At 43.9% G+C, this 71608-nt stretch overlaps 1 protein-coding gene and 1 long non-coding RNA gene across 6 annotated transcripts; one reads left to right on the top strand and one right to left on the bottom strand.

Annotated features, from left to right (window-relative positions):
* Window positions 1-14672: 14672 nt before the first annotated feature.
* LOC307107288 lies at window positions 14673-21700 on the bottom strand. The gene is made up of 2 exons (XR_013814210.1): window positions 21566-21700; window positions 14673-17444 (listed from the first exon to the last, which is right to left on the bottom strand). It is a non-coding gene; the product is annotated as an uncharacterized lncRNA (long non-coding RNA).
* Window positions 21701-52046, top strand: GATA6 (GATA binding protein 6). 5 transcript variants are annotated; one of them, XM_079784437.1, is made up of 7 exons: window positions 21701-21839; window positions 23191-24347; window positions 28878-29044; window positions 32631-32756; window positions 33580-33667; window positions 33763-33866; window positions 50691-52046. In XM_079784437.1, the coding sequence occupies exons 2-7, from the start codon at window positions 23228-23230 to the stop codon at window positions 50859-50861; spliced, it is 1776 nt and encodes a 591-aa protein (XP_079640563.1). In that variant the 5' UTR covers window positions 21701-21839; window positions 23191-23227; the 3' UTR covers window positions 50862-52046. The 5 variants fall into 5 exon arrangements, with proteins under 5 accessions (XP_079640563.1, XP_079640564.1, XP_079640566.1 ...); XM_079784438.1 differs by lacking the exon at window positions 21701-21839 and adding an exon at window positions 22233-22384; XM_079784440.1 differs by lacking the exon at window positions 21701-21839 and adding an exon at window positions 22666-22741.
* The last annotated feature ends 19562 nt before the right edge of the window (window positions 52047-71608 follow it).

Here is a 71608-nt window from a genome sequence, read left to right as displayed (position 1 = left end):
TAGATTTGAGGAAATGCAAATCAGTGATGAAGTAAGAGATTCTGAGAAGAGAGAAGCCCAATGTATGCCGGCTCTAGAAGATACTGAAGCTGGCCAACCCCCAATTTTTAAGCTAAAAATGTTTTTCAAAACTGGTAAGGGAATTGCCTGTGTTTCTTTATGAAAGGAAAATAAAATGGTTGCCAGGGCTGGTGACTGTCAGGGATCCTGCTTGAAGAATGTATTGGTGACTCAAGAGTGGCTGAATTTCAGAATTGTTCTGCTGATGTGTCAGACCTGGTATTGGGAATGCAGGATACAGGAATCACTTCTCCTTCTAAGGAGATTAGCGTCTCCTAGTTTTTCTATATGGCTCTGAAGTGACTGATGGCACAAGGCAGCCCTCTCTGCAATTCCTCATCTCTGGGGAAGATTTAACTGCTTGTCTCATATGGCATCCAAGAGGACCAACTTCTCCCATGCATATCTATATTTGCTTTAACCTTTTCATTTAACAAAACAAGTTGTTTAAGAAAACAACTCATAGGACTAAAAGCTGTGATTTCTATCACCTTGCTTCAGATATCTAAATTGTATACTCTTATTGTAGAAAGGGCTGGTTTAGCTTGCTTACTTTGTTTAAATGTACTACACTGTTTTCTTGGTGTCCTTCAGATAGGATGGCATGGTGGCCTCATTTTAGGAGGAGTTGTGGCAGAAGATGGGGGAGAGATTGTTGAAAGAACCTCCACTCTTCTTGCTTCTTGCTTCAATTCAGAGATCAACCAAAGGACTTGTATGCATCCATAAAAGCCTAACCAAAGGACACAGACAACAGAGGGTGAGGGCATGAGTGTGTGTGCGTGGGGGGGGGGAGGGGGGGCAATGGGGCGATAAGGACACATATGTAATACCTTAATCAATAAAGAAAAAAATGTTAAAAAAAGGAAACTCAGTTGCATTGGACTTGTTAATACAGCCTCTTCTCTGTATCTGAAATTTAGGTCTACAACCCAAGGTTGGCCCTCAGGCTGTAGCACAATGTTTTGACAGTAGATTTACTTGTCAGATGGCAGCTCCACATCCACAGGAAAGGCAGTTGAGCATTAACATCTCTGCTTCCTGAGAACATGCAGGTTCTCTCATATGTGGTGTGCCTCTGGGCTGGCAGAGTGAAGTAGAAGAGATGAAGGCCTTACCTACCTAAAGACATGCTAACAGATAAAAACAGACCCTTGTTCCTTTGTCTTTTATTCCCTGACCAGGGCAATGCAGTATCCTGAGAAAATTGAAGGTGTCATTTATACAAAAAAATAAAATAACAATAACAACAACAACAACAAAAACAACAAAGAAAAACCTCCAGTCTTGCCTATTATTATTTGCACTAGACGCCCGATGCACAAAATTCTTGCAAGAGTAGGCCTTCCTTCCCCCGGCTGCCAGCACCGGTTTCCCTCTGGCACCTGGGACCTGGACTTCCCTCGCAGCCCCAGCTTCATCCGGAAGGACGTCCGGTCTAATTAACATATTACGATTTTATTATTACAGATACCTTCATATCTAATGGTATATTCAGACAGCACCTGTTCCTAACAGGTTTTGGAGAAAAGAATAAAACAATTGACATTTTCAGGGCATGCTTTTTTTATTTTATTTTTTCCAGATTTATTGATATGTGATTGACATAAAACAGTGTGTAAGTTTAAGGTTACAACATGTTTATTTGATACATGTATATATTGTGAAATGATTGCCACAAGAAAGTTTGTTAACACCATCACCTCACATAACTACCTTTGTGTGTGTGCGTGTGTGCGTGTGTGTGTGCGTGTGTGTGTGTATGTGTGTGTGTGTGTGTGTGTGTGTGTGTGTGGTGAGAACATTTAAGATCTACTCTCTTAGCAACTTTCAAGTACATAATACAATGAACTACAATCACCATGATGTACATAAGGTCCCCAGAACTTATTATCTCAGTGAGGGTCCGTTCTGCAGAAAATACAGACATTTAAGGTATGAATGATATCTTTCTCTAAGCAACTTAAAATCTAGTTAATACACACACATGAAGTTAGAAATGGTAGAGTTGGTGCTGAGGGAGGTGACAGGAAAGTCACAGTAGTGACAGTAGGGGCAGTCTGAGAGGTTTTCAGAGGTGAGAGGCAGTGAATTATCAGGCTTAAACTCAGCAAATATTATAATACCTAAGACACGTGAGAAGGGGTGTGGAAGATACACACCAAACTGTTTAGTTCTGGGGAGGAACCGAGGACTGGGTATGGAGGGCATTAAAAGGACAGTTGATGTTGACCGGATTCATGTATCACTTGTATAATCTTCGGCGGGCTGATAAATGTTTAAGAAGCAGCTATTTCTTCTTTAGAGAATGTTTCTGTTGCAGTGCTGTTCATTTCCATGCTGCAAATACTTCCACCCTTGCTAATTTCAAGCAACCAATGTAAGATCAGCTAGCTCATAAATTCTTGGCAATTTAACAATTCAAGCACCTATGTGCCAGGTTCTGAGTCAGGTGCTGAGGAAGATGGAGAAAAGATTATGATGCAATCCTTGTCTGCCAGGAGACAAAATATAGTGGGTGAGCTCAAAGAGAAACTAAAGGAAGGAGAGATTAACTTCGGCGAGGTGTGGGGATGGAGGAGAATCAGAGAAGGTTCTCTGAATGAGCTTGGAGAGATGAGATCATAGCTATGTAACTGGAGAATGGGAAAAGGCCCCAAAGCATGCAAGTACAGGATACATTCAGGGAATTGCAAATTGCTCACTTTGCACAGGATTGGCGCAAAATATGGGATGAGGCCAGAAGAAAGGGTCAAAGTAGTGACTTTGACTGTGAAGTAATGAGGGCTACTGACAGTTTTTGAGAAGCATCAGGCAACAATTCTGATGACAATGTAAAGACTAAACTGTAAAAGAGACCATTGTGTTATAATGAAGGCTTCAATCAAGGCAATGCAGAAGAGATCACACTGAGGCAGATCCCAGGAAGGGAGAAATGACAGGACAACGGGTTGGCTGAGGTGAGTGGAAGAGATTGGCTGCTTGGAGATAATACCTAGGACTTTTAAAAAATGATCATTCTGTCTCTTGTGGAAATGAATGACTTCATCAGAAAAAAAAGGAGGCATTTTTAAGAGACTATAAAGTTCAGGACTTGGGAGCCCAATTGGTTATTTCCTTTGTATTTCACTACTGACATCTGTAAGTGAGAAGGTCTGAAACATGAGTGGCAGGCCATGAAGGTGGTTTTGTTTTATTGAATTTGGATTTATGGATCTTGACTCTGGGTAGTTATGCTATGAAAAGGATGGGTTTTTAGCTTGGGATGGAGGGCATCTCACAAAATTGGGAAATAATAATTAACTCAGGAGTTTACCAGATAACAATAATTTATCCATGGAACTTGTCAATCTGGGTTATCTTGTTTTCCTCACGGACTTTTTGTTCCACCATAGTGATGTTGGGTCCTTCTCAGGGCACATGACACATATGTGTCACTTTACAAGTAATGCTATCTTTAATCACCTAATTAAAGTGGTATCCCCCCGCCCCTTAACTGTGGGGGAACTATATTCCAAGATCCCCCGTGGATGCCTGAAACCACGGATAGTACTGAATCCTATATATGCTATTTTTTTCCTATACACACATATCTATCATAAAGTTCAATTACAAATTAGTTAATTTTATGGATAGAAGATTCATTCTTACCATAGATCTTAGCAACCTCAGCATGATTGTTTTTCTTTCTTTCTTGAACTTTTACCTTTCACTTAACGAAATTACTTATAGCTTCTCTTTAGCATATCCGAATTGCCAGCATCTCTACTCTTGCACTTTGAGGCCATTATTAAGTGAAATAAAGGTTACTCCAACACAGTACTGTGATACCGAAACAGTTGATCTGGTCACCAAGATAGCTACTAAGCAACTAATGAGCACTTAGTGTATACAGTGTGGAGACACTGGACAAAAGAATGAGTCATGTCCTGGGTGAAACAGAATGGATGGGTCAAGATTTCATCATGCTACTGAGAATGGTGGTGCAATTGAAAAGTTATGAATTGTTCATTTCTGGAATTTTCCACATAAAATTTTTGGACAGTGTTTGGCTGTCTGTAATTGAAACCGAGGAAAGTGAAACTGTGGATAGGGTGGAACTACTCTACTACTGTTTCCTTAGTAAGTATTATAGGGACCTACTTGGGGACTACATAAAAATCTTGTTTCTTATCATACTTTCACTGAATAATTATAGTTTTTCTTTGTGCTTCTTCCCTGAACCAATTATTACTGTAGTGTTTTCCAGAGGGTAGTTTTCTATCTCCATTATTCATTCTATGGTTATTAGTTGTAATTGATCTTGGACATGCTTTACAAATTTCCTTGACCTCTACAGACCTAGATCATCCTTAGTTAAAGCAAAAAAAAAAAAAATGTTTATCTACCACTTATTTTGTGTTGTTTCTGTTAACAAAACACATGGAGACCACCAAAGGTGGAGGTGCCCAGTCAAAGGCATGGAGAAGAGGGAGCATGTTTCATGTGTTTGCATTCACTCTTGGCTTTCTGAGTCTTCCTCAGCTAAAATAGCTTATGCTGCCAAGGAAATAGAGGCATTTTTATCTGTTATTTATCCTGAAATCATCACTGTAAAGTAATAATGAATAGTAATTGTCACTCCCATTCTATAGATGAGAAAAATGAAACCCAGGAATGTAGATACACTGCCCCCCAACTAGATAGTGGCCCAACTGGGACTAGTTTCTAGTGCCTGCAGCCTTTTAGTCCCTATCTGGGGCTGCTCTAAAAGTTATATGGAAAACATGATATCTCTTCAAGAAAAGATGTTGCTTTTGAACAAAATCATTATGAGTAGGACTGTCCTTCTTTTGGCAAATTATTATGTACATTTTATCCATACAATCCAATCTATTATCTGCAAACAACAGTAAGAGTTATTTAAATAGAAGCTTCTTACAGACATCAATTGAAAATTACTTTTTTAACTTGAAGCTGAATTCTTTTTTTTTTTTGAAGCTGAATTCGTGATGATGATCTTATATTCTAAATATGGAATCTTCCATTTATGCAGAATGGCTAGGAGGGGCAGGTTAACGGAACATTACTGTATGGAGCAGGATCCCCACACTTCAAAGAATCCAAACACAAAGATGAAGGAAAAGCAATTACTTCTTTAAAATCACAGTGTCTTGCATTAGTATGAACAGCAATGTAGTCCCATTGAAAAAGGAGGTAAGAGGTTAGTCAGTTAAAAAAAATAATCATTTTCTATGTTACTTTGTTTTCTTGTCACTTAATTTTTCTCTCCTAAAAATAGCATGTAGGAAAAAGAAATTTTAGATTAAGGTGGGCTTTTTGGTGAGTGGTATCTTGAATTTTAAAACATTACCCATATATCTGTTGTTTAACATCTTTTCTTCAGGGTACCAGTGATTAGATTCCACTACTGGGATAGCAAACATCTACACTTGTACCCAGAATCTCTGAGTGTCTGAGCATAGGCACTCCTCCTGGTTTTGGTTATTTTGTTTTATTTTTAAGTCATTGGTGTCCCCTGTGTTTGTCCTGATACCTGGCACAAAGTAGGCACTGGATAAATATTTGCTAACTGAGGCACTGACCCACCGACAGCCAGACTTAACATCCAGGGTGAGGGCCCAGCCTAGGCCTTCCTGAATTCCTGGAATTTTTTTCTTATTTCAAAAACAATACATGCTCATTATATAAATTTGTCAAATAGAGAAACTCACACACACAAAAGAGAAAATGAAGCTCTCTTTATCTTACTAGCCATAGAGATGATTATGCCATATGATGAGCGTTTTCCTATTTACGAAGTATTCTTCAAAAACATGTTTTTAATGGCAATAAAATGATCCATTGTGTGGATGAGCCACATCTAACCATTTCCTTGTTGGGGTCATGTAAATTCTTTACAATTTGCCACTATTGGAGATGATGTTGTAATGCTATACATTAAACTCTGACTATTAAAGCTGATTATCAAGTTACTTTCCAAAAAGATTATATCCATTTAAGACCACATGCTAGTGCCTCAGATATTTTAAATGCTGACAGTTGAGAAATGAGGGTGTTGAGTCAAACCCTTTCCTTTTAAACAGCCTCCAGTATGATGAGAGTGAACTAATGTTTTCCTCCAAACTTAACTCTGGGCCCCTGTGAAGGGTAGGGTAAACCACAGGGGAATGGATAATTTGGAAAACATGCTTGAAAACCTCAACCTAAATTGAGGAGAGACCATTAGCCCTTCAAATAAGAGCTTGTGAGATAAGATGAAGGAGAAATGATGCCCCAAATTGAGTGATTAATAACACAAAAAAGCTAATATCATTATGCTAATTGTTATCACTGTATTCATGGCCTCAAATTAAGAACTGTTTTCTCTTTACACAAGATAAAATCATGCTAAATAAAAGGGGAAAATATTGGGGCGAGGAATCAGTTAAAGGAAAGAGCACTAGTAAAAAAAAATAATAACAGTCACTTCTACTCTGAGGAATATATTTGTCTCATTCTAAAACAAAAACATCATTTTCAAAAATAATATATAATGAAAACCAAAACTTTCAAAAATCACTTGCCATTATCATAAAGAAATTCCATTCTGGTGCTTGTTTTTTTTGCCGATGTGTATTCCACCTCAGAGACTGGTAGACCAGGTGTCTGACTGAAAGCTTTGCTCAGTACCTACTGCAGGTATCCCAAATGCAGCATGTACACATTTCTTTATTACATCAGATTGAAAATAACTCTGAGCTATTATGAATATCTAAAGTACTATTGCAACAGAATAGCTCAGCTACTTTTATTTTTATTTTTATTTTTTGTTAATCCTTGCCTGAGGATATTTTCCCATTGATTTTTAGGGAGAGTGGAAGAGAGAGGGAAAGCCAGAGAGAAATATTGATGTGAGAGAAACACATTGATTAGTTGCCTCCTGCACATGCCCCAACCAGGGCTCTGGCTGGAGAGGAGCCTGCAAGCAAGGTATGTGCCCCGGTACCCTTTGGTCTGCAGGCTGAAGCTCTATCCACTGAGCAAAACTGGCTAGGGCCAGCTTAGATCTTTTAAATTTAACCCTTAATAGAACAGTTTGTTTCCAGGTTTCCAGTTGAGCAAAGGCTACACTACTTGGAATTATGTGGAAAGTTCTAGAGATAGAGTCCTGGGCTCTGAGCCAGTCATTTAGTGGGAAACCACCATTTTAGAAAGTGGGATTTTTTGGATACAGTGGGAGTAAGATTGAAATCAATCTTCATGTGGGACAATTTTGCTGAAAAGCTAGAGTAATTGACCTTTTATTTTACTTTTGTATTTTCATGGATTGTCATGAATCCAATTCCGGCTTATTTTCCCATCATAAGCCTATTTATTATATTTTACAGCTTGATGGCTCATGAATGAACTTTGGAACCACCATTAGTAAAAACAAGGATATTCTGTAGAGTTGGGTGAATGTATTTTTAAGAAGTAGTATTGATCTCACTTTCTTTGTAAATTTCTTTAGTCTCATGGTTAACCTTGCAATTCTTAGTGCATAATTAAAGACAGACCATCAAAAGTGGATTCAAAGCCACCATAGTTTTGTTACAAAATATACTGAGAAGCCAATGGTATTAAAGCCACGCTGTCCGGGGATAAAGAATGAGTCCTATTTCTAGGGCCCTTATGCTTCCCTTTGACAAGGAAGTGAGATGGAGAGGAAGATGTAAGATGTGTAGCCACTTCTAAAAGATGCAAGATATATTTTTTCTATTGATAATTTTCTTTCTAATGGTGGTGGTAGATCTGAAAGTTCTAAGCTGCAGTAAAGGTCTAAGTAGCTGGGATTTGAGGCAAAGAGTGGAGATCTATGGTCTGGGCTCTGGGGCATCTAGAGGAAGTAGAACATTTCCGTTTTCTTCCTCTGATCCCCATGCTTGTGTGCCTCCTGATGCCATTCTAGCTTCCTTAGTTCCACTCAGTCAGTGGCTGGGCCTGGAGTTAATGAGAAAAGATGATTTAGAGGATACTATTGGTTATATATCCATTTCTCACCATCCCCCTCTCAGTGGACTCACATTTTCATTTTAGTTTACATGATCACCCATGTATTTTAAGGGAAGATGACCTCAACTTTAAGTCTTAGTTGGCTTAACTCAATCAGCTCATTCCATTCCAAAGCTAAGGTCATTGGTTCAGGGGTGAACATATAACTTACAGGGTCCAATCAAGCTCAGTCTCAGGACTCCTGCTTGAAATCCTGTGACTGGGATTTTCTCTTTCTTCGTCTAGATGCCAGAATATTCAGGAACCACCACGGTCCTTTTGCTACCTGAGAAAAACGACCTAAAGATGATGTTAACAAATGGGAGAAACACACACAAAGGAATGGCAGAGAAATGGAGCAGGAGCTCCTGGGTTAAACTGACTCTGAACTTCCAGTTACATGAACACATGAATGTTTTCATTGTTCAATCCAGTTAGGAAAAAGTTTCTGTGTCTTGCAATCTTTACAGAAGGTTGGAAGTCTTAAATTGAGGCATCATAGGCCCACCTGTGGGGGCTGTGTCTTCCTGATGACATGTAATGAGTAGTCAATTACTCATATTAACCTAGAATGTAGATGAAATGTTATACACTCCCAGTGAACAATACTAGAAAAACAAAACTGTTCAAGGATACAGTACTTGGTACATCTACACAATGGAATACTATGCTGCCATAAAAAAGAAGGAGTTCTTACCATTTGCAGCAACCTGGATGGAACTGGAGAACATTATGCTAAATGAAATAAGAAGGTCAATGAAAGAAAAATACCACATGATCTCACTCATTTATGGATAATAAAGAACATTATAAACTGATGAACAAAAAGATAGATACAGAGACAGTAAAGCATCAAACAGACTGTCAAATTACAGCGGGAAGGTTAGGGAGAGGTGAGGGAGATAAGAGATCAACTGAAGGACTTGTATGCATGCATATAAGCATAACCAATGGACGCAAAACACTGGGGGGTGAGGGCATGTATGGGAGTGGGGTGGGGGGGCAATGGTAAGATATGTACACATATAATACCTTAATAAAAAAAAAGAAAAAAAAAAGGATACAGTACTGTATAAAAGGAGGGGAAGGGCTGTATTCTATCATCTACCCATCATTTATCACATATTTCTATGAGAAAATCTGCTCCAACTTCCAAACAAACAATTTATAAATGAATTTCGGGGGCCCTCTAGGTCTCTGATGTCTCATGAGGGTGTAATATTAAATGAAGTTTAAGGCATCTTCTACCTTTAACATTCTATGATTCTTTGTTACCCGTTTATTTTAAGTAAATACCAGCAAATCCCTGTAATAGGGCAGCATTCTTGAATAATGTGGCATTTGAAGTTTGTTCGTTTCCTGTTCAGCAAGCTATATCTTGTTTGTTTTCACAGAAGTTGAAGATTTGCCATCCTTATTTTAACCATTTTTGAAATTGTAGCATAGTGCTCAGATCTTGCCTCTAAATATTTATACACAGAATACCTTATTTCCTACAGCAAACTAAGTTTTTGAGTTGTCAGTTTTACGGAAACCTGAAAGATCCATATAGGTTCATGTTTCTAAGCAAACACAAATAGTAATTTCCTTCTTCTCCACCCGTGGGTTAGTCAAAGGAGGGACTTTTTTCTAAGAGTAGAGATATTTGCCATCTTTAGATAGTTTCAACACAAAAATGTAATGGTTCATAATACTTTTGCTTCAACACTTAAGTTATAGATTGAAAAACAAATGACCAAGTAAGCATAAAGAATGCATTGAAATAAGAGCCATGCTTAGAATCACGATTAGGCAAAACCTACCTTACCTATAGGTATGGCAGGTGATTCACCTGTTAGGAATTAAGTATTCCTTCGATATTCTCCCTATCCCCCCTTGCCAAATCTCTCCCTCTAGACTGCTAAGAAATCTGAAATTCCACCAATCACTCCTTTAAGAAATCGTACTACACAACGTCCCCAGTGAAACAATATGTTACCCTGAAGGGTTGGCTTTTAGCCCATTAACTCTCAGGAACACACTAGCTTAGATCAGACCCTGTGGTCACCTGTTTGGGGTGGGTTTCTGGGAGAGGCAGGACGGGAAGGATTTAATGTGGGGTAGCATGATGAGAGTACCTGTGGGTTACATAGCACTGGGTATGTGTTTTCCCTATATATCTTGATTTCATTTTTCCTTATTGAGTCTCAGAGGGTGCCAATTGGAATAGATCTACCTTACATATCACTCCCATTCTCTGCCCTTTTCTTCCTTATTATATGGTCATCTACAAAGAAGTCTCCCTGGGACCCTTGTGATGTGGCCAGGCGTTGCTTTATAAGTAACAGAACAGTTGCTTCTCTTTCCTGAAGGACTTACTTAGGGTTATGCCTTTTCAGTGAGCCCCTGAGTTGGTGCATGGAGGGAGAAAGTGAGGGACAATTATTTCACCTCTCCCTCATCTCTAGCCTGCAGTCCCTGTATCAGTGTGACAGATGAAGCAATCAAGAGAAAATATAATACAGGCATCTGCTCTTGGTGTTGTAGAACAGAAGAAGGACAGTTGAACTGATGTGGGTCTGGGACTTTGCTATGAATGTATTTGGGATGCATCTAACCAGGTAGGATATTTTATGATGGCTATCCTTTAAAAAAGTATTCTGTAGGGCAGTATTCTTGTGTAGTGTTGTGTGAGAGTTTAAATTAGTTTCCTTAGCAGTTCTTGCCCTATTTCTCATATATTAGGGGGCTTCCAGGGAGGGAGGACCCATGGCATGAAGGATGGCTGGTTTTCTTCAGGTAGGGCACCAGTTCTGAAACTAGGCATGTCGTCACCCATGAAAAGAAATTTGAACTTCCTCAGACAACATGGAATTGGAAGTATTCTTAAATTGAGTTCAGTGAAAATCAAAGGAATTTGACATTTTATTTGAATGATCCCTTCAAAGGTGACCCTCTTTTCTCTTTTGTGGTGTGATCTTATCCTATTTTATTTTTGGTAGGTGCCAGCCATAAATCTGTTATTTTGTTATACCTAATGGCAAAGGGCAGTTGCTCTCAAGACTGAAATCTGTTCCTCAGTATTGGAATGATGGAAACAAAAGAGGAACATGCACCCAGCACTGAAAATGGAAGTTACCCCTCTGCTTTATGTTCACGGTCCTGGAGATGCTGCTAACTTTTTTTTTTTTTTTTGCTGCTAACATTTAATACATTCTTGCTGATTTGTACTGTTCACCATTAATTCTTCTTTTATTCTTTCTAATAGGTTTAATAAAGTATTGGCTAATACAGAATTATGAATACAGATAATATAATATTCTTAAGTAGGAGAAAAAATGTGGAAAGCATTTTGAAGTTGGAGGTAGTGGAACATAGTGAAATATAAGGTCCATCAAAACTGAGAAAAAATCTGGGAAGTAAAGGAACAATGCCGGCTGTAACAATAGCCTCATGATATCGTTTTTAAGGACCAAGCATATAAGGGCCACAGGCTACAGTCAAGATTCTTTTGTATTAGGACTATTGATCACAAAATCCCTATAAAGTATCCTTGCTGGAATTCATGCTTTGGGCTTGGAGCATTGTATCTGAAAACTTCCAATATTTTCACATTCAACAAGCACCCATTCCGTGAGTGCTATGTGCTAGAGATGGTGTGTGTTTCAGCTGGGACACAAAGATGAAGGAGACGTGGTCGCAGTCAAGTACAGGGACACAGTAAAGATGAGCCACCTGTCATCCACCACATGTCATAATGACCACAGTGCTGCCTGAGCGTGAGGAGGGCAGCCGTGATTGTGGGAGTGTGGTGGGGTGGGTGGAGACAGAAGGGGGCCGTTGTGTGATGGAGACACATATGACAGCCTTCACTAATTTTGTGATGGGTTTTGCGGTCATTAGAGTCATACCAGTTGTGACTGTGGGTGCAAGTTGGGGTGCTCATGAGGACAGGATGGGTGGTGCAACCCCCGACCAAGTTCTAACCATCATGCCGTGCTTCCGCAAGGGAGAAAGTGTGCCGACTCCATCAGGAAGAACCTTTTACATTTATTAGACGTTAAAATATTGGTGCCGCGAAAGAGTTTTGCTGCCTCTGCAGTCTTCACTTTTACCTCTATAAACACGACATGCTGGGCGAAAGCCTACGACTCCATTCACAGGTCAAATTATTGGCACATTTTTCATTGTGAAAACAGCACATTGGAAGGTACTACATATAGAAAGGGTGAGTTTATGTTGTTAAATAATCCCCAGTAGGAAATGTCTGACATTCTCAAAGGCTCCCCTCTCTCCCATTTATGCCTTTGATCACTTCCTACCTTTTTTGAGGCCTTGGTATGCTCTCTCTTCCCTCTCCTCTCTCTTCCCCTTAGAGGTGGCCTGAAATAGACGTTTATGTTTTTACTTATTTATTAAACAGTTCAAATAGCCTGTTTGTTGAGCCAGGCATTCTTCTAAGCGCTTTGTAAATATTAACTCACTTAACCTTCATAACTATTCTTTGAGGTATCTTCTGTTATCATCACTCCCTTTTCACAGACTAGGAAGTGATAAATAGGGGTATTAAGGAACGTGCATAAGGACACACAGCCAGAGAGAGAGCAAGCTGCATGGCTGGGATTTGAACCCAGACCTCCATAGGGTACTTAATCTAGCTGCAGTGTTGAGGGGTTGTAGAGATTCTGCTGTGGGCCCACCAGCTCAAACCTTGGTAGGCTCTTGCCCATTCACCTAGCCTTTTCTGCTCCTGTCCAAAGCATGCAGAGCTCTCTATAGAAAGATGCCTTTGAAATGCAGAGGTTGACAGCTTTAATTGTGGATCCACACTGTGGTTTTGGCTAGTCTGCTGGTAACTGACTTCATAGTAGTCAGTCTTTAAAAATGGTTTAATATCCATACTGTTTTTGTTGGATAATTGCATGTCTTTAATTTGTGGTATTATAAACAGAGCAATAAGCTGGCTCAGGAGTAGCCAGAGAAAGTTATTTGATATCCATTAAGTCAAGTTTTTATTTTTTTTCCACCTCCATAGAGGTGAGTATTATTACAGTCAGGAAAAAGCAACATCATGAAATATATTCTAGTAGGTGTCACCTGACTGGATAGATTTAAAAAAATAATTCCTTTTGAAGAAGGTAGTCTTCCTTCCGCTTCCTTCCTTCGCTAACAGAACAAGTAAATATAATTTTCCCCTTAGATATTATGACAGTTTAGCTTTCTTTAGAATATAAATTTTAAAGGGGAAAAGTAAATCACACCTTTTTAGTTCATGGACTTGGAACAGTGACCTAAAATGTTTACCTTACTCAGAAAGTTCTTTTTTTTTCTTTTCTCAGAAAGTTCTTGATAAATAAAAACATTAAATATGTAAAACAATTACTTATTTTAAATATAAAGTCCCCAGATAGTAATTATATTTGAAACAAGGGCATCCATAGTCAGTGTTTGCTTTTCATCAGTGTTCTGTGATTTAGTTGACTTATTATGTATTTACATGTAAAGAATTGATTATTTAGGTAGCATCTTCCATCAGAAGACATTTCAGTGGTCTGAAAACTTGAACCTAAGCTAACTGTTCAGTCTTTGGAGATAAATCACTCCTTTTGGCTAGCCCAATTGGTATAGTATTTAGATTATCTTATAGGTTTCTCTTTTACCTGACAGTCCAAAGAGCCAGATAAGACATATGTGAGTGGGCTTCCTGGGGTCCTGACAGAGCTACACAGGAAGAATGTTCGTAGTGAGTAATATTTCTACCATTTCACAGATGGAATAACTGAGGCACTGAGAGATTAAGTGGCTTGCCCTCAATCACAAAGCTGTTTAGTAAATCTAGAAGAATCAGGTACTCATTCCAGGTAATCCTGGTTTCGCATCCAATTCTCACCAATTCTAAATTTTGCAAGTTACAGTTCCTGTACCTGCCTACAGGTAGGTTACAAGCTGGAAGTTGAATCTAAAATGAGAGGATGTTGCTGACATTCACTTTCTAGCTTTAGCTAAAAGAGCTGACATGGAGCTAACGGTCCCCCTGGACCCAACCCTCTTGGACCCGCTGGCTCTCTGCTGATCCCCCACGGCTTTAGTGCATGAGGATTCAATCAGCCCCAGACCGCTGGCCGGGGTGGGGGGCAGGAGGACTGTAAATCTGGGAAAGCTGCAAGCATTCAGGGTCTTGAACTTTATCAGGTTTAAATGTGTGATTGTGAAAGTAAAGAGCAGAGAAATGACAGCACTCAGTAAATCAAACATAGAGAAGATCAGGACTGTCAGAGACAAGAGAAAAACAGGCTCTGGGCACAAACCCGGCTGAAAACCGGCAGGGCGGGGAAGACTTTTATGTTCTCTCCAGACTTTGCCTTTTGAAAAACAAATCTCTTTCTCTGTCATTTTATCTAGAGAACAGTATTCTTTGTTATGTACCACAGATTTCTTTTTTTAAGTTTTCCTGATTGAGGTTTAGGTCTTGTTTTAGAAGACAGGGTACTATAAGGGGAAAAAAAATAAAACTGAAAGAAAATCAGTTGGAAAATGTCTGGAATGGCCTAGATTTTCCTCTGTCAATAGTGTGTTCCATTTTCAGAAAAAAACTGGAAAAAAATAATGTGTTCCATAGCTCATCAGACATAATTTTTTTTTATTCCATAACAACAATGTAATTAAAGCAGAATAAGTCTCCTGTACAAATATATATAGCAATACCAAATTGAAAGGTATAGAGCACGAGAGAAGTGTAGCTAGCTGACCAGGTCTATTTACTCAGCTCTTTTTTTTCTCCCTGATATCTAATGCCAGTCCTCACAGCTCCCTCCTTCATGGCCCCATCTGTTAAGTCGCTCCTATCTACTGGCCCAAAGGAGTTCCAGGGAGAGGGTGCTGCTTTCCTGGAGCAGAGGATGAGCCTCGAGATTACTATCTCTGTCCTGCAGAAGATGTTGGTCGGTGGCTGGCATTTGCAAGGGGAACAACAAGGAATGTTTCCTCTTCAAAGGAATCAAAAGCAAGTAAAGGACCTTTTTGCCTCACCCCCCTCTTCCCCCCTTTCCGACCATAATGCAATAAATAAAGTCCTTACTGCTGGTGCATAGGAAAAGCCTGAGACCTCTGGTGAACGGCAGTCTCCAAGACGCTCTTTCCTGGGAATTAATTTAGCTTCAGGGGACAATTAGGGCAAGAATTAAAATTTGGTGCAGTATATACGAATCTATTATGCTATGGATATTGGTAATAACTGTTCACTTTTATATAGCGTTTACTATGTGCCAAGTACTATTAGCACTTTACACAAAAGAAACATTTTAATCTTCTCAACAATCCTGTGTTGGAGGTACTTTTATCATCCTCATTTTACAGACGAGGAAACGGAGACACAGAGAGGTTAGGCGACTTGTCCTGGTCACACAGCTAGTAAGTGGTAGGGATGGGATTCAAACCCAGGCAGGCTGGCCCAGAGTCTGGGCTTCTAGAAAGTCTCTCAGTGTGTGAGCTAGAGCGACTCCCTTCTTTTCAAATCAACCACTAAGCCGAGAGGAAAATCTGAGCCTGAGTATTTCACTAGAGAAGGAAAAAGGCTCAGACATCTCCCTCCATCTTGGAAATTCCCTGTGGTACTTGGCCTCACCAGCTCTACAGAAGTGCCAATCTTCTAGACTGTAAACACTTCAAAACTAGAGGCCAACTCTGATTTTTCTTTTTGCAGTGCATATGGTTGGGCAAGTGCCGGACCCTGGGTAGACAACCCTTTGGTCATAATTCTCTGCATATTTGCAGCATAGCTAAATGGAGAGGTCATATTTCTGGGTGGCAAATGCAGTAATTGTTTTTATTTCTTGGGCACTTTTTTTTCTTTAATTGATTCAAGGAGAAACGTTAGTTTACTTATCAAATCTTCAAAAGCCTATTACCTCCCTTTTCTGCTACCCCTTTACACCCTCCCCCCGGGGAAAAAACACAACACGGAGTCAGAAAGGTCTCTGACCGGAGACAGCTCTGGGGCAGTGGCACCCGGACCCTGACCTAGAACTGGCATTGCCCTCACACTTAATACCAGCCAAATCCAGGGAAAACCCATGATTTTGGGCTTTGGAACTTGCTGCATCTCTTTCACCTTCGTGGGTGTAGAAATGATCCCTTTCTCTCTGATGATCTGATTTTTCCGTTTCCCCGGAAGCTGGGTGAGGAGAAAGGATTAGATTTCGGAGTTCACCTTATTTGGATGGGGAGAGGGAAAAAGAGAGGCATCTAATTCTGGGGCCCAGCATGAGGTGACAGACAGAAGCTCAAGATGCTGGACTGACTTTGGGAATTCAGAGCCCTGTCTCCAACTTGGACAGAGCACAGAGAGGGGAAGGCAGAGACATGGGAAGAAGCCCCACTGCAGGGAAGTGGGGGGGGGGGGGGGAGGGGCGGGGGGGTGTCTCATGTGCCAGCCCCAGCCTTTTAAAAGCGGTAGAAAAGGCTAATTCAGGCCTTAGGGGAGACTCGACAACATGGCATCATACTCCCCAAGCCCACTTTTCAGGATCAGGAAACTGAATATCCCTCGCTTCACCTTTGGCAAAAGGGAAGGGATCACCCCAAGGGCAGGGCCGGGGCCCAGCTGGCAGCCCTAGGCTTTGTGTAGTGATGCCAGTAGTCGTTAATAATGATAATAAATACCACACTTCATAACCAAACCCAACCTGAGGATGACTGAATCATTGGACCTCTGCCTCCCACCTGCATGCTGTCAGTCTGCTAGTCCACACCCTCCCATCAGCTTGGGTCTAACCCAGCTGCCAGGTTCCAGCCACCGTGTTCTGACGGGGGGTTCAAAAGGTCTGCTCCCCAGGACCCGAGACATGGAGTCACACCGCCCCTCAGCAAAGCCGCAGGGAGTGCGGGTGGGAAGGTGGAGGTGGTTTGGCTTTGCCGTCTCCAGCATCAGACCAGAATAAAAATGGGATGGGAATCTAGGCCTCGCTGAGCTCGGTTTGGTTTTTCTGCGGTGTGCAGGGGGGCTGCTCTGGGAGCCCAGCTCCCGCCTGGTGTTCCCCCGGATCCGGGACCCCCAGGGCCTGGCGCTCCCAGGTCCGGCACCTTCCCGGGGAGGCCGCAGGTCCCCACCGGCGCATCCGAGGTCCGGGCGGCGGAAGGCGAGGTCTCAGGATGTCACGGTGCAACCCAGGCCGCGGGGAGGGAGGCCGGCGCCGGCGTGGAATGTCTTTATCGGGATCCGGGAGCCACCCGCTCCTCCTCCTCTCCTCCCAGCGGTCGCGGAAAGACACCTTTCCATCTTTTGTCAGACGTCGTGGCCCTTAATAGCTGAATTTATTTGGTTTAAAGCGGCCTCGGGAGAAGCGGGGAGGGAAAAAATCTTTCGTCGGTCATTGGGTGGCCCAGATAACAGGCTTTAAAAGAGAGAGGGGAGAAGAAAGTAAAAAGGTTAATGGACGCGGGGAGGGCTCGGAGGCGCCCCGCGAGGGGCTTTTACCGCGACCCGCCCCCTTATCGCGGCCCTCGCCCCCCCGCGGCGCACGGAGCGCATTAAGTCGCGTAAACAGCGCGCGGAGCGGAATGCCGCCGCGGTGACCTTTCGCGCGCCGCCGCCGCGGGCCGACCTCCGCGCCGTGCTGGCGGCCGCCGGCGGCGCGCGGGGGGCGCCCGGGGCTGCGGGGCTGCGGGGCGGCCGGCCGGGCCCGCGGTCACCGCGCTCCGGGACTCGGGTCCGGCCGCTCGGGCCCAGGCGGGGCGCTGCACCCAAAGTGACCGGCGAGGGGGGTGAGGGCGACCTCTAGGCTGCGCCGCGTTCCCGCTTCCGCCGCCACCACTTGACATTTCTAAAGAGTATTTGGGGGGAAGGGGGGGTAGGTCGAGAATTAAAAAAAAAAAACCAAAAAGAAAAAAATAGAACAAAACAACAACAATCTTCTCCCCTGGAGAAACTCCGGGCGATGGCCTGCGTGGGACCGACAGCCACTGGGTGGGGGAGACACGCCGCCCGGACGCTGGCGGGAGCGGGGGGCGCCGGGGTGACCTTGTGTCCTTGGGCAAAAGCGTCCCTGGGACAGGAAGAAATACAGTATAAGCGAGAAGGCCCCATAAATCTGGTTTTAAAAACACTTGTTAATTTAAAAATATGTTTTTAAGTCAGACGTCGTGTTCCTTTCCTTCCAGAAACGTCGCTGCAGCAGCCAGGAGCGCTGGGAAAGGACAGGGCAATGAGCTTAAGTTTGCGGGGCGTCAAGGCGTTTGGCGACCGGGGTCCTGGGGTCTCGCGGCTCCTCCGGAAGCAGCGCGCGACTCGGTCCCCAAACACCCTCTCCGGTTCGGCAGGAAAGCCCCCGCCCCCTGCCCCATTGGCTGCTCATTTCTGGCTGAATTCGAATCGGAGTGGCGCGGTGCGGCCCAAATAAATCAGCCCCGGGGGGGACAGGCCGCGCCCTGGAGCCAGCCCCTCTCCCAGGGTGGGGAGGGCGGCTGGGGAGGGAGGGCTCCCTTAGGAGGGGTCACCCTTGGGGTCTACATAGTCCGAAGAAAACACGATTTCGTTGCAGATTAGCAAACTCCAAAAGAGGAGACAAGCAGGAGGAAAAGAAAAGGAAAAAAGGAAAGGGGGGAGGGAGGGTTAAGAAAAAAAAATAAAAAAAAACCGCGATGGAAACACAACTACTACCAAGAGCCCGCCCGGCTACCTGGAACGCTGTGGGGGCTCCTGCAGCTCTGGCGTTTCTCTCTAGTTCGGGGTGAGCTTCTTTTTGCGCACCCGCTATTCTCTCTTCCCCCCGAGCCCCGCCGGGAGCTCAGAGCCCCGCGCACAGCGGCCTGGGCCGGCGGGGGAGCCGCTGGGAAGGTGCCGCTCCCCGGGGTGTAGTCCCCAGGGCCCCAGTGGTCGCCTTGGGAAAACTGCAAACTGGAGGGGTCAGGCAGCCTGGCTTTCTGTCTGAATAAACGCTACGGGTTCAAGAGGTTTGTTTTATTTTAAAATTAACTGACGAGAAATACATTTCACTAACGATTCCTTCCCTTGGTTGGAAAACCAACCTAAAAACAACAACAACAACAAAAACAATTTGTGACCCAGCAAAGGAGCGATGCCCTTCCTCCCTCCCCCTCTTTGTTTTAGGCAACGTTAAAAGGAGATTGGGAATCTGGAGGGTAAAACGCCGGTCCCTTCTCCAGCGCTTAGAACCCCCAGGCTGGGGTCGGGGTCTGTCCCGCCGCTCACCTAAGTTCCAGCGGCGCCAGCGCCAACGCGCCCTCTCGCCGCTGCGGTGGAGCTGCGGGAACGGGGCCCCTGGGGGCGAGCTATTCTACAGGGGAATTCACACAGACACCCGGGTACTGGCAACTATAAAGAAACGCACAGCAGGAATCGTGGTCGTGCAGAGCGGGGTCTCCTGGGGCTCAGGCTCGGAGGCCTGGACTCTAAGTAGCCAAAATATTTATTTGCTAACCCGTCTTCAGTAAAAATCAGCTCACCAAAACGTGAATTAAAAAACAGAACACTTTGGTTTTAAGAGCAAACCCGAGAAACACTTAAAACCAGTGGAACTCAAACGTCCACAACGTTTCTGTAACTGCTTACAAAAGGAACTTCTGCAAAATTCAGTCTATTTAAGAATTTGGTCGGGACTCACGTAAAACCCAAAAGAAGACACTGGAAGCCCAGGCCTGAGTTAAGTGCAAGGCGGCCGCCCGGCTGTCGCTTCTGGTAGTCGCATTCGATCGAACTCCGGTTAAACTTTAAAGCCCCCCGGAGCCTGCTCCTGTCACCATTCCAGAGTTTTCTACCTTCAGTTGAAATGCGGTCACAAAGGAACTGGGAGCCGCGACTGGGGGAGGCGGAGAGGAATGTCATAAGAGTGACCAAGTTAGATGAGAACGGTTTATGCGCCTTCTCAGTAGCAATTTAAAATTCAGAAGTGTTTAGCAGCAATTTACAACGAAGAATGAAAGGGGGAGAAAAATGATCACCAACTTCCTGAATGCTGATCCCTCCGCCCCGGCGCTGCCAGGCCCTGTCCCCTGCTCCCCCAGGACACACAGGTTCACAGCTCACAGTTACGTGGAGAGGAATCGTACACTTAGCGGCCAAGTCCCACAACCTTTCGAAACCATATTTTACAATGTCCCTGCCTACCCTAGTTTAACTAGTTTAGGTTCCTCTCCCTCCCCCAACTGAAACACATAAAAACAAACAAACAAAAACAGAGCCCAAACGCCTTCAGAGGAGACTGACCTTTAGAAAATCATTTACTTCGATTTACCTGAAAAAAAAAAAAGGGGTAAAAATCCATTCCCACACCACTCCTCCTGCCCTGGTTAAAATTCTCAGGAGCCTTCTGGGGTCACGCCTGTCGGAAGAAATTCTTCTTGTGAGCGAAAGGGAGCGAGACTCAGTATCAGAGAGCTCCTGCCGCGGCCGAACCCGCGGCCGCGCGACTCGCTGATGACAGATCGGCGCTGATAACCCCGCGACGTCTATTTCCAGCCCCTTGGCCGGCTACGGAGCGTATCAGTTTGTACACAGTGGTGATAACCATTCGGAGGGAGCGCAGAAGGGGTGTGTATGTGGGGGTGGCTGGGAAGCGATATGTCGCGCTGGGTGCAGAGAAGGTGACCCCCCCTCTTTCCATCGACGTACCTGAAACTTACCTGAAGTTCTCCAGGGAAATCTCAGAGCAAACGGGACACCCAAACTCGGAAAGCATTTGCGTGCGCTACTGGCGCTGCTGGCGCGGAAGCCTTTTCCCACCCTGTGCGCCTCACTTACTAACTAACGTGAGTACACCACGACCCCGAACTAAAGGTCCCAAGGGCTAGCTGAGCAGTGCCGACGTGAACGTCCCGAAACTTCCTAAGAATTTAATGCATTTCTAAAAATCAGAGCACAGATGGGGAGCTGGGCACTCGTGTGTTCCTTCTTTCCCACATCAAGGAAGCCTCAACCCCGAGGGCCACCGCGACCCTGTGAACTCCAGGGTCTAGAGGAGAGGTCGGCCGGGGAAAGTTTAAGGTCGATCACACGCGAATGTAGAGCAAGAAGCTCATTTGACGTGGAGGGAGGATCGGGGAAGGCCAGCGGAGCAAAACCTTCCCCTCCCCCCTCCCCCCCCCTCATTCTGGGGGCGCGTTGACCCGGGAGCTGGCGCCTCCCTCCCACGGCGGTGGCAGCGTGGAGCTGTGCACAGCCAGTTCCTCCCGAGCCAACACCCCCCCGACCCCGTGAGTGCGCGCGTAACTAGGGGCGGAGGAAAGTGCTCCGCCTAAGGTTGGATGTGGGTTGCCTGCCAGGTCTGGAGTTCGGCCACGTCCACCCCTCCCCCCGGCGTCCCTGGGCTCGGCGCCCCCTGGATGCACTCGCCCCCACTCCCAAGACGGTGCTGGTCGCTGAGCTCACACCCGCAGGCTGCGTAGCGCTCATTGTCTGCCGGGGCGGCGCGCTCCCCTCCCCCTGCCGGCCCCTGTCCCCTCCCCACCCTCTTTTTTCCCCTCCCCTTGCTCCCTCCCTCCCTCTCCTCCTCTTCACCTCCAGCGCCCAGCTGCTCGCAGAGCGCAGTTCCGACCCACAGCCTGGCACCCTTCGGCGTGCGCTGTTTGTTTAGGGCTCGTTGAGTCCAATCAGGAGCGCAGGCTGCAGTTTTCCGGCAGGGCAGTAAGAGGCGCCTCCTCTCTCCTTTTTATTCACCAGCAGCGCCGCGCAGACCCCGGACTCGCGCTCGCCTGTCGGCGCCCTCGGCCTCTCTCCGCGCTCGGGAGCACCCTCCGCCGCGGCCGTTCTCCATGCTCAGCTCCCACCCGAGGTTCGGCTACTTTTTTTTCCTGCTCGCGTTCTGCTCTTTCCTTCCCTCTGCCCTCTACCCGTCGTGGGCCCCGGCTTCGACTCTCCCGGCCGCGGCTTTGCGGCCCGCGGTCGGCTCCGAGGGTGTCTCCCTCCTCCACTCCCGGCTCTAGCGGCTCCCAGGTTCCCGGGACACCGCGTACCAACTTCTGATGTCTTTTCCTCTCTCCGGAGCGCTTATCTGCGCGCAGCCTTATCTCCCAGTTATCTCGGCGCGAAGGGGCGGGAGCCCCAGTCAGGCGGGCAAAGAGACTTCTTTCTTGCTCTCTAGCCCGGGTCTGAGTGTGAGCATTCGCTTTAATATGGCACTGTCCGAGGAGCCCAAGCGCTTCGGAAAGGCGGCCCGGAGGAGGCCTGCCGGGGCTCCTGCATTAGTCTTCCTCCATACCCCCCCCCCCCCCCCCTCCTTGTCTCCCTGTCATTCTTCCTGCTCTCTCCTTTGGGGTGGCTTCGTCTCCGGGGCGGTCTCACGTCCCCCTCCTCCTCTCTGAACTCCGATCCACCCCGGTACGTCCGATTCCGGGACGGTCTCGCCTTTCCACGGCTGGGGAAGACCGCGGGATGGGACGGGGTGGCCCGGCGGGCGAGGGCGCACGCGCTGGTGGTTGGAACGCGAGCCGCGTGTCAGGTGTGCGGTGCAGCCGCGGGCACGCGGGTTGGGCGTGAGACTCGGCCCCTCGGGCGTCCCGCACTGCCTGCGCCCGGAAGGTCCAAGACTGCCGTCCCCGCCCCAGGCCCCACCTTCGCGGGGCTGAGTTGCATTTTTCTCTGGGGCTTGCGTTCCGTCTAGTCAGCGCAGTCCAGGGAGCCCTGTCTGGGAAAGCCACTGTGAGCGAGAACGCGGCAGTTTCGTTTTCGGAACAGGTTGCCATCCTTGCGCTCACGATTTTCAAGCGGGCAGTCTTCATACTGAGGCATTCTGGGCGAAGGGCACCCGCAGGGAGGCGGGATAAGGCCACCCCTTAAAAGTGCTTTTGTGTGTGAACGGCCGGGAGGGAGTCGCTTTGGGGAGAGGTAAATCTTGGCCAGCCTCGCAGTCACCCTTGGGATCAGGCGCGCGCGCGCGCGGATGAAGGATGCTGCGGAGAGGGTGAGCGGGGAGGGTGCGGGAGGGCGGTTGATACCGGTCTTGGAAGGATTGGTGGCGGCTGCTCAGGCCACAGTCCCCCCTCATTTACCAACTCTCACGCCCAGGGCAGAAAAGGGATCTTTGGGGAATCTCATCAGTTAGGAAAGGGAGTGGGAGTGAGATGGCGTACAGCCTGCGCTTTTGGTAACCTTTTTTATTTCCCCTCCTGTCCCTGTCCGCCCAGGAGCTAGAAGCCGGCGTGCAGCGGCGCAGGACCGTGGATGGCCTTGACTGACGGCGGCTGGTGCCTGTCGAAGCGCTTGGGGGCCGCGGCTGCGGACGCTTGCGACTCCGGAGCCTTTCCCGCGCGGGAGCCCTCCACGCCGCCTTCCCCCATCTCCTCCTCTTCCTCCTCCTGCTGCTCCCGGGGTGGGGAACGCGGCCCCGGCGGCGTCGGCAACTGCAGGACGCCACAGCTCGACACGGAGGCGGCGGCGGGACCCCCGGCCCGGTCGCTGCTGCTCAGCCCCTACGCCTCGCATCCCTTCGGGACTCCCCACGGACCTTCGGCGCCCGGGGTCCCTGGCCCAGGGAGCGCCCTGTCGAACTGGGAGGACCTACTGCTCTTCGCTGACCTCGACCAGGCCGCGACCGCCAGTAAGCTGCTGTGGTCCAGCCGCGGCGCCAAGCTGAGTCCCTTCGCACCCGAGCAGCCCGAGGAGATGTACCAGACCCTCGCCGCCCTCTCCAGCCAGGGGCCAGCCGCTTACGACGGCGCGCCCGGCGGCTTCGTGCATTCGGCAGCCGCCGCCGCAGCGGCCGCGGCGGCCAGCTCCCCAGTCTACGTGCCCACCACGCGCGTGGGGTCCATGCTGCCCGGCCTGCCGTACCTGCAGGGGGCGGGCAGCGGGCCCGCCAACCACCCGGGCGGCGCGGGTGCGCACCCCGGGTGGCCGCAGGCCTCGGCCGACAGCCCCCCTTACGGCGGTGGAGGCGGCGCGGCGGGCGGCGGGGCCGCAGGGCCCGGCAGCGCCGGCTCGGCCGCGGCGCACGTCTCGGCGCGCTTCCCCTACTCGGCCAGCCCGCCCATGGCCAACGGCGCGGCGCGGGACCCCGGGGGCTACGCGGCGGCCGGCGGCGGGGGCGCTGGCGGCGTGGGCGGCGGCGGCAGCCTGGCGGCCATGGGCGGCCGGGAGCACCAGTACAGCTCGCTGTCGGCCGCGCGGTCGCTGAACGGGACGTACCACCACCACCACCACCACCACCCGAGCCCCTACTCGCCCTACGTGGGGGCGCCGCTGACATCCGCCTGGACCGCCGGACACTTCGAGACGCCGGTGCTGCACAGCCTGCAGAGCCGCGCCGGAGGCCCGCTCCCCGTGCCGCGGGGCCCCAGCGCAGGTAAGGGTCGCGCCTCGGCGTGGGGGGTTGGGGACCCAGGGCCCTGGGGCGAAAGTGAGGGTGTAGAGCTGCTTCACTGGGGCGCCGTTTTCAGGGTTTTCCTGTGAGCGTGTGTGAGGGGGAGGGGCAAGAGTCAGCCTGTAGCCGGGCGACCCAGAGTCTGGCAGCGTTGATGGGGTGCTTCTATTTTGCGGATTGTCTCGGTTCCTTTCCACGAAAGAGACTGGATGCGCAGGGACCGTATATATACCTCAGCGCCTGGAGAAGCTCCAAGAACTTGATGAGTAGTGAATGGGATGGGTACTAGGAAGGACTCAGCCCGGGAGGGAACTGGCAGGGCCCGAGCCCCTTGGGAGACTCTAGTTTTGTGTGGGTGGAAGAATGAGACTCCATCTGGGGGTACATTTAGGAGAACGCTGGACACTGGATTCATCCTGTCCTCAAATACGCACACAGGCCCACTCAATTCACCTCTGCAAAGGTGGGGAGCTGTGTTTTCCCCCAGGGGAGTATTTAAAAGGGCTCCAGGTGGGGTTAGGACCTAAGGACACCCACACTTCCACCTCCGTGAGAAGGAGAGAAGACAGGACACATGGACTGGTCAGCCTTGCGACTATCCCGAGGGAAAGCTGGCGGGGGACCCTTTGGCTTGGCATCCTGGGGCGGGTGTCTGGGGCTCCCACATCTGTTTTTCCTCTAGAGCTCAGCCCACCCATTTTTCAGTTTCCAGTCCCACTCATACTATCATGGCAGTGACTGGGGCAATTTTAGGGTGGACTGGGGAAAAAAACAAGTGCCAGAATACCTGGAAAGAGCCCATTTTGAAGTGTTTTGTTCCCTGAAGCAGGGGAGGAGGGTGTGCCTGCTTAGGTTAGCTTCCCCATTCTGGTGCTTTCACAGGTCCCTCTCACTTGATAGCTAACCCGCTTGGTAGCCTGACAGACTCCTAACACAAAACTTTCTTGTTTGTTTGAAGGGATCTGTGGGAGTCACAGAGGAGGCGGGTGAGCTTAAATCATTTTACCTGGTGCTTTCACACCCCAGGTCTGAGCGCCTCAGCCTTCTATTTAGGGACAGGAAGTTTTCTAGGGGTCCTGTTAGGATCAAGTGAGATACTGCCAACCTCGTGTTTCAAAGACATGCTGGAAACTCTAGTGGCCTGAAAGCGAAGGTTCTCTTCCTCTCTTCCTCCACCCGCTCGAAGACTTTGGTTCAAAATTCCCTCTTCTTCCCCTGCGAAGCGGGCTCCGGAGACCGCCGTCGCTGGGTGGGGGTGAGGGGCCCTGCAGGTTTGCTCCTTTGCGTAGAGACTTCAGAGCACAGCACTGCCAGCCTTCCTGCTGCATAGGGACCCATGCCTGGCTCTCCGGAGGAGAGAGAGGGGAGAGGAGGGTTCTTCAAAGGATGGGAAGGGGGTGGCTGTTAGGGTGTGAGGGTTTTGTCAGTCAGGAGTCTAGCAGGGAATCTGAAAGGGTGTGGGAGTTGGGTGGGTGGGGGGTGCAGCTGCTGTTGGAGCAAGGTCGTGTGGCTCTGCCTGTCCCGTGACACATCTTAGTGTGATCTCCATGTTCCTTTCCCCTCGTCTTCCAGCATTTCACAGGACCGAGAAAGAGAAGTAGTCCAAAAGACAGAACTGGAGTGTTTACACTAACTGGTTCTGTGTGGAAAATCCTTTTAGAGGCAATAAGGTACGATTGCAGGAAAGTTAGTTGTTTTTTTCCTCTTTTTTTTTTTCATTTTAAACTTAGCCTATCCTGCTTTGGCTGGGTAGTTGATTAGAGCGTTGTCCCTTTATGCCAAGTTTTTGGGTTCGACCTCTGGTCCGGTCAAGGCACATACAAGAAAGCAACCAGTGAATGCATCAATAAGTGGAACAACAAATCGTTTCTCTCTCTCTTAAAAAAAATCAGTAAACTTAGCCTATCCTTTCACTAATATTTTTACTTTCTGGAAAGGACACTGCAAAATGAGAAAAGTTTTCTGTAGACCCAGAGTATATTTTAAAAAAACCAAACAACTAAAAATGGGAAGGCTTTTGCATACAGTCTGTTAAGAAGGTGGGGAACTACTGAGCGAGAATAGGTCAGTATAGAAGTGGTGGAGGCGAATAACCCCAACCTTGCTTGTCCTCATAGGTGTTCTCTTGCTAGAGAGACCTCGACCCCCCAGCCCCTCTCCTCCCAGCTTCCTAGCTAAATTCCCCACTTCTCCACTTGGATTTTTAAAAAAAAACAAACCATTTCTGGAGGCACTCTTTAATTGATTGGGGCAAACAGGAGGGCTAAAACCTGAGTGCTGAGCTCTCTCAACCTGCCCAGGGGAGGTTTCTGAGAACCTGCTCCATACATCTCTCCCTGGTTCTGGTAGTGAGTGAGTGGGTTGTGCTCATGGCCCTTCAGTCCCCAAGCCCAGCCCTCTCTTAAACTCCAGATAACTGTGTTCCATTCTTTGGGTTCTGGGACTACACTTGTTGGCTGAACCCTTCTCCCCTGTGTCTGCATTCCCCAGGGACACTCAAGGCAGCCATGTTAGGAGAGAGATGATGATGTGTAGGGGGAAATTGATGGAGGGGCTACCAGCGCCATCAGATTTTATAATTTTTATTTAAAAACATTTTTCTGACTTTAATCAGTTACAGGATTGTAGCTGCTGGGTGAGGAGTGAGGAGAGGTCGGGATAAATGGGAGCTAAAGATTTTACTTACCTAAAAAGAAGCAAACTTACTAATATTTGTTTAACTTCACAGTGATCTTCAAGTTTTGTCTTTGGGTTTTCAGATGACTAAAAAGATTTACCTGGAGAGTTCACACTGTCTTCTCCTTATTGTTCCCATCTTGGGGAAGGCGGCCAGGCACAGGGCTGGGTTCTCCAGGGAATGCCCCACTCCTCTATTGAGAGAGGCTCTGATAGGTAACATTTTAAAGTCAACAACAAAGACAAATACCTTGTTTAACTTCAGTGTCCTTGAAGTCCTGAGCATTTTACTGATTGCCGTAGTCAATAGTGGCTTTTAGGGCGGAGAAGAATAAATCTTTGTGATGTGTTGTAAGTTGCAGTATCCCCATGACAACTTTGAACTCAAGTTATGTAGGATGCTAGTTTCTTTTAAACTTGTTTCTTGAGGAAGGAGACTTACTTGTTTTGTAGGGTAAATAGTGTTAGTGGAATTAAAGAGTATTTTATGCCAAAGACATATATAAATATCTTTACAACAAACAGTTAATGGTAGAAATGAATGGTAAACTGAACAGGAATGGGGAGGAATAGAAAGGCTCAATGGCTCACATAATCTTCAAGTAAAACTCTAAAGTGTAATGTTTATTTACTTTAAAAATTGGTTCAGAAATGATCCTTAAAGAAAGCCAAATTGGAACATTTAAACCTCTAGAATATTAATAACACTAAACAGGGGATACTTACAGTTTGTAAAAAGTCTATTTAATAAAAAGTACTTATTTAATTAATAAGTACTTATCTCATTTTAGATAATATTTCTTCATTCATATTTAACCAGTTTAGGGTAAGTAATAAATGTTACAACCATTTATTCTTAAGATTGTTTTAGATAGCAGTTTTAAGTTAGTTACTCTGAAAACTAACCAAGTCGAAATGACATAAACTACAATTTAGAAAGATTGCATAAGTTGAAATTTCAGTGTAGGAAAAGAGGGAACAGTTTTATTTAGCACTGGGATGGTCTTCATGATTTTTCTGAATCAATACAATAGCAACCTTTTGTAGAAATTTTGCAGGTAGAAACAATTAGACCCACATTAAAATCAGAGTATTTTACTATTTGGTCCTTGTGGCATGAAAACAAAATTATAACATTTATCTCTGCTTATTAATTCTAGTGTATTTTCCCCCTGGGGAGATCGGAATCATTTTCTAGTTAAATGGTATAAGTGCTCGAGAACAGTGTTTCTAATTTCACTAGTCCTTTTTATTGGGGAAAAGGAAGAGTAGCAGATACAGGAAATACTTTTTAAAAGAAAAGGGGAAGATGGGAGAAGTAAGGCAGCCTAGCCTCCCTGTGTCCCGGGGAACTTGTGGACTGGAGCAGGGGCCGGTGATCCGTGTCCAGGTCCCATGCTTTGCTCGGGTTTGGCAAGTGGCATACTGTAATTATGATGGATTTCAGTTTTGAAAAGCTTGTGAACAGCCGGAAAGAAGGGGTCAGGGGACCCAAATCGATCTCCCCACAGCTCATCTCCACCCTGAGGTCCTTGGTGGTCGATGGCACATGACTCGGGCTGGGCTTCCAGCGCCTTCTCCTACTTCCCTAGGGTTTTCCTGGGCGCGCCCAGGGGCGCAGAGAATGGTAAGCAGGTCGGTAGGACATCACCAGCCGCCGGGGCTGTGGCTGTGGAGCAGAAAGGTCCGTGGAGGAGGGCGTGGGCAGGGGAGCAGGCCGGGTGTCGTGCGGGGTGTGTGTGTGTGTGTGTGTGTGTGGGGGGGGTCTTCGGGGAGCCTCGGTTGGGGCGGGGGCGGCGCGGTCTCACCCGCCTTTCCTCCCCGCTCTCCCTGCAGACCTGCTGGAGGACCTGCCCGAGAGTCGCGAGTGCGTGAACTGCGGTTCCATCCAGACGCCGCTGTGGCGGCGGGACGGCACCGGCCACTACCTGTGCAACGCCTGCGGCCTCTACAGCAAGATGAACGGCCTCAGCCGGCCCCTCATCAAGCCGCAGAAGCGCGTGGTGAGTGCGAGCGCCGCCCTCCTCGGCCGGCGGCCCGGGGCAGGTGCCGGAGGCCCCGGGTCCCCGGTCTGATCCCAGCGCAGGGGTCGGACTTGGACCCTGCATTCCCCATTTGCCAGCGCGGGGCTGGACTGCTGGAGGTGATCCCGAAATCCAGGCCTGGGGAATGCAAACAGCCCCCCCCCCCCATGTTTAACACAGGGAATGACATCGTACGGGAAAGAGAACAAAAGAAAGTAGGGTGCTGTCACTTTTTAAAGTACACACATGTAGGTGTGCATATCGCTTCATGTATTTGTAAATGCACCGAAATCATTCTGGGAAGAAACACAAGAAAATTGTGATGGGAGTAACTCAGGGAGAACGGCCGAGGACACCGACCCAGGGCAGGTGAAGGAAGGAGATTTTTTTTCTCTATGCGTTCTCGGATCTGGTTTGGATTTTTATTCTTGAAAAACCACGCTCCTTTACAGTATCTTTCTCCCCCCACCCTTCATCCCCTACCCCTACCAGAACTTGACAACAATCCCCTTCTCCCTACTGCCTCATTCGCCGTTTCTTTGATTTTGTCCCTTCTACCTCAGGGTCCTTTCTAGCTCTTCTCCGAGCGAGACAGGGTTTAGCCACAAATTCCACTCGTCTTTTGGATTGCCCTTGAGTCTGGTGAAAATTTACTCACCCTAACCTTTGTTATTTTGAAATCTGGCTGTTCAGATAACTACACAGAACTTGAGAAATATGCAGTCTGTGTGTTCTTCTCGAGTTGAGTATTTTCACCAATATGAACATGTTTTACTGTGTTTTAATATATGGGAATTCTGATTTTCTTCAGGGATCAATCTCTGGTCATATTTTGTGTGTGTGTGTGTGTGTTTGAGGAGAAGGTATTTGCCACTGTAGTGATTAGAAAAAATAAAGCTTTCACAAGCCCCACTGTAAGGCTAACATTTGTTTAGCCAAGCACCCATACTCTAATACCTTTTAAAGTAAAATACTTTACAGTTAGATGCCAGACATCTTAAGTATCCAAGTAATTTATTTAATTGTTATACTCTAATTAGCAGGGACAAATGCTACACATGTTGTTTGTGTTAAACAGATTAGAGTGAAATTGCATCACAATGTAAGTCTGACACCTTAAGGAGGAGCAATTAGTTTTATGGTTGTTTTGTTTTTAATGCATTTAAAATAAAGTGGCCAAGGTTAATTTAATGAGTGTATGCGCCTTAAACTTGTTACAAACTCCCACAGCTTAAGTTCTTCAAAGGCCATCCGTAACTTCAGTGTCTGACTCCCTACGGTTTTCATTTTTCCTACATGCATGATATTAAGAAAAGAAAAAAGTAATGGCTGGAAAATATTCCAAGGAAGTTCTTTGTTTTCATGTGTTAACCTATATATTAACTATGAGACTGATTATTATTTATTTTTTATTTTTTGGAAAGGAGCATTGAGCTGAGAAATAGCTGAGCTCAGAAAAGTAACATTTTCACGAGATGGCGAAAAAAAAACAAACCACTAGTATAATAGCTGTTTTGTTTCTAGTTGCCTTATAAATTTAATCTAGTATCATTCATATTAGATTGTGCCATTTGTTTTGTGCTTTTACAAGTAAAAATAACCAGAAAAACAGTTTTTAACATCTCTGAACCAATTAGTTTCCCTTCTATGTGGCAACTGTGTTGGTAGTAACCAAGGTCAACCAATATGCTTTATAAATGGGTTATAAATGACACTGGATTGAAGGGTGTGTCTATCAATTAGTTCTCCTTGTGGGCTTCTTATTTATGGTTTTGATGGGCCTACCCTAGTTATCAGAGGTAGAATGTTGAACCCAAGTTTGTTTAGCCAGCAGTTACAGAACCAATCACTGAATTTGAACTTGTATTACATTGCAAAATAAGAGATTTATGGTTAACTTGAATTCCTTGTCAATGATGAACATAACCGAGAGATCACTTGTTACAAGGAACTTTTATAACCCACTCACCTTCATTTCACATGTTTATGAGGACTGGCTTCTCTCATGATCTGCAGTTGACAGTCATAAAGTTCTTTGTTATAATGGCAAATTCTGATAACAAGTTTGCTTCACATTGGCTCAAATTCCACTGGAAACTGTCATAAATGACCTGTTTATAAAAGGGACCTTCCTGTCCCTAGTTTTCTGATCGCGCATTTATGAAATTATTATCTTTTGAACTGAAAGAAAGAAACCCTGATGCGTAAGGTTTTATATGTTTTCGTCATTTTAGCAAAGCAATTTCTCAAATAGTTCTTCTGTCAGCCAAGCCAAGCATATTGATTACAACCAAAAGTCAAATTGATTTTTTTTCTTAGCACTGACTTCTTAAAATGTTGTAGTGCTAAGAGGCTTACCAGTGTCTCTTTGTTTTTATAACTTGTATGTAAAGAGTAATGCTTAAAGTAATACAACAGGATGTGAATTGTAAATGAGAAATTCAATTGTATCTTTTAAATTTGCCACCAAAGGATTCGGAAATCTCTGTCCTTTTTTAATCTGTGAGTTTTCAATACATACTCAATTTTTCCTTTTTTTGTTGTGCATTTTCCTTTATAACTTCTTTATTTAAAATTAATTAGTGTAGCTCACTTACCAAATTCTGTGACCTTCAATTTGCTTTGTTTCCTGTATTTTCCCTATAGCTTCTTTTTTTCTTTTTTTAGAAGTCATATGACACCATTTTTTAATTGCCCTATCTAGGTTATTTAAAAACAAATTTAGATTTTTTGCCATTCTAGGCAGGAACTTATACTAAGTTAAATTCTCATTCTTTATAATCCACACCTAGTTTAGGGGAAATAAATTCCCTTTAAAGATGTTATGGGCATAAAGGGAACGTGGAAATCAGAATAACAGTAACCGAGGGCTGACTTCTGATAATAACATTTAACCCTTTGTGTGAACAAAAGTTCATTATTATACTTGCAGGGTAAATAACATATATTAGTATCATTGTATTTAAGACAATGTCATAAAATTTGCTTATCCTTTGCAAAAATGAAAAATTCAGGCAGCATTTGATCATGATAATTATGGAATCTATTAAAAATATACTTCTTTACAAACATTTTATACATTTTCCAAAATCCATTTCTATTAATAGGTAGGTTCTTCCAAAGTTTCTGATTTGTTCCTCTGCACAAATCTTGGAAATATGAGCTGATTATCTTCAGTTTTCATGTGAAGTGGAGACTGCTCAAAGCCACTTAACGTATTGGCAAGCAGTTATGATTGCATTTCAATATCCTTATATCGGACCTCTGACCACAGTAGGTGCAGTTATTGGCCAACATTATGACTGTGTTTTGGTTATTCTGTAATCTACACTAATATTCTGGAACAAATCAAATGTGTGTGTGGGATCGAGCACACTGTAAAACTTAAGTTTCTTGGTCCAGGAAGGTCAGCCTAATTACACTTAAAACTTTTTTTCTCAAGGGACCTCTTATTTCTAATAACCAGGTTCATGCTTGTTGATGACAAGGACCTGATACATTGACGTATGTAGCATGTACATAAACATCACTTATAACTGTACACTTATTTTCTTGTGCTTTCTAGCCTTCCTCCCGGCGGCTTGGCTTGTCCTGTGCCAACTGTCACACCACAACCACCACTTTGTGGCGTAGAAATGCCGAGGGCGAACCTGTGTGCAATGCTTGTGGACTCTACATGAAACTCCATGGGGTGCGCCACGTATTCTGCTCATATGTATATGTGTTTAGTATAGTTTGTACATGGTTTCAGTTAAGAAAAAAGTCAGCAAAGACGAAGGGGATGAAAGTGAAAATTTGGTTGTCTATATGCATGTTATTGATGACATGTTAAACTATTATCTTAAATAGCAGTAAGAAACAAAAAATGCTGTCAATTAAACAGCCACACATTTGTTGTAAGACGTTGCAATATTAGAAATATTAAAATGTGAAAAATGTATATTTTAGAATTGATAAAATGGTAGTAACCCTTTAAAAAAAAACTGCAAAAGAGAAAAACATGGAACTAACTAGAAATGCATAATAACTAGTTTACATTAACTTAATTCTTGAATGCAATCAAATCTATTTATATAAAGGAGTAATCTACGTATTTGAAAGTTATAGTTAGAAAGATTCTATACTTCATTTTAAGGACAGCACAATATATTATAAATATATCTCTTGAAAAGGAAAATAACCTTCTATATGTAGGAGGAAGAGAATACATGAGTTCTATGAAATGAAAATCTTCAGGGGTTTTACTCTGAAATTGAAGTTGTTTAAAACAATAAACATTAATTGAAGGAATAATATCTCCTTGGCAAATCACCTCATTGTCCCTGCAGGAATCTGCATTGGATGGGGTCTTTGTGCAGTTGGAATCTATTGGGAAAAAAATATATAAATGGTATTGATATTTATGCCAAGTTCTTTTAAATGAGGGCCTTCAGGGCTGAGGGTGGTTCTTTGGCTGAAGTTTGGGTTTTCTTCAATGTACATTAACTGTATGGCCTATGTGAAAATTTTTTTAGGTGCCCCGACCGCTTGCTATGAAGAAAGAGGGAATTCAAACCAGGAAACGAAAACCCAAGAACATAAATAAGTCAAAGGCTTGCTCTGGTAAATATAATAAAGTGCTATTTGATTGTTAAGTATTTGCTAACCTTAACAGTAAAGTATACGTATACTTATGAGGTTAATTTTGTCTGTTGCAGGCAATAGTAATAATTCCGTTCCTATGACTCCATCTTCCACCTCTTCTAACTCAGATGATTGCAGCAAAAATACTTCCCCTACAACACAACCAACAGCCTCAGGGGTAAGTGTTAAAATAGTATAGACTCTTCTAAACTAGTGTGTAGCTCTCCAGTTTATTATCTCAAATTTTATCTGATAGTACAATAGTCTAAACCAACAGTTCAGTTTAGTTAGCTGATACCTAAGAATAGTTTATAGAGGAAATTACATTTAAATGTCAACAAAATGACAAACGTAAGTACTTTGCAAACCTCTTAATTAAGATCTATATCATATTTTTATGGTTAAATTAAACCAAGTAAAAGCTAGAAGTTTTGGGTTGAAGTGCTTTAGTTGTTTTATTTCCAGGTTTTTACCTGAGTTTATATGTATTTCTAATGTCGATAAAAAAATCTATCAGCTCAGTGGTTTCGTATACCCCACAGCCCATGGCATTTAAATTGCTTTTGCCTATCATATCAACTCTTGCTTTCAATTTTCTTTTCTCACACCCTTCCCTTTGCTTTCCTCCCTCCCTCCCTCCTTTCATTTCTTCCTTTCTTCCTATCTACCCAAAACATAGCTCATCATAATGTGTCAGATGCTGCTGTAGTCACTGATCTTTCTTCACCCTGTTGTCCTCTTGCTGGGAGGCCTGCCTTCTTTCAATGCACCTTAATCGTACCCAGGCTTCTTTCATTCAACCTTGCTATAAACCTGTGAGCAATTTGGTTTGTGAGTGAGGGTCTTTGTCAAGATCACACACAGAGTTTGTTTCTGTAAAGCTGTGATTGAAACTCAGTTTTTCTCAAGTGAAGAGCGTTTTCCCACCTTGGTATTTCCCAAATTTATCTGGAATGCTATCTATCTATCTATCTATCTATCTATCTATTTATTTATTTTTATGGAATGCTCTTTAAAAATGACGGGGTCTCACCCTAGATCTCATCGAAATCCAGAATGAGCTTGGGCAGCACGTCCCAGGTGATGGTAGGATTATACTGAGACTAGGATGACACACCAGCATTAAAATCTCGATTGACACAACGTTTTTCTACAATTAATCTTGCCCTTTTAGGGGTACGTTGAAATACTACAGATTCCTGGGCCCCACCCCCAAATTTTCTGAGTCAGAATCTCTGGGGTAGGGCTTGGAAATGCATGTTTTTGAACAGGCGTCCCAAGTGAAATTGGAGCCCTCGAGGTGTCTTCCAATCAGGGTTTGGGAACCACAGAGCTGGTTTGTTTCATGGTATTTTTACAGGCTTAAAACAAATGAAAATTAAACTGTACTTAAAATTATATTTATTTCTTTGTCCTCTGACCCAACTTCATTTGGGCTTTTTCTTTAATGAAACAAGAAATTCAATCTGAGATTCACAAGGGAAAAAGCCTCTCATTCCTTTTGGTCTGTTGCATACAGGTTAAAGGATGTTTCTAGCCTTTATCAAGGTGGACTCTAGCGTATCATGTTTTTACAGAAGGGTTACATGCAGTAATTTTAAAAGATCTAATGTAGTAAGTAGAACAGTTCCTTGTAGGGAAATGAAAAGGTCGAAATTATTTAAAAACATTTTTTATTATGCCTTAAGTCCTCAAAAGCAATTATGTGGCTAAATGAGGCAAAACAACGTTCTGGTTTTCCAAGGCGTTCAGGGAGCAGCCAGGCTTTTGGCCGCAGTCTTTTTTAGCAGAAAGGAGGATTTCTGCCAGGTCCACGTCAGTTGGTGATACAGTCCAGCTTAAACTTGGCAAAGGCCAGATTTGAATGAAAAATGGCAAAGAAATAGGCATTTGCCAACAATGGGCTTTGGGGACTTGGAACCCTAGTGGGTGGAATCCATATTTTGCTCTTGTGGTTTTGTGATGTGAAATTTCAAAACTGGCTATGTGCAAGTCCAATCATTTGTCCCCCCAGGGGAGAAAAGGCAGTGACTGGCTCTGGCTCTGGCGTGTCTGCAAGAGGAACCTTGGGAGTTCTGCTTGGGTGTCCCAGCATCTGTCACCTGGGACCCAGCACCCCAGAGGTGGCTTGCCAGCCAGTGCCCTTGGGAGGAACACTCAGTTCCCTCTTAGAGGCCAGGAGGCAAAGCAACAGGATTTTAGAGACAGGGATTTGAGAGCTGTGTCATCCATCCTGTAGTGTGGTCAGCCTTAGAGACCGGCTGTACAGTATGATCTGCAGTTGGCCTCAGTAATGCTTTGGGACAGCTTTCCTGGCGGGTGTGGGGGTGTGGGGGTGTGGGGGTGTGAGGTGGATTGCCCGCCATCCTCCCTTCACCCCAGGGACCCACTCCTGGCCTGGCTCCACAGGCTCTCAACTGTCACCTGGGTTGTGGGTTTTTTCTATGGACGGTGAGCCCATCACGAAGGTCTCCATCCACTCCTACCCGCCGTACCTGTTGTGGGGAACTAGGCCTGCTTGGCAGAAGCCAATTTGCTCGCGGCCCTTGGAAACTGTGCCCCTCTGTGAATAATTGTAGACTCCAGTGGTCTCCCCAGGTTACCACCAAGGAGTGCCAGTGTGTGCCCGTTGGGTGTGCTTGGCCAGTGTGGCAGCAGGGAGCTGTACAGAGCCTGCTAGAGGAGTTAAATCTGTGAGCCGCTGGCAGAAGCATTTGTGAAAGGGGTTGTACTGACAAAGATGTATTTCCCCCCATTTTGATCATGGTTGATGATGTTGGAGGGCAGTGGGTGTTGGTACTGACCACTTGCAGGATTTTGTGAAGGACTGTATGGAAGGAAAACGTTATATTCACATAGCAAGGTCGGATCTGGTACGTAGCATGTGGCATCTTCATTGGCTCAGTGTTTAAACTTCCTGTGACGATGGATACATCCCATTGATCTCCAGGGGCCCCTTTGGCGGAAATTAGGGTTATCCTACCTTAATAGGGACAACGGAGCTACAAAACAAAGGACCTCAGGCACACTCCCAGTGGAACTCGGGAACTGGGGTCACCTGTTGTTTTTGTTTTTAAAAATATGTTTTATTTTTTTTTACAGAGAGGAAGGGAGAGGGATAGAGAGATAGAAACATCGATCAGCTGCCTCCTGCACACCTCCCACCGGGGATGTGCCCATAACCAAGGTACATGCCCTTGACTGGAATCAAACCTGGGACCCTTGAGTCCGCAGGCCAACGCTCTATCCACTGAGCCAAACCGGTCAGAGCAAGGGTCACCTGTTCTTCCACTGAGATGTAAATGGCAGCATAACTGCTCCGCCTTTCCTTAATGATGGGGAGTTACAGCATAGGTGTCAGGCCGCTGCAGCGGTCTTAATCAAAGCTGCTGGTTATTTTCATTCCCCCTGAGAAATCAGCTCTAGATCATCAGTAGGCATTCCCAGCATGCTTCTGTTCAGTCCTGGTGCCCCTGCCCTGCCCTGCATGTGGGCATGTGGGCAGGTGGGGGCACCAGGTCACGAGCGGGGCCTGGTTCTTGAACTAACCTGGCAGGGGCTGAGGATTCTGGAGGAGGCACTCCTAGTTGTCTGCTGCTAAGAGAGGAGGCTCCAGGGCTCCCTCCCCAGCAGGGCGAAGGTGTGGGCAGGGCTCCGCGCGCACAGCACTTGGCATTGTTCCAGGACAAGTGCCAGGAAAATAATTTTTGTGCTGCTCTGAAGCCTCATTTCTTTGGCTTATTTGCATGTCTTAGCTTAAGTGCTTGTTGCTACTTTGTGTTTTAACTAGACCCCTGCCTGGGGAAAATGGAGACATTCCTTCTGATGATCTTCAGGTCAATGAATGACCTGGCTGCCTTAGGACTCAGTTTCTCTTTGTTGTAGGCTGTGGGTGCAGTGGTGTGTGTGTGTGTGTGTGTGTGTGTGTGTGGTGGAGGTAGAGAGAGAGAGTAGTTCTGTGTAAGATTGGGAAGAACTGCTTCCATGGAGCCCAGGATTAAAATGGCCTCTGTCTTGTTGCTTTGGAATCTTTGTTTGTTAATAATGTATTAAACTTAATTTTTGAGACAGTTGGTTAAATTTTGTGACTTTGGAACTTAAAGATAAATTTCACCCAAATACTCTTTCATTGTGTCTAAAATAGTCTTAATACATGTAGTTTTACTGAAAAATGTGTGTTCAGTTGGCATTTATATTCTGGATTATAAGAATATTTAAAATCTTGCATTGATTTCAATTTATTGACTGAGTTATGTTTTATAGGTTTTTTATTCTGGTTATTTAGAAGGGAGATATAGTAACATGTTCTTTTTCAGCAATTCTCAAATAAGATCTAACAGTTTATAAATATTACTATCCTTCCTATGACTTGTAACTAAAAATCTGTAAAATTACAAGGTATTTTATATATACAAGGGTGGGCAAATATAAGTTTGTAGTTGTGAGTATTTGAAACATAGTTTATTTTTGTATTATTTGTTATTGTATTATTTGTTTGTATTATGTAAACCTACCTTTGCTCACCCCTGTATAGTTCATCTCCATGTATTTCGACATTATAGGTTTAATGATGACTTCAATACTATATCTGCAGTTTTAATACAAACTTAAGTAGGCTTTAATTTTTTATAATTCTTTATAGAATTACTTTTAGACAGGCAAAATATGTATGTGTATATAATATATAAACTTAATAATATATATGTTAATCCCCAAGTTTTAGTAGGTAAAAGGTATTTCTTAAATTTTCTTTGGGATGGAAAAGATTAATTTGGGAATGAAATAAGCGAGAAGACTTCATGTCTGAGAATAAGAAATCACTGAACATACAGGATGTGGCAAAAGTAGGTTTTCAGTTGTGAGTAAGCGAAACATTTTATTCTTGTATTTTTAATTATTTTATTATTTTCCTTATGAACAGCTGTGGTCCTACTTTTGCCCCACCCTTTATTCAAGTCCTTGCTTTACAGTTCCATTTACGAAGCATTGTGCTATGGGAGGCCCTGTTTATAATGGAGTAAAACTGGGTCCCTGATCTTAAACTGTTCATAAGGTGGTGGTAGTGGTGGGGGCAGGTATAGACAGATCTTACTGCTGGTTAGATTGCGAAGTATGTTGAATGAGCCACAAAGTAAGGTAGTAGATAAAAGGAGCGAGTGGTGAATTCTGACTGCAGAGTTGGAGATGGCTCCACAGCGAAGAGGAAATTCAAATGAGTTGGGTAGGATTTTTGTGGGGGAAACAATGGGAGAAGAGTCTCCAGGAAGAAGAGGAGCATGGGTATCTGTGGTACTTCAGGGATAGTTTTAGGGGTTCAGTGTGGCTGGAGTGCAGGGTGTAAGAAGCCAAAGGCAGGAGATGAGGCTGGTAAAATAGGTGGAAGGTGGACCTTCGAAAGGATTTCAAATTACTATCAAGTCAGCCGCAAGAAGATCCCAAACCACATTCATTTCTAAATGATGGGCTTTCTCTTAAGCCCCACCGCAGTCACAAATGTATTTCTGTCTATGTTGGAGCCCAACAATTAAAACATTCTACGCTGGGAGTATTTTGATAATTGATGTAAACAAATGCTGGCATGCTCCTACTTGGACATTTTACAAGCAGGGTTTCCCCTCACAGACAGTAAGAAGAAAACCTCTCCTTGGAGCTGGTGACATGCCCTGACCCCACAGCCTATAATGTTTAGTTTCTTGGTCCCCAGGGCCCCGCGGGGCAAGATGGGTTAGGGTGGCTGCCGTGTGGCTCTTCCGAATGAAATGCACCAGGCATGGTGTGTCCGTGATAGGATAGAGTTTCTTCACTTTGTGGTTCATCGTTGGCGATAAACTTCCACAGAGAGGCAGATGTCTTTAGAATGAGACAAGGAGCTCATCTCCTGTTCTCACTGGCCTGGTTCTGTGCCTTTGGGCGGACTTATTCTTCTGGGATACTATGTTCCTAGCTAGCCCTGCTTTCTTATTGCAGTCATCCCTTGCTAATGACATTATTCAGTGACCTTGTCAGACAGTGTACTTCTCCTGAGCTGCGTGGGGCTAAGGCTTGTGCTAGAAGTGGTTTGAAAGAGTGAATGCACACCGGCAAGTGCTTGTAGCCGACAGGCGGTGATTTAAGGAACCGACACTGTTAGGATGTCTGGATGTCTTTATAAGACCTTAAAGGAAGGTGAGGTATTTTGCAGGTTAATATTTTAAAATCTTTATGTAGATTTTATTTCATGTATTGCTAGTTGCATCCTATGGTAAAAATTGGAAAGCACCTCTTTTGTCAAGTAGCTTCTTTATTGGCAAATTTATGCTCTACTTTTTCTCCAAGTAATTGAATTTACGGTGACATTATGGTCGGCCACAAAGTGATAGTTCTTACTGTTAACTAGTCCTATAATAATTAAATAGCTGAAAGGTCATTCATACAGTGTGAGTTGCTTTCACTTAGAGGAGCTTGGCTCTGAAGAGAGGATCTGATTCAAGAGGCTGCTAAAACGGGACAAAAATGACCGCTGAGCCCATAACTGGACGATTCCACAAGGGCCTTTAGAGTGCTTGAAAACCAGACGTTAGTGGATTAACCTTGTAATTTATCAGTCAGACTCTTGCTTTTGAGAAGTTTTCTCCCTCTCCCATGTTTTCTCATTTCTAAGATAGTGGACATAGGCAGGCAGGAAACTAGCTTGTATCGATACCTTTTATTCCTAATTATTGCTAATAATTATCACTCTACTAAGGTGGTGCTTTTATTACCATTTTCTGTTTGCAGGAGTGAGACTCAGAAGGTAACAGGCCCAGGGTTATGTATTAAGGGCTTGGACTTGGATCCAGGTTGTCATCACTGTGGCATACTGGTTTAATATATGATAGAGTATGTGATATTAGAATTTTTAAAGAGAAGGAATAATATTTTCTTAGTGAAATATGAGCAATTTTGATTAGTAATTTTCAGCATTAAATGTTGTCCCATTGACACAGGTGGGAAAAGAGTGCCAGAGAAGTGACTTGCTCATGAGGACATTGTAGAAGCTTTCTTGTTAATATTATACTTATTAATAAAATGTATTATAATACTAAGACTATGTGAGTTGGGTAATAGACAAATATGCAGTAAAATTTACTATTGTTAATGTGATTGGAAAAAGATTCTCTTAAACTATTAAGTATAACGTTGCAGTGCTAAAATTTTCCTAATGTTGTGATTTAAATTCATACACAGTGAATGCTAAGTTAATTGGAACTTTTCAGAATGTTCAAATTGCCTTCAGTTAATTTTTACAAAATCATCGAAAACGCATTTTTTTTTAAATAGGCAAGTGTTCATTTTTTCCCTCCCAGCATTTATAGCCCAACAGACTCTTTCTAAATGAATAAAAAAAAAGAGTTACAAAGTCATTAATCTCGTACAAGGGCCTGAGCGAGAGTTGCAGTTAGACCTTATTATTGCCTCATTTATAAACCAGGGCCCAGAGTGACTCCATAAGGTCACAAAACAAGCCGTGTTGAAGCCGGGACTGGAACCGACGTCTCCTGCCTCCCAGGCCAGGGCTGTTACCACTCCCAGGAGTTGACCAATCATCGTAGTTATTAATATCCCACTTGCCACTTGCTACAAGCCATGAACATAAATATTTTGCTGGCATTTTATCTTCACGCTCCCTATGTGCCAGGCTCCCTTTCTTTCTTCTTCCACAGCCCCTTCTAATAACTCACGCTCCTGTCTGACCACACTGGCCTTCGCCGTGCAAGTCACACGTCACCCTGGCGAGGAACCTTGGAGGCATGTGGAGTTTGCATACTTTCTTTTTGATCTCAAGGCCTTTGTGGACTTCCCTCTTTTTTGCCGTGTGTGCGCGCGCGGGTGTGTGCCACAGGGAGGATGATACAAAGGAGCAGTTGGGAATATATGGTACTACATGACTATCTGATGGCTTTGTATGCATATGTATTAGGAAACAGTAAAACGAATGCTCTTTACATAGTTTATAATAAGATGTGTTCACCCAGTTGATCACAGGACTGTGATTTATTTAATACATGACCCATTATCACAATCTGAGAACCATAATCCTCGGCAGAGAGCAAGTGTAGGCAGAATGTCGTTTGCCTTTTCACATGTCCTCAGGTAGAAGGCTTCGTCTCAGAACACAGCTTGTCTTTATGGATTGCAGATTCTTTGCAGCTCCTGCCCCCGCTGCCACCTCCATAAGGACATACAAAATTGTCACAAAGCGGGAAATAATGTTACGGGAAGACATGGCCAAACTTAAAGAAATTTGGCTTAGAATGCTCTGAAATGTTATTGGTAAATGAATCTTTGAAGAAAATGAATTCCTTTACTGGAACAAAAGTAATTTATTATGCATTTCATGGGTGTCTGCCAAAAGAGTTACTAGCAATATGAAGATCTAATGAATATGAAGTAAATACACTGTGTTAGCGCACCTACCTGTTAATTTTCTCTGAAATTTTAACGATTTGAAAAAGCATCTCCGAAGACAGGTGTTGGCATGTGTGATGCAGGCCCAGCATGCAGAACTTGTGAGACTGAGTACAAAGAGATTATTGTATTGACCAGATTTTAAGAAAGTCTTGGACAAATAAACAACAAGTATTGATTTCGACGTCCTGTTGGAGTTTTGTGGGTAAAACAGTTCCAAATAAATAACTGCCGGCATTTAAATGCTGATTGACTTGGTGAGCGGCCCCTTAGCATGGCGTGGTTCCACCAGAGCTGGGGCACGCGCTCCAGCATCGTTTTTATCTTATTACGCACCAATAGTTTTAATTTAAAGTTCTCATTAAGTCTAGTTGCTTGATTGATGGTGAAGCCTGGATATGGTCTGAAGTTTATTTTGGGGGCTTCACAGATTAGCAGCTGGAAGGAAACAGTTTCAGGCAGCCAGGCGCTTAGCTGCAGCTCTGTGTGTGACTGTCGTAAGCTGCCAAGGTTTTGTAAAGCCTCTGTTTTCCTCTGCTAAAGGGGAAAAGTAATTCCCACCATCTGGTTCTTAGGAGTATTGTGTAGCATAAGTGGGAGATGCCTGTGGACCTCTTTGAAGCTCAAGAAGAATCGCACTTTAAATTTAATCTTGGAAGTTAATAGTGATGTGCTTTATTTGCATGGCAGTGTTTTTCATCTCAGGACATTAGAAATAAATCCTTACTTTCCTAATGTGGGAAATATAGAGATGGAGAGCTATTGTGTTAACAAAGTATTTTTAAATACTGCTTTTATTTCTCTGATAGCAGCAATTTTTTATTCCTTAGGATACCAAGTATATTCGTTCTGCTTTCTTGTAAATGCTGCTTGGTGCTTGGACTATGAGATGCTTTCTCTAATTGAGATGGCGAGATAAAGACGCTCATCCAATCTCCTGAGAAGCCAGTTTTGTTATAAAAGATTGTAATTCACCAGGTTTTAAATCTTGCCTCAGGGTACTTTACCAGTTAATTTGAAGGCTAGAATAGTCATCTGTTTTGTTTTGATTCATTTCAGAAGAAAAACTTCTTTTGTATGTTAATGACGTTGAGTTGTAGAACAAACCCCCTCTCCCTTGCAATTTATATTTGTACATCCATATTTTACAGACAACCCCAGAATTCTTATAAATTTGGGGCCATGCCTTTCTTCACCACAGCATGCTTTCCGTTTAAGTGTGTACAGATGTGTAAAGCAGTGTGCTCCTCTGCCCAGAGTAGACTGTGAGCATAGAATTGTTCTGTCCTTGAAAAGGCAGCATCCCGGGGTGTGGATATAACCAGTTTACTCAGGCCTAGAAGGGGCAAGAGGGGTAAAAGGGGCAGCCAGCAAGCTCTCCAGTAAGGAATTTGTTAAATTACCAAAAATAACAATTCTGCTAAACACCGAGTTAGGTCATCAGCTGAAGGGACCCTGACTCCCTTTTCTTGTGAGAGAAAGTGCTCGTGTTCTCTTGCTTTATTTGAGCCATTATGGGAGAATTGGGGTTTGTTGTGACTGATGATTGTCTCCAGTCCTGGTGTTTGTGGATCTTCCCGTGTTGCCTCCTAGTTGATTGAATCACATTTCGTCTGGTCCTATTACCTCCACTCTAGCTGAAATGAGCGTTGTTAGGGTAGAAGTTTAGATTTATCTGAAAGTGTTTCTTTGTTGGAACTTATACGTAGCGTTTACTTTTTGTTTTGAGGAAAGCCGTTATAAAGCACTGCGAGAGTCTAACCTAGAGGTTATAAAAGCAGAGACGAGAGCTTTGGCAATGAGGGACGGCTGGCCTCTCCTCACACAAGAAAAAGCCGTAACCACAGACTTACTCAGATGTGTAGGAAGGACAGATCAGAGGCCCTGGAAGCTGACAGTCTGAATTTGAGCTCAGGAGGCAGTTGTGAGCATCATCAAAGTCATGCTCTGGAAATGATCACACACTCACCCTCCACCTGCCTGGGGTGCAATGTTTTGTTTCTTCAGATGAAGGCTGCATTAAGAGAGATTACAGCATAGAGGACTGAGTACATCCCTGTCGACTCCTTATTGGTCTTCTTTCTCAAAAATGAAATGCATGTTTACAGTCCACAAGCCAGAGAACCTATGGGGTTGGCTCAGATGTGTTGCCTTTCCAGGGCGGCCTTGCAGGAGGCTGTCCCTGGGCCTCTTTGTGGCCTAAAGGAAACGAAAGAGAACTGGCCATGTTGGTGAGCCCACTGTGAGCCAGACAACTGCTGAGCATTGACTATATGAGTTCATCAAATCAGAAACGCTTGACTTTTCTGATATACAGGAGTGACACAAGTAGATTTTCAGTTGTGAGGCCACGAAACAGTTTATTCTTGTATTATTTATTAATTATTATTTATTTGTATTACAGTTGTAAACCTACTTTTGCTCACCCCGGTATGTCTGAAAATGAACAAAGGCTTATTCTCACAGGGGAAAAAAAAATCCCGGTGATCTAAAGATGAACTCTGCCTGTTCACAGGCCAGTGGAGGTTTTCCATGCCCCTGCAGCAGCTGAGTCGCCCCTGAAGTCATTTATTCCTTTAGGGAGGGAGTTTTCCAGCCCAGCCGCTCTGCCATCAGTCGTCTCCCACCTAACTTGGCCTGCGCTCAGCGCTAAGCCCAGGCTGGGTCTGGTGCTGATAACACATTTTTTTTTTTCAACAGGAAGTGCCTCCATTTTCAGTTGTCTGTGGGAGGGTGGAGGGCAGATAAGCTGTGAATGGAAACACAGAACAGATTTCTGCTCCACCCTCACTTGCACTTTGATCAGAGAAAGAGTGAGGACCTCCGCCGGCCCAGGCTGCCCTCCGAAAGGAGGAAGGATGATTCAGCGATGGGCATTCCCAAGCGATGGGCATTCCCAAGCGCTCTTCCCTCCTGTTGTTCAGAAGCATTGGGTAGAGTGGGTTGGTTTAGGTTAGTGAAGTGTCTGCTTTTGCTACGTTGATATATCTACGATCTGAACTTAAGTCCTTTCAAGGGTTTTAACTAGATGTGCTTCCCATGTGTCTTCAACTGGTTATTTGCAATTTATACTTGTATTTTTGTGTTGTGTATATTGGGTCCAGAGTCACAATAATCTGATTTTCTCCCCAAATTGTACTGATTCTCAATAGGTAGCTCTTGAATATCACCTATGAGGAAAAGGCACTTAATGAATGACGTGAAAGGCAGGTTTCTTCAGAAGAGTTGTGCCAATGATTTCTGCAGTTAGAATGCCAGTTTCAAGAGCTCAGGTTCCATTGGCAAATCCATGTAACGTGTTTGGTGCTTTAACTTATGTGGAACCATGTTTCACATGGGCATGGATGACCAGGTTCTAGCCTATGCCAGGTGGCATGGAGGTGACTCCCAGGGTGCATGAGGCCCCTTCCAATCCCCCCTTCTCTCTGTTGGTGCTTCCACTCTGATTCCTCCCTATTTTTTCTTGCTACTTTTTGACTCTATCCAGCCTGGCTCACCCCTTAAGTGCTTATGCCCCATGTTTCTGGTGCTAGTATCTTCTACTCTTACCAAAAAGTTAGGCTGTACTATGCCATTCAAATTAAAATATTAAAAGAAAGGCGTAGAGGGCTAATAGGTTGGGCCCTCTCAAATGGTCCCCTGTCCCCCATGCTCTTCTGGATTCCCTTTGAAATACTCGTGCGTGTGCACGGACAAGTTGTAATTATGACATAGAATTTTTATATCTTGCTGTTTTTCACCTAACATTGCATTAGAGGATTTTTTTTTCATTTTGCTACATGATCTTTTTATTTTTAATAATTGCATAATAGTTCATTGAGCGGATGCACTCTGCTTTTCCAAACCATTCCCATATTATTAGACATTAGATTATTTCCATGGTTTCCACTATTATAAGTAAACTTGCAATGAATGTCTTCCTGTGTGGAGCCTTTCCCTTCTTTTGAATTCTTTCATTATAATACATTTTCCGAAATGAAATTACAGAGCTAAGTAGGGTATAGAATTCTTGATATCTCTGCTAACTACTTTCTCAGGCATGTACCAGAATATAGCCCACTGGCTATGGATGAGCGTACTGGGGCTATCACAATTTCATCAGATCTCATCATTATGATTTTATGTATCTTACATAAAAATCATAATTTAGTTTTTATTGAGATATGATTGACATACATAAAAGTTTTACGTTGTAGTATTTCATGTTTAAATAGTGTATCTCCATATACAAATATGTTTCTCAAGCTTTGGACACAAGTACTTGCTCCACTTTTTTTCTGAGAGACTCTAATGTTCCTTTTGATTTCAAATGAGCTGATTAAAAAAAAATATTGAATCTATTTGGGTGACATTGGTTAATACAATTATAGGTTTCAGATGTACAATTCTATAATACATCATATAATTCTATAATACATCCTCTGTATATTGTATTGTGTGTTCACCACCCCAAGTCAAGTCTCCTTCCATCAACATTTATCCCCCATGTACCATCTTCTCTCTCACCCACCCCCCTTTTCCCCCTGGTAATCAACATACTGTTGTCTATATCTATGAGTTTTTGTTTGTTTTTCTTAATCCATTCACTTTTTTCAACCCAGCTTCCCCCCACCCCAGGCAGCTGTCAGTCTCTTCTCTGTATCTATTTTTGTTAGTGTATTTTGTTCATTAGATTCCACATATAAGTGAAATCATATAGTATTTGTCTTCCTCTGACTGGCTTATTTCACTTAGCATAATACTCTCTAGGTCCATCCATGCTGTTGCAAAGGGTAAGATTTCCTTCTTTTTTATGGCCATATAGTATTCCATTATGTAAATGTGCCACAACTTTTTTATCCATTCATCTACTGGTGGGCACTTGGGTTGCTTCCAAATCTTGGCTATTGTAATAATGTTGCAGTGAATATAGGGGTGCATATGTCCTTTTGAATCAGGTTTCTTTGGATATATTCCAAGAAGGGAATCCCTGTGTTATAAGGCACTCCCATTTTTAATTTTTTGAGGTAACTCCATACTGCTTTCCACAGTGGCTGCACCCATCTGCATTCCCACCAACAGTGCATTCCCTTTTCTCCGCATCCATGCCAACACTTGTTGTTTTATGATAGCCATTCTGACAGGTGTGAGATGATAGCCATTCTGACAGGTGTGAGATGATATCTCACTGTGGTTTTAGTTTGCATTTATCTGATGATCAGTGACCTTGAGCATCTTTTCATGTCTATTGGCCACCTGTATGTCTTTTTTTGGAAAAGTGTGTATTCAGGTTCCTTGCCCATTTTTAAATTGGATTGTTTGCTTTTTTGGTGTTGAGTTGTATAAGTTCTTTATAAAATTTAGATATTAATCCCCTAGAGCTGATATATATATATATATTTTTTTTAGATGATATATTTTTTTAAGAAACTCTTCACTCATGTAATTTTGGGTTTGCCTGCCCTTTGACAGTAGGACTCTTGGCCTGCTGTATAGCTTAACGTTCTTGTCTGAACTAAGAAGACAATAGGTATTTTAACTGGTAGCCTTTGGGATTATTGCTCATGTATAAGAATAATAATCCAGGTATTAAGATTTCTTTAATGTGGCTTATTTGAAAAAGGGACATTGAGCCTTTTGAAGGGCTGTGGAAGCAACTTGTTAAATTTTTTTTGCGAAATGTTGTCGATAACAATTTAGAATAAGTTATTGTTGAAGTGGGTGGTTTCCCTTAGCTCTAGATGAGTTCCCACTGCGCCCACCCAGTGATGGTGCTAACTCACGTGGTAAAGGATGGAATTGGAAGATTAAGTTAGGTCTACACTCCTTATCCTTAACAATAGTAAAATACTCATAATAGCATATAGTTATGTACAGTTTATTAGCTAATTTAATTCTTGCAACAACATTACACATAGGTGCTTCTTTATTTTCATTTTCTAGTGAGGAAACTGAGGTACAGAAAGTGCTAGGTTAGGTCTTCTAGTTTACCTCTCCCACATTGTCTCTTAACTCCTTTGCTTAGCACTTCTGTTTTAGCTGGTTTCCCTGTGAACACTTCTCCCATGTCCTGCATACCTCCCACCTGAGCACCCTTTCTTTACTCATCACAATAGCTTTCTTTTAATGGAATGTTTTAACTCATGGCAAGGCATCATGCTGATGCTTTTACAAACATCTCAATGAATTGTCACAACCATACTTGAGGTAGGTGAGGCAAGGGCAGGTTGAGGAGGAGGCTCCGTGAGGTGACCACACTCAGTGGGTGGCAGAATCAGGACAGTACTTGAAAGCCCACGCTTGTCCCCCCCAGTGCAGGCTGCTTGTGGCTCTTCTCCAGGAATCCTTCCCCCTCTTTGATTCCTTTTATGACCTCTTACCCCACCTCCCTGTCTCAGCCACTCATTTATCATTTACGATAGGCCGTTGAGCAGTCTTAGTGACGCGTGTGTGAGTGTCCTGGCTCCTCATGTGGCCTGGGAGCTGGTCCAGGGAGCAACTATCTCTTTGGGGCTCACAGTCCCCGGGCCTGACTCGCATGGGCACCTTGCTACTGTTCCTTGTTACTGACTTGTGGTGACGACAGACCGCTCTGCTATCTCAGCACGTCTGGCTATTTGAGGTGGGCGGCTTCCTGGGCCAATCCAGGCACCCTCTTCATTTCAGAGAACAGCACTTGCTATGCTGAAGTCAGGGTTAGTCAGATAAACGCGCATGTGCTTATTTTGGGGGGAATAAATAAATCAACACAAAGTTGAGTGTGGCATACGTCATTTACAGAGGAGCTTATTCTTTCTACGAGTTGAGTGGTAGCTAATGAAGACTCTGAAATGAAGAGTCCTTTTGTAATTTAATACCACCCTTTTGTTTATTGCTCTGGGAGTTAAGTCTGGATCCATGTTGGCTTTGCTAATTGTGGAGGTTCTGGATTTAAGGGCTGAAGTTAATCACCATATTTCTTTGTGCAACCAAATCCATAGCTTTAGTGTGTTGACAGGATTATTTCAGCTATTTCATAAAAATCGATTTTAAATTTTAGGCATGTCAGTGACTTTTTGAAATTTGCTTTTTTTATGCACCTAAAACCCTCAGTTTAAGTCTTTGAGTTTGTGTTACTTAAAAAGAAGTACGGGTGTGGGGGTACTGTTGTTGCTGGATTTTAACAAACACTCATGTTGGCTAGGAAAAGAAAGGATTGGATACCTATAGAGGGGCTGGCTTTGGTCTGTCCAACTAATAGGAAGTTGGGATTGGGAAAACAGCTAAGTCATATGGTTAGATCTCCCGAAGCCTTACCGACCAGCATCATGCGGTTATTGTGAGGATTAGGGAGAAAACCAGATTTTATCTGGGGAAAGAGTAGGACCACATTTATTTCCAGGCCCCGGGAACCAAGGGTACTCCGTGCACCTTCCAATCAGTTCAGCCTGGTATCTTGTGCCCTGTGTTTCCCGGAAGTGAATGTAACATCAATTCAGCCAGACACATGTTTCAAGGATTTAATGGGATTGTGTATGTAAATGAATGCTTTGAGAAGTACAAAACATCCTACCTGTGTCAAAAAAACAAGTATCTAGTAATTTATGGGATAGAACCCTGAAAGCACAGAAGAAATAATGGGTTTATGTGATTATGGCTGGATTTTTAAAAATATATTATTATTGATTTCAGAGAGGAAGGGAGAGGGAGAGATAGAAACATCAATGATGAGAAAGAATCATTGAATGGCTGCCTCCTGCATGCCCCGTATTGGGGATCCAGCCCACAACCTAGGCATGTGCCCTTGACTGGAATCGAACCTGGGACCCTTCTCTATTCACTGAGTCAAACCAGCTAAGGCATGGCTGGATATTTAAAATAAAACAAATGCACTGCTTTCTCAAGCCATAGTCTAAACGGGATTTTAGTTTTATTCTACTAAATTATATCACATAAATTATATGTTTTCTATATGGCCTTTCTCATGTGGATGGAAGGAATGAATGAAACAATATAAAGGTCACCTTTTGCTTTGAGAAATAATTGCCACAATCACGACAGATAAAGGATGTTTCCATTCTGGTTATAGTGTGGTCTGCTTCAAACATAGCCCATTCTTCTTGGAAAGAATTAAGGTAAATGAGTTAGATATTAAATTTGTATATGCATGGGTTAATTTTCCCTGAAGTCAGTGCTCAAAAATTTCATTTATCAGGCCTTGCTGAACTGTGTAGCTTTCTCTTTTAGGCTTTGACATAACTGCTAAATCTTATGGCTCTGCTGTGTGTGTGTATGCAATGCTCTGCATTTTCTCTTGAAATGATTAGATTGTGTGGCACTTTTTACAAATAGGTTTCTTCCAGTTCCTTTTCTACTTTTGTCCAGCTGAACATGTTGCTGTGTGGTTATTGCCATGAGTCCTCAGTTTAACAGGAGAATGTTTGGGAGAGCTTAAATCTCCAGGGCTAGGTCAGTGGCACTGGGCAGCACACTGAGCTGCCCTGGCCAGGCTGCACTGCCCATCTCACTTGTCCCCATGCGTTGACCTAGTAGGAGCATGACACCTAACAAATTTATGGATAACTCTCTCCTCCTCTCTGTCCCCATCTTCTGCCAGGCGGGTGCCCCGGTGATGTCTGGCACGGGAGAAAGCACTAACCCCGAGAACAGCGAGCTCAAGTACTCAGGTCAAGATGGGCTGTACATAGGCGTCAGCCTGGCCTCACCGGCCGAAGTCACGTCCTCCTCGGTGAGACAGGATTCGTGGTGTGCGCTTGCCCTGGCCTGAGCCTGCTGCCGCTGCTGGAGCGGGAAGGCCCTCGGGACCTGCAGTGATTATGCCACACTGTGCAAACTGGGTCGAGTATGCTGACAGAACATTCCTCTGATGTGTGATTTCCGTGCCTTTATTTTGAAAGAGATGCATTTCCCAAGAGGCTTGTTCTGCCTTACCAGCCAGCCCCTGTCAATGAAGAGCCAGGGAGAAGATGGAGCGCTTCCTGGGAAGGCCGGTGCAGCCCACAGCACGCTGCCTCCTCCCTGGCTGCAGCCACTTCCAGCCAGCCTGCCTCCGGGTCTGCCAGGGCACCCGCTGTGCCACTACCAGAAACCTGGACTAGGCCCGGGGCCTTGCCTGCTAAGGAATATTGAGATTTTAAAAGAAAGGTTTTATGTGTATTGCCCCAAATCATGTGCTTCTTCTGATTTCTTAATACCTTTCCGCACCCAGATTTCACATGCGTTCACGGAGAAGACCATTTGAGGCCATTTGGTACACACCTCTGGAGGCTGAGTCGGTTCATGAGGTCACTTGTCAAAAATATTGCTCAGTTTGCAGGACTGCATTATAACTGTAACATACACTGTGACTGACGTTTCTCAAAGTTCATATTGTGTGACTGACCTGAAGTCGGTCGGAATTTGTAAACAGGGTAGCAAACAAGATATTTTTCTTCCATGTATACAATAATTTTTTTAAAAAAGTGCAATTTGCGTTGCAGCAATCAGTGTTAAATCATTTGCATAAGATTTAACAACATTTTTTTATAATGAATGTAAACATTTTAACTTAATGGTACTTAAATAATTTAAAAGAAAAATGTTAACTTAGACATTCTTATGCTTCTTTTACAACTACATCCCATTTCTATATTTCCAATTGTTAAAGAAAAATATTTCAAGAACAAATCTTCTCTCAGGAAAATTGCCTTTATTCATTTGTTAAGAATTCTTATACAAGAACACCAATATCCCCCCCTTTAATATGTGCTGGAAAAATTGCAACAAAACTTTACTACCTAACAGACAACATTTGTAAATACTCTAGGCATCTGTACACACTAAGGTGAAGTCTCTACAGTGTGACTAACCCACAGGCAGGTTGGTTTACATTAATTTTTTAAAAATGGGATGTCATATGGAAACCTATTTCACCAGAGTTTTAAAAATAAAAAGGGTATTGTTTTGTCTTCTGTACAGTGAATTCCTTCCCTTTTAGTTTCATGTTAATACTGTATAGACATTCCTATAAAACGAGCACATGTGATGTTTTTGCAAATTGCCTGATGGCCTTCCTGTCCATGAATTGTCCTTTAGGAGCTGTTTTATAACTTGGTTTATTTGAAGTTGGCACATGGAGTTATCACTTTCACTTTGCATTGGGGACACTTTTTATAAGTAAAAGGGACCCAGTAGTAGATCACGTTATCTGAGATTATAAGCATTCTCTTTAGGAACAGTTCTTGAAAAAAAAACTGAAAAAGTCTAGTTTTCCCCCTCTGAATGAAATACTTGATAGTCCAGAAACGGTCTCCTCTCTGGAACCTCCTTTTTGCAAAGTGCCACTAAGTCTCAGAGCTCATCTGAGGTTGAAGTCCTTACACTCACCGGAAGATAGAAAATGATCTGAACTAGCTCTGCTTTTCCTTCACTGTTGGGTGGGTTTCAGGAAGTTGTTCCATAACACAAAATGGTGTGATTCCATTTTGGCTCCAAGGTGTGGGGCACTTACTTTTCATCTACTGATGACAGCCATTCCGTGGGGGCCAGTTAGATTCAAGGGAAGGGAAGTCTTCCTTTGTGGTGGGGTGGTGTTGGAAGTCAGACACAGGGCTGGGGTATGTGTGTGTCTGGGGAAGTAAGTCACCAAAGCCCGCATGCACGCTTAAAACCATAGGGCGGGCTAGAACAATGGATGGAGTGCTGGGTTTGGAGTCAGATCACTGGGCTTCAAGTCCTGCTTTGCATGCATGAGCTCTGTGGCCTTGGGCAAGTTATCCAACTCATTTTCCTCGCCTGTAAAATGATGCCAGTAGCATACAACTTATAACTCAAAGGAGAGCGTCCATATAAAGTGCCTAGTGCAGGGCTTGGTGCATAGTAAGCACTGAGTGTGAACATGACTGGAAAAGGGTAGCAGGAGCTCTTACCAAATGGGTGTTTGGAATGTCTTGGGGGCCCTTGCAGAATCACAGGGACTAAGACATCCCTGGCTCACCTGCACTTCTTCAACAATGCTGGGGAGAGTGATGCAAGGGATTCCCCCCGCCCAGGAGGTGGCAGAGATGGATGGGGAGGATGCTTGAAAGATACCAGTGTGAGTTCAGCTGATTGTTTAATAGAACAGGGCTGGTCTGGCAGCAAAGAAAGTTATTATCCCTCATTTTTTTCCTCCCTCATTCCTCTTATGGTTTTCATTACTTTGAGTCCTTTCTGGTGGGTTGGTAGTTGTTGAGCTAATATGTTTTGATTGGAAAATGAATTTTTCTTGTTGAGGCTTCCAAATCCTTTTTTATGGGTGTGCTCCCAAATGTTGCTACTTCCAATCCTAAAGTGCCATCAGGTTGCTAAAGCTCCTCTTCAGAACACAAAGGGGAAAGAAGTATGGCTTTCAAGAAATGACCAGGGGCAGAGGAGGAGGAAGGGACATCTTGTAGCCTGTTTCAACACTGTGAACTCCACTGATCTGGGCTTTTTCAATGGGCGCTTTCTCATCTGTGACTGTGCACAGTGGAAGTTTGATCATTTCTTCCAAACATTACAATCGGCACCCCTACCCCAGAGTATGATAATCAAAGAAAAGTCATTTCTTGCATTGGTCAGTATGGCTAAGTAGCTGGAGTGTAGTCCCATGCACCGAAGAGTCTTTGGTTTAGTTCCAGGTCAGGGCACATGCCTGGGTTGAAGATTTGATCCCAGTTGGTGTGGGAGGCAACCGATCTATGTTTCTCACGTGGACGTTTCTCTCCCTCTCCCTCTCTCAAATCAGTGAGAACATATCCTCAGGTGAGGATTAAAAAAACAAAAACAAACTCACGCAAGTTATTTCTCAAGAATTGCATTGACATAGACGCACCTTAGAGAGTGCTCAGACCCATTACCGAGGGTTACAGAATTTATGTCCTCTGTCCCTCCTGGCTGATTTTAGGCCATCTTACATAACCGAAGGCTCTGTCTGGGTTTCTCTTCAGGGTCACTTTGTGTTGTTTCCTGGTGCCTATGGGAGGGTCAGGAAAGCAAAGGGAGCCATTCATTTCCCCCTGCAAATAAATTAACTTCTTGCTCATGGGCAGTGTTTTCCCCAGTCCTTGGAAAATTGATGTAATTTCAGATTATAGATAGGTTAGCTGCTGGAAGGGCAACACAGCAGGTCCTCGGTGACTCTGCCAGATTCCAGGCTGCTTTTTTTTTTTTTTTTTCCAAGGCAGCGTGGTGCCTTCGGTGCGTTAAGGTCTCTCCATGCCTAGGCATTGCCCATGGGGTCTTCAGATCCCTGTGATTCTGAGGAGGAAATGCCAGGTGTGTGGGAGGCTGGAAGGGGGACGCAGAGTAAAGCAGCCCTAGCTAATTAAGATGCATTTTGTTTCCGGGTTGAAATAGCAAGTCAGTTTGGGAATCTCCTGTTTGGAAGCTTTAAAGGGCAGTCAGATAGGAGCTTGGTTATTTTATACGAGAACTATTAATAAATTTGCTAGATCAAATCTTGGAAAGCAGGGTCTGTGGGTAAAGATTCTGTGCAGCTCTGGCCACTGGGGGCCTCGAGATGGATTCTGTGTGGCTGAACCATTAGCTCCAGCTAACTCAGGCCCATCTGCTATGGGTTTTGGAGGCGGGACAAAGTTCAGGGTCAGGGTGCTAGCTCTTGGTAGGATCTGTAGAGGGGAGGAATCATACGATGTCTTCAGTTGTTTCAACTACAAGATATTATAGGCTGAAAGCCTAAGTTCATAGGAACTTTGGGTAGATAAATTCTGGTTGATAATTCCAAATAGCTTCTAAAGGAGAGTCAGGCTGCTGCAGGTGCACGTCGACCTCGGAGACTCATGGCAGAGTGAGCGATCATGCCCCCACCAAGTCCACTAAGGCAGGGCCCAAGTCTGCAATGGAGAAGGAGCAGGACAGCTGGTCCTCACTGTTCTCCCTGCTCAGCTATCACGGGGACGTGTCCGTTCCACAGTCAGTATCACCGTTTTTGTTAAAGAGATACTCATTCTCTTCGTGGCTTTTTTTTCTTTCTTTAACATTTTAAAAATGGCTAAACTACAGCATTTGAAGATGAAATAAGGTTTAATTAATAGAAGGGCTTATATTTTGGTCATAAGTGGTCCTCTGTGGTAAGATAATTATTTAGATATCTCTTAGCTTTTGAGCAAGTCACTTTTCTCTGGGCCTCAGCAAACATATAATAGAGAAATCAGGTGGTGTGTTCTGAAGATCCCTTCCGTCTATGTTTGCTGCCCATCGGCCCGTGTGCAGATTATGGGCAATGAGGCGATGGTGGGTCTGGTTTGGTGTGAGTCCCCGTGTCTGAGGGGCCTCCGCAGGCTGCTCCATGACTAGGGAAGCTGGTGGGACTGGAATCTCCTAGCTTTCTCCTGGTTTCCTCCACTCCCCAGGCTTTGATCTATGGAGGCAAAGTCCCCCTGTTGCCTTAGGCCCGTGGTCAGCAAACTGCGGCTTGCGAGCCACATGCGGCTCTTTGGCCCCTTGAGTGTGGCTCTTCTACAATATACCACGGCCTGGGCGAGTCTATTTTGAAGAAGTGGCGTTAGAAGAAGTTTAAGTTTAAAAAATTTGGCTCTCAAAAGAAATTTTAATCGTTGTACTGTTGATATTTGGCTCTGTTGACTAATGAGTTTGCCGACCGCTGCCTTAGGCCACAGAGGGTGAGAGTCCTGGTCATATTTATGAACATGGACTTGGTAAGAGGTGCTGCCACCCCCTTAATCCAACCCCCCAATAGAAAACTTATACAGTGTACGTACCCAGACCGGAAAATGGAAACGTCTGGCAGCCGAGCAGTCCGCAGAACAAGGAAAAAACAGCTTTGCTTTGCTTGGCCCATTGCTTCAATATCTTGTAGTTGGTTTTTTATTTCTTGGAAACAACCAACTTTTCATTGTTGTTTGCCTTCTGTGTCTTCTCTTTAGCCATTACGGAGTTTTCCTCCCCGTCTCTCCACCCCTTCCCTAGCCTTTACCCTTATTTTTGTGGATTCTATTCCTTTAACACTCAACGACGGGTCTGAAATAATAACAGCAAATATGATTGCTTCCTATGTGCCAGTTTCTATACAAAGGGCTGCACATGTATCGATTGATCTAATCCTCATACCACAGTAAGTGAGGTGTTGCTATCCCATTTTACAGATGTCTCTACAGAGGCACAGAGAAGGAGCACATGCTCTTAACCACTCCACCGTATTGTCTTTTCATCTTGATTGCAAGGGAAAGAAATGGAAAAACAGGGGAGGCAGCACTGTCTGAGACTGGGGATTCTGTCCTTTCTCCTCTAGCATCTCAGAAACATACAATTGTGATTTGCAACACAGGTATGCTGAGATTGAGGGAACCTCATAAGTGTACATTTCTTCAATTGATAGGTTTCTTACGAATACATAAAGTCGTGTAGTTAGCTGGGAAGTATTGAGTTTGGAGGTGTTGTGTTGTCTCTGAGCAAATCAATTCTCTCTTTTTCATGTAACTTCAAGTAAGGCTTGTTATGCTCTTACTTAGCTCAAAAGCATTTTACGAAGTGTAAAAAGCTGGTAAAATTGTTAACAGTGATTAAAACTGAACACCAGAGAGAACAAGGACTACTTCGTTGGGATGTAAAATCTCTCAATCACATTGTGGTTGTGCCAAAGAATTGTTTTTAGGAAGACTTGTGCGAGATTTTGGCAGTGGTGCGTTAGGCTTTATCTTTTAAAATAAGTGTTCATTACTGCTTACATCACTGTTGCTATTATTCTTTCGATAAGTTTGCTTTAATAATGATGCTCTCTGTCAGGGGTTCTCAAGCTTCTAGGTACCAAGAATCACACATAATGCCTGTCACAATTGCAGAGCCCCCCGACTCCTTCCCCAGAGACTCTGATTCTGCAGGTCCTGTGCAGGGCTGAAGACTTTTTTGTGTGGCCTTTGCATTAGTTAAAATTTCTGGAATAGTACAAAATTCGAAAAGCTATAAATTGGAATGCAGTGAAAAACAATCGTCCTTTTTACCCCTGTCCCCCAGCCACTCAGTTTCTCTCCCAGATGCAACTTATTTCTTGTATTGAATATATGCATTGACTATCAATGCATACATAAGCATGTACAAGTATACATAGTCCATGTTTTTTACATATGTGGTACTATACTGCATACAGTGCTTTGCATTTTGCTTTTTTCACTTAGTATATTTGGGTAGTTCATTATTTAATTGGTGTCCTGCTGGAGAATATTTGTTTCCAATATTTTTCTATTTAAACAGCACTGCAATTATTATTCCGTATCGGTGTCATTTTACTTGAATGCAGATATACCTATGGGGTGAATTTTTAGAAGTGGCATTACTAAGTCAAGGAGTATCTCTGCTTTTAGTTTTGGTAGATATTGCCAAATTGCTCTCACACAGGTTGTGCCAATTTGCACTCTGCCAGCCAATGTTCAAGAGTGCTTGCTTTCCCCTAGTCAAATATCTGTTACCAAATACTCTGATCTTTGTCATTTTGGCATCTCTGAGTTCTGTTTTGCATATATCTTATTGTGAATGAGGTTGAACATCTTTTCCTATGATTAAGAACCGTTTGTAGTTCCATTTGTGTGAACTCTTTGCTCAATTCTGCCATTATTCTTTACTTACTTTTTTCTATTGAGTTACTGGTTTCATTGATGTGAGAAGTTCTTTGCATATGAAGGAAATTAGCCTCCTATCTGAAATATACTTTAAAGATATTTATTCCTGGTTTCTCATTTGACTCTGTTTATACAAAAACCATCATGATGGTCTTTTTTTTTTTTTTTAAAGGTAATTCAATTTATCTTTTCTTGTATGGCTTTGGAGTTTTGTATAATATTTAGGAAAGCCTTCTCTGCTGTTACGATTGTTTTTTAAGATCCCATGTTTTCCTCTAGTACTTATTAGTTTTGCTTTTGAGGGTTACATTTTATTTCCACCTGGAAGTTTTGTTTTTGGTTGTTGTGACATGTAGAGTATATATTCAACCTTATGTTTTTCCAAATGGCAGCCTACTTGTCCCAGCATCATTTCCTGAATAATTCATTTGCTTCTCACTGATTCAAATAGGATTTCAAAAAATATGTAGATTCTTATATATGCATTCTTGTATAAATTTTTATGTGGATATGTACTTAATATAAATTTTTGTATATATGTGGGTATATTTCTGGATTTTTCTATTCTGTACTAATGATCTGTTTATTCATGCTTTGATACCAAATTGCTTTGGCTATTATGCTTTGCAGTATATTTAGAGGGTTAGCCCCATCTCCTTAATGTTGAAAAAAATAAGCATTTGATCATTATTTTTACTTATTTACCTTTCCATACAAACTTTAGAATTAGCTTGTTCAGGTTTTTAAAAATGCTGTTGATATATTTATTGGAATAATATTAAAATTTTAAATTAACTTAGGGAGAATTAGTAGCTTCACTTGTTAAGTCTTCCTGTCCAAGATGAAGCATGTCTTTTCATTTGTTTAAGTATTTTTCTCTGTTCTTTATTAGCATTTTTAACTTTCCTTCATGTGGGTTATGTGCATGTTTCTAGTTAAGTTTATTCCTAGGTATCTCACACTTTTTAAAAAAATACGTTTTTCTGTTATTTTTTATTTTTTATTTTTTTATTTAGAGAGAAGGAGGAAGTGAGAGAGAGATAGAAACATCAGTTAGCTGCCTCCTGCACTCCCCTTACTGGGGATTGAGCCCGCAAGCCAGGCATGTGCCCTGACCGAAATCAAACCTTTGACCTCTTGGTGTATGGGTCAATGCTCAACCACTGAGCCCCAATGGCTGGGCAGTATTTCACACATTTTGATGTTAATATATCCCTTTTAATGGTTATATATGCTAAGAGTATGTATTAAGTTTGTTTCCTAGGATCATTCTGAATTTTTATATCTTTTTCCCCCTAGTCGATTCTCTTGCATTTTCTGAGGGGAACATGCAGTTTCCATTTGCACTGGTGGTTTGGGTGTTGGTGGGAAACCTTGCTCTTGGTGGTGTCTGTTTAAGGAAATACATACCTTCTAATGCACTTATTCACTTAAATCATATAACTGTAGAGATGGAAGGGACCTACCTTGTGGAGGTCCAGCTTAGGAAACTGAGTCATAGAGATTAAGTCTTGCTGGTCAGTATGGAACCTGAGTTTCCAAACTCCTGGTTCAGTAGTGTTGACTCTGGGCTAGGCTGAGAGGTCATTGCATGAGACTGCAGGATCAAACTGTGAGCAAAAGTTTGGCCTTTGGCAAAGGCTGGTACCTTTTTTCTATTCTGAGCATTGCTTTGTTAATCAGTTTAGGAATTAACAAGCTACTGAGACTTGCACCAATATGGTTTTTCAAAGGTTGCGTATGTCCCCAAACACCAGCTCTGAGTTACTACCTCCAGGGAGTAGCACAAATGACGATTGGTCTCCAGTGAATCATCAAGCTGCATTTGCTGGAATAAATGAAAGCATTGTGAGAGCAGGAAATCAGGACAAACACCTACACTTGCTAACCCAAACAGCTTCCCTTTCTGAGCCCCTGGAGATCAGTTATCACCAAATGGACAGATATACTCTACTAAGTTTTTGCAGGCTTCACAGCTTGTAAATAAGAGGCTGCATTCTTCATGCTCCCCCCTTGTTGAATCTGGCAGAGGGAAGATCTCTGGCTCCAATCAACTGGGCAATGACCAGGAACTGGGCTGGCTGGGACAGCGATGACTCCAATTGAAAGAACTTTATAAACCCACTATACTGAATTCAGAGCACCCTTTATTTTGATAACACTGGCATCTTGTTCCTGGAACATCACTGGGAGCACCTGATGTGTATGACCTATCATTTGTAAAGCCATGCCAAATACCAATTTATCTGTGTGGAGCACACTGGTATAGCTTACACAATATTTAACATTTCTGTAACTCTTGTCCTCCCATTTACTCTCTCTTATACTCTTATTATCCTTTGCCCCTTTACCAGGACTTCCTTTTTGCTTACCCTATTCTTCCATTTACATTTTGTTGAGGACTTGAGAGTGTACAATAAACATTTCTGACTCTTTGATACCACTAGGTTTAGTGGTGGAATTTCCAGTCGAGTCCTTCCAGGAGAAATTCCCTTCCTCTGCTTTATCAATGGGTGAGAGATTCTTTTATTTTGGAACTGACCACAGGAAGCCTTTGGTGGGTGGTTCTATCTTGGACGGGGGCAGTGAAAGGAGCTACTCCCAGTGTAACCTTCTTTCCTTGACCTCTTGGAAGCATTTGACATTGCGGCCCACTCCATATTTCCTGAACCCTTCTCTTTTGACATTCATGATGTTGTAGATAAATCAGGGGTGTGTTGAAGTGGAAGACTGTGGACTTTGAAACCATGCAGATGTGGGTTTGAATCCTGGCTCTACACACCAGTTCTGCGGCTTGACTAAGTTACTTAACCTTTCCAGGCTGCTGTGTTCGGTGTTCAAAAAGGAGAGCAACATTACCACCTCATAACCCTGTCATCAGCCTTGGAGCCTTACTCAACTTCAGCTGTGTGAGGGGTGGAGCAGCATTTGTAACCCTTGGCAGGGTGCTAGCACAGTGCCTTCATGAGATAGACACTAATTTAGTTGCTTTCTAATTTTCATGTGCAGCCTAGAATGACATCATTCATTCATTCTCCACCCATTAGTCTGAGATCTCCAGAGAAACAGAACCATGTATGTGTATAGTATGTATATGTATGTGTATCTGTGTGTATATCTTTATATCTATCTATCTATCTATCTATCTATCTATCTATCTATCTATCTATCTATCTACAGAGAGATATTTATTTTAAGGAATTGGCTCACATCATGAGCATGGGGGCTGGCAAGTCTGAAATTCACAAGGCTGGCCAGCATGCTGGTGACTCAGATTAAGAGCTGATGTTGGAATATTGAGCTGAATTCTGCAGGGCAGTAGTCTGGAAACTCAGGCAGGATTTCTATGTTGCATTCTTAAGGAGGATTTTTTTCCCTTTGGGAAACCTCCTACTGACTGGATGAGGCCCACACACATTATGGAGGTGAATCTCCTTTACTCATTTACTGTTTAAATGTTAAGCACATCTAAAAAAAAATGCCTTTGAAGCAACATCTAGACTGGTGTTTGACAAAACAACTGGGTGACATCACCTAGCCAATTTGACAGACAATTAACCATCACATGCCACTACATTGGCCATTGATCCTTAGCAACTGGGTCTCAGTTCTCAGTCTGAGGTTAAAGGGCTTAATTGAAGTGATGACACAGATTGGAGGGGGCCTTAGGGACCTGTTGGAACTCATTCAGGGTCAGTGATTGGTGTTGGTTATTTCTTGAGGACACAAGGTAGGGGTGGTGGTGGTGGTAGTGGAGGGAGTTTTGCAGAAGGGTGCTATCCTGAAGTGCAGGAGCTGCCCACTTCCCTCTGCTCAGCTCTGGGCTTGGCTCAGCATGGCCTAGCTGTGTGACCCTGGGCATAGTCACTGGGCTCTTGTGGGCCTCAGCTTACTTGTCTAGAAAGAGTGACATTTAGACTTATGCACTTTTAGTTCCCTTCTTACTTTTTAACATGGGTTTCTCGGCTTCTCTTGTTTTGGTACGTGATTTGCAGAGACTTGTTAGGAATTTACAGCTTGTGATTGCTTCACTCTTTTGGAAATGGCTCCATGTTTTCAGAGAGCATTGAGAGTTGACATCACAGGTGTGTTGACCAGCAAAGTGGTGCCTTTTTTATCGCTGTGATGTGATGATGTTATTCATCTAGTGAGTGCTCGATAGGTGCTTTTTGTATTAAAAAATATTTTTAAAAGTTTGTCTCATTATAAAGACATTTTCAGCAGAAGCTCCAGGGTAATGACAGATAGACTCACTGTCTGCATTAACCTTCTTGAAATTTAGGGACTTGTAGAGAATATTGGAAAGAACTGAGGCTCTGGAATAAGACAGATCTCAACTTAAATCCTGGCTTTTCCACTTTACCAGTTGTGCAAACTTGGTCATAATATTTAACTTCCCGGAGCCTCAGTTTATTCATCTGTAAAATGGGAGTAATGGGATTTCCCACAGGGTTGTTGTGAAATTGAATGAAATGCTGTGTGTGAACTGCCAAGTGACACAGAGTAAACTTGAAATAAAACTGAGTTTCTTCCTCTCCCCTCGGCTTGTCTCTGAAGTTCTGCAGGGCCACTAGTAAGTTTGAGACAAGAAGCTTACTTTCAGAGAGGTCTGCCTTTAAGGTGAGGTCATCTTCTGAGCTTGTCGCATATGAAACGGGAGGGGTAGGCCATGCAGTACTTCACTTTGCTTTAGAAACAGACAGTCTGTACTCGAGGAACTGGCGTTTCTTCCATTCTAGAAGTGATGAATCATTACAGGAAACATTATTTTTTTTCTCAAGTACCAATGAAAGTAATTAAAAACAAAACTTTCAGTTGAGAACAATTTTGGGAGGAGTCAGAGTGGAGATGGACATTCCAGGGCTGGAGTCAACATCTTTGAATTAGTTAATCCTGGGTTTTAATCCCTATTACCATCTCTCCGAGGCCTCAAAAGGCTTGTATATTGAAAAAGAAACTTAATGAAATACAACTCGTTAACCCTTAGAATCCCATCAGTGATAAGAAATAGTGGTGAATCAGGTTCTAAATAACTAACTAGAAATAGGCCTCTCTGGGTGCCAGAGAAAAGGTCTTCCCGGCTGCAGAAGACAGCCCGGAAGGAGGGAGCTGCTGGGAGCCCCCCCACTACCCTCCACAGGGTGAGCACAAGGCTCTGGCCACTTCTCCCAGCATCCCTTGTGCTGGATCAGGATGTATTCACCCTCTCTCCCCCCACCTGGTTTCATTCAAACTCGAAATTGCTATTAATTACCATCAACTAGTTTCTTTCAACTGTCCTGCTTTTCAAAGAAGATAGGTTTTAAATTATTCTTTCCTTTAATTGTGGCTGGGGTCACTTTAATACACTCCAAATTAAATGTGATTTTAATTGAAACTCCCTAAATAGCTGCAGTTGGGACTGGGCGTCACCCACGCCCTTCGACGCATGTCTTCTTGGGGTGGTTGCCACACACCAGCCAGGTCAGCACAGCCACTTGTCTCAACTCCACTCTCCCATGGAGGAAACAGCCGTTTCAAACAGGGCTGGTTTCCACCCGGAGCCGACGCTTTGGGGCTCCCTGCTTTTCTTTTCCGAAGTGGAAGGGCAGGCTGCTTTCCACCTCACTCTGGATCTTTCCCTGCAGTGGATGCTTCCCTACGTCTCAAGCCTGAGCAGCACTTTCAGACTGATCTCTGAGCTGACATTTATATGGTGAGAGAAAGAGAGGGAGAAAAGAGAGAAAGAGCGCTAAGGAGACATGGAGTGAGTGGCTTCTGTAGCGTGTGCGCCCCGCGGTACCCCGTTTAGTGCTGGGCTGGGCTACTAGAGGCTGTAGCTTGTTGCCTGTTCAGCAGCTTCTGTCTCTCACTTGGGCTGGAGGCCACGGTAGGTGGGCCCTCGGGAGGGAGTCCTCTGTATGTCTCACGTGATCTCTCTCTCCCTTTGGTCAGTGGAGGGTAAGGGGCAGGGGGTCCCTGTGGCTCCGACTCACTCATGAACACAGGCAGGCTGAGATGGCCCGAGTCCTGCTCACACATTCACTTCTTGAAGGTTTGCTGCTCACATTCCAGCAGGGTCAGGAAACAGGAAGCCAAACAAAGGAAAGAGGTACAGAGGAACAGACCCAAGGGGACAGGCAAGAAAAGAGACACTCACAAAGCGGATCTGATAATTGGCTGAATCTGCAGACTTTAGGGAGAACAGCAATGGGAATAGAAAGACTTTTAAAATTAAATATTTTTACTTTAATGAAACCTACAAACAAAAGAGCATATACATCACCTATATTCAGTTTTATGAATAATAATAATAATGCAAAAGCCAGACACCCACCACCCAATTTAAGAAATAGAGCATTACCAGTATCTTTGAACTCCTTGTGAGGCTAAGGAGCAGTTTTCAGTTACCTGTGGCTACTTAATCCATAGCCAAATGTCTGAATCCACCATACATTTACATTTAAATATGTCAAATTATCACCTCTTTTGGCATTCTCCAGATAAGAATTGGTTTTAATTATTTAAAGGATTCCTCCTTTCCCAAAGCCTTCTCATTAGCCTCTCTCCCACTCCAGACACTATTAGGACTTTCCCCCAATTTTGTTTGCAAAAAACAGGTTGATATCCATATAGGGCGATCCATTTCTGTGAATAACATCAACTTAGCTACATTCTCCCTAAATCCTGTAGATATAGAACCAGGAATCCTTTCAGACTCAAGTACACAGCAAATGTTTCCCTTTGCAGCACAAATAAAGTACTCTATATTTTTAGAGCTTTCAGGGAGGGGGGTATGGAAGGATAGGTTGCAAATATGATTTTTCTCTTTTTAATACACAGGCGCTGAGGCTTGCAGCAAAGATTTCTTCTTCCTTTTTTGGCCTTTTCCAGAAGGATATAGTAGAATGGTTTTGTATGCAGGTATGTGCATTTTTCTAAGGAAAGCTTCATTGCTTTCATCAGCTTCTCAAAGGTACTTGTGACTCAAAGTAGATTAAGAACCAGCAATCACTTCTGATTGCTGGTTTGCAATACAATGAGAAAAACAGAAGATATAATTGAGTTTTTTATTAACTTAAATGATGAGCATGCTCTTTATTCTGGGATTATGTTCTTTGAAATTTTTTTGTATTACATATTCTTTTCATTTATGGGATGACAGTGTTAATAAATAGTAACTATAGAAAACAATTCTTTCTTGACAAATAAAAAGTTGATTATACCTCCAATTACAATCTCCCCCCTCCGCGCGCTCCCCCCCCCCCCCCTCACCATGAGATCCCACATTCTGGGAACTCACTCATCTAGAGGATTGCCTTTATATTTGCACATGATTTTGGAGTGTGCTGTTGCATCAGTCTCCTCCCACCGTCCCCCTACATGACAGTTGTCTTTTATTGTGTACAAAGATGATTTGAAGAAAGTAATGTGGTACAAAATAAACTTAGGCATATTAAACATTTTAGGAATTTATTTGAGCAAAAATTGATTTGAATCAGGCGGCACCAAACCGGAAATAGGAGCCCTCTGTCCACGGGAGCCCGGGACAAGACTTTCATAGAGAAGGTGCAGAAGCAAAGCAAGGCTTGGCTATAGCTTAAGGTGGGCTGTTTGTGTTTGGCTGTCCTTAGGTTTCAGTTTCTTAACATTGAGGCCGTTGCAGGCTTAGGTTTTGCCTGACGTAGGCCACTAAGGCATTAGTACGGCCTCAGCCTAATGGTCTTCTTTTTAATTAATTAAACTCCAGGTCAGGCCCCACCCCAGACTTAGACCAGAAAAATCTGGATATAACCACACTTCAGGGGATACATATTCACGTGGAAATTAGAGAAGCATGGGTTTAAATGACCATTTTAAAAAAACTTGTCCCACATGTCAATACACATCGTGTTCCCTGACTTGGTGGTTGAAGAAGCAAAGACTGGCACTAAGGATGAAAGAGAGGGACATTCAGGCTGTAGAGTGGTGTGGAGTCCTTGCTTAGTGATTGGTTTGTGAATTTCTGAAGCCCTCTTGCCTCTTTCCTCCAGGAGGACTAAATGTATTATGGGATGCACAACCCCAGGAGTGAGCCCCAATGTAAACTGGAACCTTACTGATCTGGCGGTTCATCGATTGTAACAAATGTCCCACTCTGGTGGGAATGGCCATAGTGGGGGAGGCTGTGCATGTGTGGGGACAGGGGTATATGGGAACTTTCTGCACTTTCCACTCCATTTTGCTGTGAACCTAAAACTGCTCTAAAAATATGTATTAAAACAACAGCAATAATTGAGTATGTGAGCCATGGGCTTTGCCAAAGATGGCACAGCCAGTAAGATAAAGCCCGTTCAATTCTTTTTTTATCCATTTGGATAAAAGGTGCTTTTGAAAGAGAGGGTTTTGTCAAGTGCCATGATCTCATCATCTGGCAACACCGTTGGGAGAGGATCCAAGGGAAACCCAGGGCGTTGACGTGTGGGTGACTCAGGGGCCCGCATGGCTGACAGTGAGCAGCCCGGGGCTTGGAGGTGGAGGGAGGAGGCAGGAACCTGCCGGGCCCTTTCGGCGGTGCTGCTGGGTAATGAGGACCTGGAGGCCTGGCTCTGGGCTCCTGCCTGCCCAGAAGTGCTGGGTGCTGCCGTTTGCTTCTCTTTGGTTATCTGAGCTGTTTCCCCCTTTGTTCTTCAGTATGTGCTTGTGACCTGTGGTGGGTCTTTAAAGGGCTCTGCTAACACCAGGCTGCCCTGGAGCTGGGTTAAAATGCATTCCAGGCCAGGTCCCATGCTGTACGCTTGACGGCAATTCTTGGGGGCAGTTAGCATGCCTGAAATGCACCATCGAATGTGTTTTGCTTGTTGTTGTTTTTTTGGTCTGTGTGTTTATTTAATGATATTACTAACCTATAAAGCTTTAAAAAAATTTATTCCTGTGTCTCATTTGATTTTCATGACAGTGTCTGATAAATAGATGGGTGAATGATAGAATTAGGGAGTCCGGGTGGGTGTTATTCATCCTCTGGATAATGAAGAAACACAAGTTCAGAGGGTGAAGTGACTGGCCTCAGCTCCTTCCGGCGGGTGACGTAGGTGATGTGGGCTACGGCTCCCAGGCCTCTCCCTCAGGCATCCCCGGGTTTCTGGCTCAGGCTGCTTAAAGACTAGCTAGGTCAGCAAACGAGGCGATGCTTTACTTGTTAGCCTTTGAGGAAGACAGTTAACCCGGTGTGTATTTGTGGAATTTCCCAAAGCTAGCACTTTTACAGGAGATTCAGGATCAGGGTGGAGAACAATATGACAAAGCAGTTCTCTAAGAGAACATTTTTTTTTCCCCCGTCCCATTTGGCTGTGCTGCTGTGGCTGAGCACTTAAATAGCCTTTCTTATTTTTATTCATGGTGCTACGTTTTAAGAACTGAAACACGGAGAAAAACAAGGCTGAGAGAAGTGGTTAGGCTTGGCTCAGGGATGCTCAGCTCAGGACTCATCTGAACAATGAAGTGAACTACGAGGAAGCCAGGGAGCTGCTGACAAGACAGGTTATCAGAATTTGAGACAAATGGTCCAAGTGGCTGTTTAGCATCTTGGGCTTTCACAGCTTCCATTTCAAGCCAATAACTCACTTGGGGAGAGGAGCCCCCAGTGACGTGTGTTCCACACCTGGAGCAGTTTTCCCGGAGGTGGCTTATTCATTAGCAAATGTGCGAAATTACTAATTAGCACCCTGCGACTGTGCTAGAGCAGTGTAGGTTATAGGTGGGTGTGAGGAGAACCCCTCCCCTCCTCCTGTCCTCTTCCCGCCTGAGATACTTGGATTAACACTGGCAGGATGTCTCTGCTAACGAAATCACCATAGCAGCCAAGACTTTTAAAACTGAAAGGATAGATGTCAAAAGAATGCTTAAAAAAACCCCACCCCAACTTTGAATAAAACAAACGAAAAACCCCCTTAACACTGCCTTCCTAATGTGATTGCAGTATTTTTATATTTGCATTTGTTCTGCTCTTTGTCTACATACACATTTATTTGCCATTGTGATAAGCTCATTGTAACATACCTATTTAGCGCTGTGCTTTTTTCTCCTAGTGTTATACCATACATACTGCCCCAATTTATACATTGTCTTCAGAATGATCATTTTCAGTGTCTGCACAACAGTTATCACACTGACACCTCAGTGTACTAACCAGTCCCTCTGGTGGGTGTTTTGCTTGTTTCTAGGTTTTTAAATTTATTGATTTGAGAGGGATAGAGAGGAAGGAGTAGAAAGGGAAAAGAGAGAGAGAGAGAGAGAGAGAGAGAGAGAGAGAGAGAGAGAGAGAGAGAGAGAGAAATTTGTTTCACTTATTTATGCATCCCTTGGGTGCTTCTTGTATGTGCCTTGACCAGGGATTGAACCTTTAACCTTGGTGTATTGGGATGATGCTCTAACAACTGAGCTGCCCGGCCAGGGTGAAATTGTTTTCTTAAAGAAATACCAGCAGTGACTATGAAAGAAGGGATCTGGGCAGGTGGTGCCACTCGTCTGCTTCTAGGGGTTGGAGGGAGATGCTCAGTGCTTTCCAGCCATCTGCTGGGGCTTCTGTTTGAAGTGCTTTCTCAGACCCTTGAAAATATTCCTCCTCGGTTCCTCCTTAAGCTTCTACCTGCATTTCCTCCCATTCCCTCTCTGACTGTCTTTTCTCAGCCCAAATCTGCTCCTTAGACTCCTCCAGAACACCTATCTCCCTGTCTCTGGAAGGGTCTCACCTGAATGACCCATCTTTTCAGTCCTGGCTCCTTTCTGAAGCCCAGGTGCCCTCCGAGGGATGGAGAGGAGAGGGAACAACACATATTTGAATCTTAGCCTCTGGATCCGATGTCTTATCTAAACATTATTTCTTATCCTCCTTCCATCACAAGCCCACGAGGCAAGGGCCGTGCCTTTACATGTGCCACGGAGAACAGAGAGCTGCTGGCACTTGGCAAATGTGGGACGTTGTGTTGTAAGGTGTTAGTAACTGGGAGATGTGAGTGGATGTTCTGGGGAGGTAGGATCCGTGTGGAAATGAGTGGGGCTTCCTGAGAAGACCACCAAGGAAAGTCTTCTCAAGAAGAGGGTGGTCACCCGTGTTTTCAGAAGTGTCTGGGGCTTCTGCTCCTGGGAGCTATAGGCATTCGAGTAGGTGTTTGAATGTCCACCTGAACAACACTTCGTGGAGCAGCTCAAGTCCCGCCAAGTTGAATTCAGGGCCAGAGACAAGGGACTGATGTGCAAACACCTCGGAAATAACCCTTCAGTGACACTGGGCAATGGGACCCGGACTTCTTGACAATTTCTACATTTTAATATTTGAAGTTTCTGGATGGAGGGTAAATGTTAGAGAGGGTTTTTCAAGAATATAAATCTCTTGTTGGCTCAAGCAGGTGGGATCATCCACTCTCCATTGACATCAACAACGGGTAAACATTTAGTTCTTTAAACTTTATCCTAAGATATTAATGATATATACCTAACCTCCCTTGATAATTTTAGGTAAGGTTTTTCATTAGTTCAGTAGAAATTACATCAAGTAGGATAGAAATCAAAATCCTATCTGGTGAGGGCTTTTCACATCAGGTTTTAAAGCAACTTAGATAAATAGGCTGTTTCTACAAATGTGTTCTTTCTAATGCAGAGTCGGTTTTTGCTTTTGAAATGTGTTGATGATTATAAATTTGCTATTATTGCCCTGACTGGTTTGGCTCAGTGGATAGAGCGTTGGCTTATGGACTGAAAGGTCCCAGGTTCGATTCCGGTCAGGGGCATGTACCTTGGTTGCGGGCACATCCCCAGTAGGAGGTGTGCAGGAGGCAGCCGATCGATGTTTCTCTCCCATCGATGTTTCTAACTCTCTATCCCTCTCCCTTCCTCTCTGTAAAAAAATCAATAAAATATATTAAAAAAACAAAAACAAAAAAAAATAAATTTGCTATTATTTTTACACATATTGCATAGGATGGATACCTATAACTATTTCCATATTATTCTATAGTTCACAAGTGCTTTAATATACATTTTCTCTTTATTCTTATAACAACTTGTGAAGTAGAGATAGGTCTGCTTCCATTTTACAGAAGTGGACACTGATGCAAAAGAGGTCAGGGGTTCCAGCTGTCAGGGGTTGAGTCAGAATTTAAACTAGGCATTTTTACTGTCCAGTGCCGTGCTGTCTGTCAGATATGGGAAATGATGGCACATTTCTGTTGTAATCTCATCTTTTATTTTTTTTTGTCTTTATGAGTATTCTGTGATTTGCTCTCATTCTCTCCTCATAGGCTTTCTGTCTATCTCGTGGGTATCATTCGTGTGCTGTTAAAATTCCAGAGGACTCATTGGACTTTGCGTTGGTGAAATAGTGCCTGTGGCCCCGAAAGGGCAGCCTCAGGTATTTTCAGGAAACAGACGTGGAAGACAGGGGAGCAGGAAAGCCAGGCCGCTAACAGCGCCAGTAGACGCCATGGGAAGCCCCAGGAGGCATTGCACAGAAGTGCTCAGCGTGTGGGTTGAAGAAGAGTTGGCACTTCCAAGTCATCGTGGGGCTGTTCTACCTGCCCCAGAGGTGCTGCCAAGCTGCTGCGCTAATGCTGCTCGGCTGTCCAGGGGATTTAGGCTCCCTGTCATGCACATGTTGGTGCCCGACCAGGAGTGAACATTTTTGTCAGTTTCTAACAGATAAACATGCTGTTTAAATTGCATTTTAGTTCTATTACATATATTGCTTATCTATGTCTTTAGAGTCTCTTGGTACGTCTGCTGTTACTATTGTGTGACTTTGGGTAAGTGACTTAATCTCTTGGTACCTCAGTTTCCTTATTTATGAAATAGAGATAATATTAACCTCTACCACAAGGAGTTAGTATGTGGATTGACTGTTGAAACAAGATCCCTAATGAGCATCCAATAAATGTTAACTATTATTGTTATTATAAAGGCTAACTTGTCTGTAATCTATTATAGATGTTAGGTTTGCTCTTCAGCTAGTAATGAGTACATTTCTTTTTTCATTTGAAAAAATTGTGGTAAAACATACCTAACAAAATGTACCGTCTTAGTCATTTCTACGTGCACAGGTAGATGTGTGGCATTACGTACATTTACACTGTTTTGCAGAATACATTTTTTAACGTGGGGAGTGGACCAGGGAAGGGATGGTGTGGGTGCCGTGTGTGCAGTGTTCACAGTGAGAGTCCCGCTCCACGTCTGGCTGCCTGTCCTGGATGGTGCAGTACAGGAGCAGGCAGGGTGACCGGGCCACGTCGAGCTGGGCAAGCATCCGTTGTCCCACTGTTCTGTGAGCAACTGAGAGGCTGCGACTCAAACAGTTTCGTCCTTGTCATCTCTCCAATTTGTTTTTATTTGCTTCCCTGGCTGGCTTCTTTTGCTCAATAAGTTCTTTGACCCTGGGAAGATCCATTTTGTAGATATCATTTGTTTGAAATGTCAGCGAATCAGTGGCTGAGAGAACCATTCAGAAGTCCGATTGGAGGTTCACGACTCAGGTCTTCTAGGACTTACAGATTAAGCATGGAACTGAACTCCGTGATTTTACTGCAACCCTTGAAATGAACAAGGCCAGAAGTTTAGAAGGTCAGTTGCTAAAAGTCATAAAGATATGGAAACAGACTTTAATAAAAATGGGAAGTCTATATCCCTATCTTTCTGAGATTTTTTTCCTCAAGTTGGTGATATCATGAGTCTGGTAAGTATGGGATTAGCTGGAAAAGCAACTGACCTGAAGTTTGGCACAAGTGTCTGTGAATTCAATGGAGAGAGATATTTTTATTTATTTCCTATGTTCCTTCAACAAATATGTATTGAGTATGAGCTGGAATTTGTAGTGGTCACTGTAATTCCACATAAAAGGATTTCATTCTCTTCCAGAGAAGGTTTATTGTAAAACGTTTCTAATGTGTAGCTTTTTAGGTAAATGCCTGTT

Source organism: Cnephaeus nilssonii (genome assembly GCF_951640355.1).
Source record: "Cnephaeus nilssonii genome assembly, chromosome: 11".
In the NCBI taxonomy this organism is placed as follows: domain Eukaryota; kingdom Metazoa; phylum Chordata; class Mammalia; order Chiroptera; family Vespertilionidae; genus Cnephaeus; species Cnephaeus nilssonii.
Note: the sequence above shows the minus strand (reverse complement) of the source record. Positions and strands in the feature narration are given on the sequence as shown.

What these genes read in the sequence shown, in the direction of transcription:
- GATA6 (XM_079784437.1), top strand. Translation starts at nt 23,228, where the DNA reads ATGGCCTTGACTGACGGCGGCTGGTGCCTGTCGAAGCGCTTGGGGGCC. An exon ending in GCCGCGGGGCCCCAGCGCAG is followed by an intron (nt 24,348 to 28,877) that starts GTAAGGGTCGCG and finishes CTCTCCCTGCAG; the next exon opens with ACCTGCTGGAGGACCTGCCC. An exon ending in TAAGTCAAAGGCTTGCTCTG is followed by an intron (nt 33,668 to 33,762) that starts GTAAATATAATA and finishes TGTCTGTTGCAG; the next exon opens with GCAATAGTAATAATTCCGTT.